The sequence below is a fragment of the Cynoglossus semilaevis genome, chromosome 6, assembly GCF_000523025.1.
Source record: "Cynoglossus semilaevis isolate Cse_v1.0 chromosome 6, Cse_v1.0, whole genome shotgun sequence".
NCBI classification, from domain to species: domain Eukaryota; kingdom Metazoa; phylum Chordata; class Actinopteri; order Pleuronectiformes; family Cynoglossidae; genus Cynoglossus; species Cynoglossus semilaevis.
In genome coordinates, this window is record NC_024312.1 from 11,076,101 (window position 1) to 11,141,431 (window position 65,331).

The window sequence follows — 65,331 nt, forward strand, 5'->3', positions numbered from 1 at the left end:
TTTCAAAAATCACCCAAAACATGATTTTGCTCTCTCTATTGTTAAAAAACTAGAAACTGAAGCTGCAGTACTTTGGACTTGACTTGAGACTTGTCTGTTTGGAGTAAGGACTTGACTTTGAAATTGAGGGCAAAGACTTGAGACTTACTTGTTACTAGAGTAACAATGACTTGATCCCACCTGTGGTGGGTACAGTCTGTTCGGGTGTCATTCTTTACTAGGAGTCTGTAGTGTGATAATGAGTTCATTTATAAATAGACTGCACACAGCTGTCTGCGTGTGTGTTTTGGCGCGGGTTTGATTGTGTTTGCAGTTTGTATAAATGTGAACCAAAGCCACTCTGTACTTTTCTGGATTTTCTCTCGGATATGCCATTCTACCGTGTATGCCTGTGTGCGTGCGAGAGTGTGTGTGTATGTGAACATGTCAATTCGCCACAGGAGACCAATTAGCTGCTGAATCAGTGGGGAGGTAAAACACACACACACACACACACACAGACACACACATGCCCATGTGTGGCCCTATTACACCAGCTTACCACCCGTCCACATGGCAACACTCAGACAGCATTGCTGCTCTCATAATAGAAACACAGTGACACTTACAGCACAGTGACCATATAGAATAATGACTTCCCCGTGCCAAACTGTCACACACCAATCACCGACAAGTCTCATTTCAAACCGCTGTTGCTAACTTAACCAACATTGTGAATTATGGGATATCTTGCTGCTACAGAATGGTTGTCGTTAGCGGTATGTACTTTCTGTTTGAGATTTTCTCTGCACAAACTGCACGACTATGGGATTCTTGCACATCAACGGGGTGAAGATTTTATTTTTAATTTCCTAACTTTGAGGTGCAGTTTTTTTACTCACTCAAAGATCATCACATCCAGTAAAGCAGAGCGCCCTCTTCCTGTATATAATTCAGATATTTTATGGAGGAAAGTGTGACCATATGGGTCTGTTACAGGAAGAGTGAAGCCATTTGCAGACACAAAAGGCCTTTAAGGGCTTCTTCCAATGCCAAAATCCTGTTTCTTTTACTGCCTCTCTTTAATGAATAGCTGTCCAATAAGGCCTTTTATTGTCTTAGCATATGTTGCTTTCATTAGGTGAAAATAATTAGGTTGTGCGGATCACTTCGAAAGTCCTCCCGCAAGATCAGAACGAGGTCGTTTCACAGTCGCTGCACAAGTCCTTCCAAGTCCCTGTCGTTTTCCCCTTGGATGCCTTGTGTCCTAACCCCCTTCACCTGCTCTGCTCCTCCATCTCCTGCTCTCACTTGTCCCTCAGCCCATCCTTATGCCTCCCCTTTCTTTATCCAGTTCCTTTCCTGTTACCCATGCCCCCCCCCCACCCTTTATCTCCTTTATTGTTTTACAGTGAGTGTTGGTGTTAAGTGTAAATGTAGGGCTGTTGTATTAATACACCTGTGTGACAGATGAACAGTCAGAACAGAAAGCTGTTGACGACTTAAACTAGTGGTTCCCAACCTGTTTTGGCCCCGTGACCCCATCCTGACATCACAAATTTCTGGCGACCCCCGGAGACATTTCAGTAGCTGTCACTTGTGCAGTCACATGATACCGACAACAAGGTTGAAAAACACAAAATAAAGGAGAGGGCCTTCTGTAGTCGGTGGTACTTCTAATCAGTATTTTCTTCCGAAAGAATTTCTGTCTTTTAAAATTATTGACCGTTAAAACAAAATGCCATGAGGATTTTTTTATCTGCCATATTAACCTGAAGGAATGTGAGTCACCTTCTCACTTCCTTGACTTTTTACCCATGAGAACTCAGCTAGAACAGCACTCTGTGGTAGTCCTGACATCTAAGAGGCTGCAGATGAGAAAGGTAGAGAGAGAAAGAGAGAGAGAGGGGTTGACTAAGCATAATGGAGGCACAAAGAGACAGTTACGGAGACTCGTTCTTCCATCCGTTTCTTAATACCCCTCAAGGGAGCTCGCTGCTTGTAGGTGACTATTAGCTATCCGCCAGCGAGCTAATGGAGGGTGAGGAATAGAATTTAGTTCATACAAGTGACCAGACGCAGAATAATCACCGGAGAGAGCCATGAAGAGAAGCTCCGTTTATTCTCCAGGTCCGATTACACACGTAACTCAGACTGGCATCTGTGCGAATCATTGTGTGACAGATGCTGTGAAAACACCTGATAAAAGCAAAAAAGAAAAAAGACAACTCTGCTAAAAATGACAAAGTTCAGGTTTGTCTTCACAGCCGCCGAGGTCAGGGGCTGTTCCCTGAAGTGTGTTTAAGACGCTAATCTCCTCACCTCCTGGTTGAGTGGACAGTGTGAATGGAGATACAACTTGTTTTCTCTGTGACCGTGTTACCCAGAATTCCCTCTCTGGCGGGGCCAGGCACGCTCAACTGAGTACAAACACACACACAAAGAATAGACAAAAAAAATTTAGATTTTAATGATTATTTATTTAGTGTAAAATATCTTGAGCACAGATTAAAAATCAGACACCTCCATCTATTTAAACATCACAGATAAAAAAACAAACAAAAAAATTACATTCTTGAAATAGATTCACAATCCCTTTGGAGTCCTACGTCCAGGATAGCTAGTCCATTAGGCTGGACCAGAGGGTTGAGGCAAAAAATGCTCTCCTTCTGTTCCCTTCGTTGGTGGGGATCTGTAGCCGCGTTTTACCTCTATTAACAAAGTTTCTGCAGATCTGATTTATACAAAATTGGTTATTTTACATGTTTGTCTGCGTGGTTAAAATGGACAAAGTACGTATTTGCAAATGATCAACACTTCAACAACAAATCAAACCTCGGCATGTGTCCTGTCTGGGACGGACAGGTTTCCAAATGAACCGCGTGTCTATTGGCCCTCGACGTGATACAGATTGACATGTGCTTAGTAATCTGGGGGTTCGGCCAGAAAGTGAACTTCACACCCTTTGAGTACCGCTGTAGTACCACTGTAGTACCGCTGTAGTACTGCAGTGCCGTCGTAGGTTCATCTGGTGAGCGCTCACTCTCTCCTTCCTGCCTCAACCCTCAGTGCTGTGCAAATGCTAACTGACAACAACTGACACAGATGGTGAGCAGAAACACAGGCACAGGCAAAGGAAGAGAATCACCCACAGGAGTAAGAAAACAGGAAGACTCTACACACTGTCCAAGAGAGGATATTTCCTGACAATATTATCAACTATTTTTTATTCTTTTTTTTCTCCTTTTTTTCTCATTTCTTTTTAACCTATTTTTATTATTATTATTTTTTGCCGCACATGCCATATAAGAATGAAGGGATTATAAAAGTACCTGTAAGAACTGCTAGGTTTCCAGCATGCATAGCTGTTGGTATTTACAGGTTTGTACACAGATGGGTCAAAAAGAGACTGCTCTACAGTACTGGGTTTATTTACATGGAGGTTAGGTCGATGTGGTACGTACACACACAGGGGTGAAGAGTCATGCAGAAACATGTTCACACCGCTGAGACGAGTTGGATGAAAAGAGGCAGAACGGGAGAAAAGTATCCGTCAACAGTAGTACACCCTAGCCACGATATCTCTCTGCTTCTAACTATATGTCATTTTTTTTATAAGAATTAATTACTGCATAACTCTGTACAAGGACATTTCTATTGCAGGTTATTGAGGTCCTTGGGTTATGAGTCGTTACAGAGGTTTGGAAGACTTGGATCTGATCCCAGAGTAGCCTCAGTGTCCCCACAGCACAGCACTGGGGGATGTTTGGCCCCTTGTGTTGACGCTGTTTTACCATCACCTTATTGCAGAGTGATTTAGATTTATTTGGTTACAAATATTAAAAAAGAAAGTTAAAAAAAAAAAAGTCTCATCTATTTGACACCGGCTAATTTGATTTGTCGATTTGCTGCAGTTAAAAAAAAAAGAAAAAGAGACAGATTTTCAGTTCCGTTCTTCCTTGTCTAATGGGAGGATCAATAATCACGTAGCACCGAATTGTAAAACGCAATCATCAAACCGAAAATAAATAAATAAAAAGTAAAAATCTGAAACTGAGTACGTCAAACACTGCGCTGAAAAAAACACACCTGCCATACAACAGGCAGTGACCACATGCTAATAAACCTTAACTTAATGATAAACTTAAATATACAGTACATCAATCACTGCACCTTTGAAACAACCTTGATATGCCAAAATACACGGGACAAAGTCAAAGTCTCTATGTCGAGTCCAGATCTCTGCGTCACAGACAACAACTTTTTAGTCGCGTTAAATTTCTCTCTTTTTTTTTCGATAACTACTGCACAACAGTTAATGTTTCACATTTAGACGCAGAAGAACGAAAGAAGCGCGACAAGATCTGCTATGTTTGTAAACAGCAACATTTACAAATACAATCTACAGTATCGCGTACAGAGAGACATGTAGAGGTGGCGTTGAAGGGCCAATGCTAATCCATGGATATGATGTTAGGTTGTATATATTTGTGATATGTGCGCGTATAAATTATGTTTTTTGTGGATGATTTTAACTGAGCCAAGTGAATCCATCAATTGTCGTTAAGGATCTTCCTTTTGTTCCACTATCTCCTCACTCAAACAGTCTTCCTATCTCTGAAGGCATTGTGATAGATGGCTGTGGTGGGTGGTAGAGCATGTTAATGTCTAATCTCATCAGCTTTATCTTCTTCTGAGGTTGCAAGGTCAAGTGGTGAGGGGAATGAGCTAAACTGCAGTCATATGGCGGCTCGCCGGACATGAAGGACTAAGGACTGGTTCAGACCGTCATTAAGGAGAGAATTGGGGAGGTTGGCAGGGGGGTGGGGGTTCACATGTTTTGAGTAGTTACTGGTATTTCAAGCAAAGATACTGATTAACTTTCATCAGTTAATAATCAATTCATAGCTGCCCATGATGTGCTGATCAATCCTTCTGACAAATGGCAACACAGATGTAAATATTTCTCGTTTTCCAAAGAAAATAGCCTTTTTACAATACAATTAGTCCAGGTCCAACATCCCATAGTAACAGTGTCAAGATCAACAGCCCACATAGACACAGGCTAATGCTAACTCAGTCCATTTTTGAACTGGCTTATCTACTGCAAAAGGAAGTGAAGTTCTTTGATGCCGGTTTAGTTACTGGACACAGACGGCACTGACAGTCAGCCAAGGTCAGCTGGAGTCAGTGAATCAAAGCAGGCACCACTGACGTCTTCAGACGATTTGAAAAGGCATTTAGCTTTGAGTCGAGCTCAATCAGATGGCCTAAGCTGGGGGATGAATGAATCGGAGTGTGTGTAAACCTGAACTCAGAGACGGCGTTTGGCATTTCTCTGTCTTTGATATGGCGGGATGTGACGTGGATGAAGTTATCGCCTCACTGGCAGCTGAGACGGTCTGCTGTCTTTTCATCTGCTTTCTCATTACACCGCGCCTCAAACACGGTCAATCTGCTGCTGCCACAGTACACACCACAGCACCTAGTGTTGGTCATGTATGTGTGTGTGTTTAAATAGTTGATTTGTTAGAATCTGCTTTGTGTCCTTTTTGTTTTACTGCCTTTGAAGTCCAAATGCTTAAGACTTTAATTGATGGCTTCACTTGATGCCTATTGGCTGCATGAAGAAGTTGTTCTAAGTCTTGGCACATGTCATGTGGACATGTCCATATGTTTGTGTGTCGTGCCCATTCTTCAAGTACCGCCTGTATGATGTGGTTTCAGTATCGGCCTCTGTGCTAACCATTAGTCTCATGTCGTCACATCGGTGTCCCCTCTACGCCCCCCTGCACCGGTGCCTCTAATTGGGAGATAAAGCGTCCAATCATTTCATGTGGTTGTACTGAAGTCAGCCCGAGCCCAAGCTGTCACAGCAGCCATTAGTGGGCACTGAAACACAAAGGTTCTGGCTTTGAGGTTGGTTTTGAATGTCATCTTTCTCCGACGTATTTATTCTGATGCTGTTTACTAGTTCTCTTAAAATCTTTCGCAAATCTCCCTTCCTGGAGAATTGACTTGGCGGGCCGCGGTTAAGGTGACCTTTCTTGTTCAATATGTCTCCGCATCAGAAACACTGAGACACAGCAACTAGTGTAATGACTGAAATTGGTGGTAAAAATAAAGAAAATAAAATATAAAAAAACAAGAGACAAGACTGTTCAGTGGATCTAAAGGGGAACTCCTCTGGTTTATGTCAAGCTATCACTAACTATATCATTATTTAAACATACAAATAGATAGAGGTTTCATCGGCGTCATTTCTAGCAGTTATGTTAGTTTTGAAAGATCGTCTGCTGTGTAAAAATATACATGTTCCTACTCTTTGCTTAATTTCTAGGGATGTCCGATGATATCGGCCGATATCAGATATTAACATATTATGTAATATCTGTAAGAATCGTTTTTTTCCTTCGATAATGAAAACCCGATAACGCAATGTCTGGGTTTCGCCAAATGATGTGTGCCCTTAAAATATTTTTGGGGATAAACAGCTGTATATGAAAGTGAAAGTCACCAGATGGCAGCATTGCAGCTCATTTAATTAATCTATCTTAATAAACAGGGGATTGTATGTAGAATGCTGGTATCAGCAACTCATACAGTGGTTTGTACAGATAAACAAAAGAATAGAGTATTACCAGGCCTATATCGGTATCTGTTGATATTGGAAATTAAGTGTTTGGACAATATCGAATATCGGCAAAAAGTTAATATCGGACATCCCTATTAATTTCTTTTTTTAATCTACTAAATCTGAAAAAAAAAGCTGTAACATTTTCATACCGTAGCCTCCATCACTTTGAATCACTTGCCAAAGTTGATTTTTCTTTCCTCCTCTCCACAGCAACAAGGAGCAGCCACCACCGTCTACTGTGGCACAGCCCCGGAGTTGGAAGGATTAGGAGGCATGTACTTCAACAACTGCTTCCGCTGCCTGCCGTCCACACAGGCGCAGGACCCCAACGTCGCCGCCAGTCTGTGGGACCTGAGTGAACGGTTGGTGGCTGAGAGGTCAGCAGGTGTGCAAGACCTCTGATGGACGAGTCCAGAGTCAAAGAGAGAGAGAGAGAGAGGTAGGGAGAGGGCGAGAGAGAGTTGTGCTGCACAGTAGTCTTCAGGGGAAGGATGAAGTCCAGCTAACTCCTAACTGTTCAACACAAAAGTCTGTCACCTCACTATAGAGACTAGAATGCACTAAAACGAGGACATGAGTTTAATATGGTCTAAAAAAACAAAAACTGAGGAGTGGGCGAAAAAAAAGGATTTTCTGTAATCTAAGATCATGTCTTCGATGTTAAACAACTGTCTTTATAAAGGGTACGGCTACATCAGGCGGACAATCCTGTCCAGAGGACGGGGTGTAACTTATGCACGTATGCGACTGGTTCTAGCTAAGTGGTTTGTTCAGCTTCCTCTTATTCAGTTCCTGTAGATGTTTCCTTTGAACTTAGACTGTAGTGAGATGCAGGTAATCATTGTGCTGTTCTATGGTACAGGGCACAGACGAAATGAGCAGTAATGGTCGGGTGACACTAATGATACAGTATATAAACCACTAAAAGTCGGATTCTTATTTATATGTACATTATTTTGCAATAGCTTTGTCACCGCTGTCCCATTTTCCCTGTACAATATTTACAACTTCCTGATTTCGGAGCATGTGCTAATGGAGAGTGGACATCATAGCTTGTCTTTTTGCTGATTCAGCTTAAGTAATAATCTATTCTCTTAGTTATGCGGCGGAGGTATTAATGGGAGAATCTGGATCCGTGAAAAAATTCTTATGTCCAGAGTCCACGATCTTAAACTCTGGTTCATCTCCCGTTGTTGGACCGGGGCGATGCGAGTGCTTTTAGTCTCTTAATTCGGTTGTTTTGATATTGAACTCCGGCTCCGCGTTCGCTGTGGACTGACATCCCTGAAGTCGCCGCTGGAACACTTATGAGACATTGTGCTTTGTGGCAGTCCGGGTGCCATAGGTTGCTCTGTAAACACCAGCCTTCCATTTTCATAACATCTGTAGGAACACACAAACAAGAGAACAAAAATGTGATGATGAGTCGAGGCCGACCACAACAAGTGAAATGTCTGTCATTAGTAGTAGTTATTTTGTTCTAAATTTGACTGAGAATATTGTTTTTCATTATTATATGAGCAAAAATTGTACAATAAAAAAAGAAAAAAAAAACACACATGGTCAGACAGTATGTATGTGTATGTGTGAATGTGTGTTCTTGGCTTTAGCGTTTACAAATGGAGGCATTATTGAGTCTGAATTAGGATTAAGGATGGATTTGTTATAGTTAATCTCAGATTACAGGGCTAGGGAATTTGTGCCGTGTCGGTGTAGTGCTAACAACAAACAATAAAGTATTTTCAAACCTCAAGAAACTTTATTGGTATTTAATCAATATTTAAATTTTTCTGTTGAAATTTAAACTTGTTTTTTTACCTCAGTTTTTTTTCCCTAAACATTAAAATGATACTTGCTTTAGGAGACATACTCAAAATGCAACAAACAAGAAATTCTCATCAAGTTTTGACACAGTTGAAGACGTGATGAGAAACATGTTTGTAATTTAATGAATAAAGTACTTTTCCCTCGTACCTTCACTTATGTATTTTACTTTCCCAGCATACTCAGCCGGCAACCTGGTTCCAAAACTTGTACCAGAATGATCCGAATAAAACTTGAATTGACAATTCTCTTGTAAAATCTGAACCATCGTGGGGTGTAGCTTTAATTCTCTAATCCTAATTAACATAAACATAAACATATTTGTCCACCTGCAAATACTCTCCCGACACGTGTTTTCTTTCTCCCACATAGATTTTTTTTCTCAGTCACTTGCGTGAAAATGCACCCCAACGACCACGTGCTACTTCACAGCTGTGGTCTGGGAACCGACTGATACGATACTGTCCCGTCCTCTCATTATCTGTGCGGTACGCTGGTGCAGCTGTCTTATCACAGTCCTTTCACAGAGCACAGTTGAGGTAAAACACACAGACTTGACAGAGATGGCCCCAAGTACCCGGAAGAGAACCAAGGGAAACAATCATTGTCAGTTTTATACATACATACATACATACATATATATATATATATATATATATATGCATGCCTATATATATAAAAAACACTTTTGTTTTTTCTTTTTTACTCTGGAAGGTAGAACACGTCTTAAACAGGCTGACTATGTCCTAATGTGTTTTCTATTTACTCATTATGTCAGTGGTTCCCAACCTTTGGCTCGTGACCCCATGTTGACATGTCAAATTTCTGGCAACCCCAGAAACAATTTTTTTTCTTCATTGTGATCTTTTTGTTTTTTACCGCGTTCCAAAATACACAATAGCCTGATTAGTGCACATTTTGTGCCATTTTATTGAGAGCTTGTCAAGGCTGAAACCTAATACTGGACAAACGATCTCTCAAACAGTGAGTTATGGAAAAAAGAGCTGCTGCAGTATCTTCAACTGACCACAGTGAAGATTTGAAAGATTGTCACATTTAATACAACAACCATGTGAAATAACTCCATAACAGATACTGTTGTGTACAGTTCACATATGTACACATATACATATATTTCTGCTCCTATAGTTTTATTATATATGTATATATACATATATATATTTCTATGTATCTATCGTCGATAGACACATATGTTATTGACAATAAGGTAACACAAGCCTCAGTGAGGTGAAAGAACTTTTTTTTTTAAATTACCGTCTCCTCATTTAATGTAATTTTTTAACACAAAACTAAACTATAGGATTTGAAGGTCAAGGGTTAGAAATATCAACTTTGACTGAACACACACACACACACACACACACACACACACACACACACACTCAAAGGAGATCCCGGGGGACAACAAACCAGCAGACGCCTGTATCCCTGGACACTGCAGTGGATGATCATGGGTGAGGACGGTGTCTCCCTCCCACCTCCTCCCCCCGTCCTATCGATCAGACTGTATCGGAATCATCTGATTGCTAATCAATAAGTTACACTTCCTCTCAGCAGCAGAAAAGAGAAGGTTCTCACAAGAGAAGAACCTTGATCCTTTCACCTCGCCGCGTCGGGCTTTGTTCGCCCACGTGCACCGCTTCTCCCTCTCTGTTCCTTATCGCGTTGCTCTATGCGTTGCCTTCCCACGGAGTCGCGAGTAAAAGCCGCAGCGAGTTATTTTAATTAGTCCGATTTACAGTTGACTTCCTTGACTTTATTTCAATTGAGGCCGTAATTGTTTACGACTGACAATTTCATTTTCCATTATTGTTTTTATTCCTTCTCTTGATTAATTCCACCTCTCACGGAATAATTATGGAAGGATTGATTTGATTATGCCTTTGTTCTGCTCCTATTGGCTCCGTTGACTGAGGAAACGCCATGTTGCAATTTGAGCGGATATATTTAATGATCACGATCAATGTTAAAGCTCTCTCTAGACTCAACTAATTCAATAAATATCTGCCAAGAGGAAATTTACCATCTAACTACAGCAGGCCATAAAGTTGCTGTTTCCAGTTCCTCCCTCCGCTCACTGCCATTCCACCTCTCAAAGATGACATTGTGATTAAAACTGTTGATCAATTTCCATCAAGTTCTATTGTGGAGTCAATGAAAATGTTATTTTATTTCGATACCTCCTCTCATGCCATCAGATTACTTTCCTATGCGCACGCTCCACAGTTATTTGTTTTCAATAACGCCGGGATGAAGTGAAACAAGCTGATGTTATTGTACATTTAAATAAAATATATAAAATAAAAAAATAAAAACAATTTTGTCATCTTTGCAATTCATAAGCCGACCTTCAAACATTGGATTTTGCTGCACGTCAGTGACACTGACATGTCGTACTGTTGTTAAGGGGATGTGACAGCGAACACACACAAACTATTCAGGACCGTAAAGTACTATCAAGAAATATAGCAAAGTACAAACGTGTACATGTATTAAATCAAAAACTAAGTATAAGTATTTAATTCCTATCTATATCTCATATATCTATAATAATACACCTAATGTGACCTCCCTCATTTTAATTATCTAGAATACAGCAGTGGTTTTCAACCCTGGGGTCGCGGCCCTCTGGGGGTTACCGGGAAGTCAAATGGGGTAGCTTAAAATGACTAGTAATTAATCTAAAAAAAAAAGAATTATAAATAAAAACACTGCACAGACTTCTGGCTACATTGTATTAATACAGTATAACAGACATAATAAAAAAATAATTCCAGAAAAAAATAGTCCCTGAGGTTGCCAGAAATTTGTAATGTCAACATGAGGTCATGAGGCAAAAAAAGGTTGGGAACTACTGCAGGGCCTTATATCTGAACTTTTTCTACAGGAAACTATCACATATACATATACATTTACACATGTGTGTATAGAAGTATCTGCACACACACATTGGTACATCAGTGTAAATATAGATATTTGGACACAGAGGTGTATCTGTTATTTTTGGTATTTAGTAAAACAATTTATGTATATTATATCTTCTTTTGAACTGTCGCAGGTTTGGAGAATTCTTTAACTCTTTTTTTTGTAAATATAAATGTGAATAAAGAATGTGTTGTCCTTGAATATTGTCAGGGAGAATATTAGCTAAATATTTTTGCTGTGTGATGCAGTAGATAAAAATGCCTACAAATTTTAATAAAAGTGATTTAAAAAATAAGAGGCCGCTGTGGTGAAATATAAAATTCCAAAGAACTCTGATGTTAAAAACTTACATTTACATGTCCTCAATGTATTTTACTTAAAAGTCAAGAGGTCAAGAGGTCAAGAGGTGTGGCCTGTTGGCTCTAGTCATGAGGGAGGCAGAAATGAGGGCATAAGAACTTGCTTATTCTCTGTGTGTGATGAAACCCGTGGCTCACGGACGTAAAACAGTTCCCTCCACTTCAGCTTTTGTGATGAAAACAAACAACAACAAATAACAATGACCGGGTGATGAACTGAGTTGTTTTGTTAGCTGTTAGCCACTGAGCTAGCTCTCTGTCAACCGCAGCCACTTGTCCCTGTGTAATCTATAACTTAGTGTTTTTTATTGAAGACTCACACACGACACCTCGGAGGAAATCCTTCTACCTCCAAATCCCCAACGTGTCCTCACCCCTAGACAGCGTGACCTTGTAAACCCTGAGTTATTTTACTCACCCATTGTGTAAAGATAAAAAGAAAAGTGAAAAGGGGGGAGGAGAAAAAAGGCTCGCTGGTGTGGTGGACAGAAAAAGAGCTCCTGCCTGTCACAGCTTTCAAACACAAAGAAAAATGAGCACTTGGGCTGAAGTACAATTATTAGCCCCTGTCCACAGATTCATCATGCTATAGAGAAGGAGGGAGGGAGGGGGAGGGTGGAGAGCAGGAAGGGGAGTATAGGACAATAGAAAAGAAGGATGTAAAGGTTTGAGGAGCATGCAGAACAAGGAAGGAAAACATGGAAGACAAATAAGAAAAGAGAAAAAAACTGCGCGTGGATGGAGAGAGAACAGGAGTTCGAGGAGAGAAGGAGGAAAGGAGCAGGGCCGAGGTAAAGGTATGTAAAATGAAATAAGAGGATTTGTCAGGCCAGAGGTTGGGGGCTGTAATAAAGCCTGCAAATCTCAGGCAGAACGCTTGGTTGCTCTCACAACTGACTCTACTGACGGCCCGCTTTACCGGCCGGCCAAGGCAAGGTCAGTGGCATTTGCGTGCACACATATACAAACAGACACACACACACTTGCACACAAACATGTTGTCTGTCTGTCATATCAACAAAAAATAAAATGTATTTATTTTTGTAAATACATTTTTTATGGATCATATTTCCTGGGCTAAGCAGGTGATTGGAAAACAGATGAAAGATTTAGATTCATATCTTTATTTTTGACCAGATACTAGATATGATAAATCAAGAGATCAATTCACATGAACAAATTTTATCAGTTTAAAAAAAAAAAGAGTAATTCAATTATATATATAATATATTTTAATTGGTTATTATAATTATTTTTCAAATCAGTATAACCCACACTTATTTCACATAGGAGTAAACTGACTTTAGGAAATATATGTGAAAATAAACCCGGTGTTTATCTCGCCTCACTATTCCTGTGTACGTCTGCGGGAACACTAAGGTCAGTCAAGCAGACACAGATCAAGTCACCTGCAGTGCAGTGTTAAAAAACCTAATCATGACAAATGACAGGTGTTAATATTTTGTTATAGAATTCTGAGCCAAGGTATATATTGTAAAATACACGCCGACAAATCGTACGTCACGTAGACTGAAGTCTGTTTCAGGATGTTTATCAACATCGACCGAGTTAAGTATTTTATCTCACGACTTTGCTTCACAGTCGGAGCAGCGCTCGGACACTTGGATGGATCGGAGAACTGTCTGCAGTGAACCCCGCCCTCGCCCATTGACTGCTGGGATTGTCTTGAAGATGACTAAGCTGTAGAAGATGAATGAATGAACTTCGCTACATCTCACACCCCCCATCCAACCACACACACATACACAGGCTCGCACACACACACAGCGACACACTCCCCCACACACACCTTTTTCTTTGTCATCTGGTTAGACATTAGACAGCTTCCTAACCATCAGCCATGTTGGTTTTAAAATCTCATTTTTCTCTCTTTCTTTAACAGGCTCCACGGTGTGAATCAATACCTTTCAAAACCATAAATACATCTGTCACAGGTAGATAAAGAGAGGATGGAATGTGTCTGGTTACGGCCGTCGTCGGGAAGAAGAGATGTTTGGTTTGGTGTGTGCCTGTGTCTTTTCCTGTGTGTGTATTTGACAGCAAGTCAAGTCAAGTTTTTGATGACACGTACTTTACCCACTTGTTTACCTGCATACAAGTACAAATATATTAAAAAATATTCATATGTGATGAGATATAAGATGACAAAACATGTTGGTGACGAGCGGGCCAGATTTGACACCCCAGTAGGCTGGTTTTGGTCCGCAGGCCATATGTTTTGTCACTCCTATCAAAATAAAGTCACAGCTACACTGTCCCACTGTGTACTTCCCATAACAGATGACACTTTAGCGGTTGAGACTAGCGACAGCTCTATAACAGACATCGGCAAACTACGGCCTGGGGGCCAGATGTGGCCCGTTTGCTTTTTTAATCCGACTCTCCAAACTTGTTCAAATTATGTTATATATTTCTATTTTCATTATATTTGTGCCTTTTATCTGCAATGCCCACATTTAAGCACTTCAGCCTTTACTGACTGACTTTTACAGGTCATTTGTTTTAGTTCATATGAACGTGTCATCTATCTGCTCCTGACCCGGCCCCTGAGGCCCACAAGTCAAAATGTTCAAAATGTTTGCCCACGCCTGGGCTATAATTACATTACATGCTATCTTTGCATGAAAAACATCAGTGTGTTAATAACTACAGGACAGGCTGTTGTGATGCTGCACCGCGCCTTCTGGTGACTGCTCCTTTATATGACTCTCATTTAAATGACTGGGTCTGACCCAGTTACATCTTTGACGTGCGTCTTGACAAGTCAAAATGTCAAGACGTCTCCTGTGCCTCTCTGTGACACGTCCCCAAAAAGACCCAAATCTAGCAGGAAATCACTAGAGAACTTAGATTTTTTGGAGAGCTTCTTTAAAAAACATGGGATAAGTTCCACAGAGGAGAAAGACGATTCCAAAAAATGACAGCAGCTTTCACATCAGCAAGACGGTTCTCCTTGAAGACGGTTTAGATGGAACTACTCCATAACTTATTAATAATTGTTTCTGCAATTGAATATTATTTCAAGTTACAAACATTGTACATTGCACTGTGTGGTTTAAAAAAACAGAATCTATCAGTTTTAGTTGTTCCAAAACTCTGTTGGTGTTCTCTTGCTTTATAAAAAGGCTTTTCTTAAATGTATTTATTTTTACCTGTAACAGTTTGGACAATATATATAGAAGGTAAAAATTTTAATATTTTCTTTTTTGGTAGAATAATGATAATTTGTCACTTATTGTTGCTAACAAATCCAAGCCTATTTTCATTACTTAAGGTGGATGGATTAATCGTTCACTGAGTAGATGTTACTCAGGCGCACACTTTGGATGCTATTTGTGTCACCTACGAGCTTTTTTTTTTTCATGTTTACTTGATTCGTGCTGCTTACTGTGCAGAATTTGTTTAGTTTTATTAATTAAATTATTAAATCAAATTAAGCAAATGTTGGTTTGTTTTCTAACTCACAGCCATTTACTAAGGAATCGAGGAGGTCACTGTGCGTGTGTGTAATATACACGCATTTGTTTGTTTTTGTTTGTTATAAAGTATAGTAGTCAGTTTGTTAAGAACAGAAATCTCCGCATACAAAATGAGTTGCCACAAATCATTGCAAAATTAATTAACCCATCCCTAGTAATGAGTATGTGTTTGAGTTTGTGTGTCTGTGTGTCACCATGCCCTCACCCTGTCCCCGCTCTAATTACTGCCCTCTCTATTAAAATGCAGTCTGCCGTGACATCACTCAGCGCCGTGTTTGATGATAATCTCCACGTCTGTCTTTAACAATACCCATACAATAATACTACTACTACTAATAATAATAACAACAATATGAATTATTATTACAAATAATAATAATAATAATAATAATAATAATTGTTATTATTATTTGCTATTTACACGTTGTAATATTTTTAGTCGGACCATGAAAAAATAGTTTTGATCTATTGTAATCCATAAGTAACTCACAGCTGTCAGTGTGGGTGTGTGTGTGTTCACTGACTTTAGAGACGGTAAAACAAACAACAGTCTTCCCTGCTTTTATTTTCTTTCTTTCACTTTCTCTGAGAGCTAATCTGATTGGTGCATAAGTCATGCTGACATCAGCAAGGTTGGGAAGCTGACCTGCTTACACACACACACACACACACACTCACACACACACATGCGCACACAAAGGGCATAAGCAAACTGCTCGGTGCTCACGAGGACAGTGGATAACGGATCTCTCTTTTATCATTGCCTGACTTTGCCTGACATTTAAAAAGCCATTAACACCACACAGGTTCACTCAATAAATTACACCACAATCAGCGCTTCACGCCTCCTTTTCTGTAAGATTAGGTAAAAGACATGAGACACACCTATGTTGTATTTTCATAGCGCCGAGACACAGTTAGCGATACACTTATGCACCTATCGATCTATTGTTCTTAGTCGGCTAGATTTGGCGGCGGTGATGTCTTTAAACATCGGCAGTGAAACCCCTAGCTCAGGCATGGGCAAACTAAGGCCCGGGGGCCGGATGCAGCCCGTTCAGTTTTTCAATCCGGCCCACCAAACTTTTCCAAATTTGTATAATTTATTTATATACTTTTTCCCGCAATACCCACATTTCCCCAATAGATGGCAGAGAAAATTTGTGCCTGACTTTTACATGTCATCCTAGTTCACCCAAAAGCTCCATCTATCCAGTTCAATTTTAGGACAACTGTGGCCCGCCGGTCAAAAAGTTTGCCCACGCCTGGCCTAGCTTCTTGCTGCCCCCTCAACCACAGCCTAACCACCAGACGCCACACAAATGGACAGTACTACTGTGAGTAGTAGTACACTAAGTGCTTGCTGTCTTGGTGGTGATAATTGTCCGACCGTTCAGCCACAGGTACGTGGCTGAACTGTAAACATTAACAACATAATTGTACACTCATGAGCACTGTATTAATGTGAGACCAATAATTGTAAATCCCTCTGTTACAGCGTGAGGCGGCATTTATTGTAATGGCTGAGCTGGAGGAGAATGAAAAACAGCTAATGTGCCTAATGCAGTCACGGAGTCTGCCTGACGGAGGTGTACAGTAGCTAATGCAGCTAATGACATACGGCCCGGCGCTGTGTAGTTGGCATCTATTTCCATCCGGCAGCAGCCTGTGTGTGTGTGTGTGTGTGTGTGTGTGTGTGAGAGAGCAGCGTTGGACTAATTATACACCACTGTGTGTTTCTGTGCGTGCGAATGTGTGCTAAGCTGGGAGGCAGCAGTCACAACACAACACCTAATGTGCAGATGTTAACATGCTGAAAGTGAGTGTTTTGCTCTGATGGGCCTGCGGTGGGAGTCACGTCTATCAGTGATGTACGGCAGATTGAGATATTAGGCTGTGTTATTTAAATGTGAGTTATTGTCATTTCCCAGATGGCGAAGCACTTTCAGTGATTATCATCAGCCTTTAAAAATGTTCACAAAAGTGGATCACACACACACACACACAAAACTATCCTTAGAAGCTTTGGTTTAAAAAAGGCAGTTTGCTAAAACCACTATAACCATTTCAGACACAAATTTCAAATAAAGGTATTTAAATGGATTAATAGTTCTGGTACCAGTGGCAGCTGAGCATTCTGAGAGATTTTTGTTGTGAATATTTAGAAATGACCTAGTGATGCGTTTACAGTAGTAGTGCATGGATATGAATACTGTTAACAGCGTCAATAGTAATAGCTAAGGTCACAGAGAATTGCAATTCATTATTTGTCAAAATTGTATTTAAATCATATATACCGGGATTTCCGGACTATAAGTCACACTCTTTTTTTGTTTGTGACTTATACTCAGGTACGACTTATATATTAAAATACATAATTTTACATGTTTGTTATTTTCACACTGACAGCCACTAGAGGGCGACTTATAGTCTGGAAAATATGACTTATAGTTGGGAAAATATGGTACAGAATATATTGAAATAAATACATCTACATCTTGAATATTGCCAAAAGTCCAGAAAGTGAACTATGTTGACTTAGTGAAAGAGTTAACCTTGGCAGGTTGACTTTTAATTTTTTATTGCCAATAATTTCAAACCACAATCTGGGCGGCTAACTCCTTTTTGTCCCACCTAACAGTTATAATGATATTCTAGAGACTTGTTTCCATAACATTCCACTGTGATATTTTAATACGTGTGATGTGATGTACGTCTAGGGTGACAGCTCTGTTCTGTTAATGTGCACAGGCTGGTTTTCTTTGTTTTGGTTTTTTTAGTGTACGTTAACACAGACTTAAAGCCTGTCTTTGAAAACTTGGAGTGGATTCTTGGCAAGTACTTTGCTGAGGAGAGGAAGAGGCAGAGGCAGAGGAGGGATAGTAGTGGAGGAGAGCTAAACGATCTAAATAAAGAAGATTCAATTCTCTCTCTGTCATTATTGAAAGTGTGTTCCGCTGCAGATATGGCACTGAGAGTTTGACTCGCTCTCTCCTAATCCTTCAGGCCGCGGCCCTCGTGTCTCCAGATAGAAGGTAAGTTCCTACAGTACAGAGTGCGCGTGGCAGTAATTCTTATCACTGGTATGAACATTTCCACTGATGAGGGTGTGTTAGTGGCTCCCTCACACTGACGGAAGGTTTTATTAAGCCTTCCTCGCTTGACTTCTTTTTGTTTATCGTTCATCCTGATGCACCAGTGTGTATTCAGTTCAGTAGTACTGTACTGTATGTTGTAGTGTCTAAGCTCATCTGTGGTCTATCTCTTTGTCGCCATTCAGGCTTTTCGCCAGAAAACTTCAAACCAGGGAGAACAGTTCTTAGCAGGATCTGGGGTGACCACCTCCAAACCAACAAAATGCAGAACAAGTAGCAGGTTTCTGTGGGACATGAGGGACAGCGGCAATCAATTAAATCCAACCCTTTTTTTTTTATACCAAGTAACATGCCCATATCTCACCTTTTACCTCCACAAATCCAACAAAAACTCTAAAGTACCCAAGACCTGATGTCAAATTCAACAATTTCAATGTGAACTCCTGTGACTCCAAAACATGAAAATAAAAAGTAGAAAAAACCCAGCACCACTAAACAGATTAACTAAACTAAGACAGTGCGTGCTACAATTTCAGACTCTGCGAGTCAGCAGTTTGATTGACACACCACTCGGCCTGTTAGCTACGGCCTTATCCAAGAAGTGGCCTATCACTGCTATGGACTGCACTAATGACCGTGCCCATGGACAGCCAGGTACATAACATTATTTTTAATAAAGTTCAGGTTTTCAATTAATGACAAATGAAAAAGTGGGACAAAATCTTCCATTTGAGGACAATGGCTAAAATTGCTAAATCGGGACAAGTGGTCACTCTAGCAGGATCTGGTAAAGATGCACCACAGACAGTGGGGCGGCACTGCTATAGTACCAGGAACTCTGGTGCTGTATGTCAAAATTATTTGAGTGAAAGGACGAGAGACAGAAGGTGGAGGAGTGAAATCGGAGCACTGTGTTATAGCTGATAAAATCACAAGGACAGGAGAGAGAGAGAGAGAGAGAGAGAGAGAGAAAGGGAGAGACCACACTGGGATGGACAGAATGGGTTGGACTTAAGATGGAGAGCTTTCATGCCACTGGTGATTCAGGGCCATAGGACAGAGTGACAAGCTGCGTGGTAGAAGATGATGGACCTGAAGAGTAACCTGGTAGATTCACTGCAACAATCCAGCACCAACACTGAAGCATCTGTGCCTCCTCTCTTATCTTATCTGCACCAGCATTCAGGCAGCATGAGTTACTGACACAAGAGCATCAGTACACAGCTCCAAGAGACACGTTTAAGATATAGCACGTGCATCAGGATGAAACGATAACGTGCGCATGCAGCGTTGAAGGGAAAATTGAGACGATAAATGTCTTGCTGGGCTGTAAAAATTCATCTTTAAGAGATGTACAGTTTGTCTTTCACAAAATGATGAATTACAAGTTTAACAAAATACTTTTTGGAAAAAAAAAATATTTGTCAGTATTCTGAAATGTATGCGAAATGTAGGTATAATTCAATGTTAAACATAGGGACAGAAACAACATATTCTTGTAGCTATCCATTTTACCAATAGGTCTGACCTCAAAGGCTCCAGTGAAGCTCTAGTTCAATGTGTGTGTGTGTGTGTGTGTGAGTATGTTTCTGAGCAGCCAGTGATTTAGTCCTCGTAGTCACGGCATCCACATTGGGGCAGTGTGAGGCAGTCACTAATCCACCTGACCTTCTGCCTTATTTGTGTGCTCCACCTCCAGCACGACTGAGAGATGCCATGACCTTTATTGGCTAATTAAGAAACATATCAGAAATAACCCTGACAGAATGTGGGCATGTGCACGGGCACACACACACACACACACATTTACTGTAGCCCATGAGATTTACTAGTATTTAAAAATACAGTGATACAGGAGTTGATGATTTCATGTTTACACCTAAATTCTCATTTTGCCTAACTATAGTTCTTCTTCAACACAAAACCCCCAGATACATCGATACACGTATACTATACAGATACAACCATAACCTGAAAAATAGTATGATGATAATTTTAAATGCTCCAACAATTAACACACGCAGGTCATGTACTAGACCAGTGTTTCCTAAACTGTTTTCTGGGGACCCATATTTTAAAAGTCACAAAGCTCAAGTCAATAGACATTATTTGTAAACTCCTGGGAAACATGATGTGAGACGACCCAAAAAAACCAAACTCTTGCAGCTCACCTGAGGGCCGCGACCCAGTATTTGGGAAACAATGTACTTCTGTAGACCTGCAGCCTGTTTAAAGGAGAACCACCTGCCTTCAGCTTCCCTCACTTCAATCCACTTCAGTGTAATGATATTATGGCCTGCACTGACTTTAAACTAAAAACGAATTCTTCAAGGCTTGTTCTTGTTTTAAAGAAATCAAAAACTAATATGTTTAAATCCGATTTTTCCCCCACTCTCTTGACTGCTGAGAGGGACACCAGAGAATTTAGTCTGTCTGTAACTGACTGATTCCTCATTTTTGAAACATGAATGCGCCAGAGGTATGCAGTGAAATCAATTGAAGAAAGCACAAAAACACGTCCTGTTTCGCTATCGTCCAATGTCACAGTTAGGGGAGGGGTTGATACAACTCGATTTCAGCGTTCCCTCTGGAAATTTTGTAAAGAGACAAGTTATAACTCTAATTTTCGCTTATCTTTGATGCATGTCAAAAAGAAAAAAGAGAAAAACACAAACATGATAGAGAGTTTTACTGGGCTTCGTACGGGGAGAATCTTAAGGCATTGTTTGGTTTGGATTTACACCTTTGTTTTTTAGCAGTATAAAACTAAAAAATTAGATTGTTTATGTAGAACAAAGTGTAGATGTTTACTATAACAGCAAAGGGTTTTTCATATATTATGTGGTTACATTTAATCTGCCTCACCTGCAAATCACACAGTGTTTTTGTGAAACCAAGAATAACTGGAAAGAGAATTAAGCAGACTAGTTTGAAGAACTGAACCTCCGCAGTACTCTTTTAATGACTTCTTAGCTTCCATTAGCTACACTCTTCCATTAGACTAAAGGACTGTGTACTGCACTGTGTACTGTCGACAAACAGTCTTGAAATAAAACCATTGTTCTCATTGACTTGGCCAAAATGACACAAACGTAATATGAAGCAATTATAGCGCTGGGTTCAACGTAAAATGTTTATATTAATTAGCAGTATTGGTAGCCATGTCATAAATAAAACAGAAATGACAGCGGACCGAACATTCTACCCTGAGGAACACCACATGATATTTACATGGACAAAAAACATTATTGTTTTGTTATCATTATTATTTTTGGTCAATTCAACCGATTCATCATGAATTCAGATCATGAATTTGTGATTGAATGACGGTGATCACCAAGTAAAGATCTCAAACATTAGAAGAAGTGGAAAAGTTAACACTGAATCGGATCAATGAAAAGCAGTCGGCCAGCGACAGTATTTCGGAGACAATAGTAGTGAGAAAGCGAAGCGAACATTGCGTAATCACGATTCCTCAGCACCGGTAAGGAGGAATGAAATGACCTTTCCTAGTCATAGCTTTATTTTTTATTCAGTTGTGTTTATCTTTTTTTGTTAGTTTTAATTCAAGTTTGAATAAGCAGTCATCCAGGATCTAATCATCCATTGATTCCTAATGGGGAGAATTGTTTCAGTTTCTGAACTTTTCGGTTCACAAACGGCCTTCAGGAACAAATTAAGTTTGAAAACCAATGGTCCACTGTACCTGGTATTTGTTTATTTTCCTTTAAGATTATTGAATTAACCGCAGAAAGAGATCAGAGAAAATGTTTTAATTTCAAATGAGAAATGGAAGTATGGAATAAAATGTTGTAGGTACAGCAAGTTTCAATGAATTTGCTTCTTATTGATTGATGGGAGGACTGGGTTATTGCACAGTGACATGTACAGCTGCTATATTTCCATGGTCTGGGTATAATACTGCCTGACATTGATACTGCATGATACTCTCCTTCCTTGTCCCCGTGTGTCTTCCTGTGTGGGCTCCCTCTGGCTCTCTGTTTGTTCGTATTTACCTCGCTGGAGCGACGGTTGAAGTAGCGATTTTTTTATCCTTCCAACGTTCTAGTAAATACTCGGACAAAATGCCACATATTCTGAGGAGCTTCAGGCAAAGGTAATCCATCAGAGGGAAAACAACTCACAGACCGAGGCTTGTTCTTCTCCATAAAGAAAACCCCAAAAAACCCCAAAATACTTCAGAACAAACAGCAGCCGTCTAGTGTTTGGAGTGAAAGAATGAATGCTCTCACTGTAATTTTCTGCCTTTCTCTTTCTAAATCACCACGTCAAGAACTGTCACCAATCACTACAGTATAATCCAGCCCTGCTGGTGGAGGAAAGTCAATGAATCTGAATCTAGAGCAGCACTGCAATGGAAAGTCAGCAGTGGGTTTTTTTTTTTTTTGGGGGGGGGGGGGGGGGGGGTTGTTTTTTCACTCACGGGGCATAGCATCAGAATCAGGGATAATGTTGTATAAATATTTGATAGCGGGCTTCTGTGTGGCTGAAAGAGTGCAGCATTACAGTTGATGATTGAGGAGAACTTCGAGACATGCTTATAAACAGAGAAAAACAGCAAAGCATGCATGCAGTCAGGTGCAGTGAGGGCACGCACACACACACACACACACACACACTAATTTGTCTCCGTACACTGCATCAGGTATCACTTTCGGTGGCTGCTTGGTTTACAGATGTTGATCACATCTTGCTGAGCTTGCAATAAAAAGAGGACAGATTCTTTACATTTCTGAGGCCACTGCCACTCTCTCCCACAGACGCCGATAGAAACTGTGCAGGAACTCCCTGAACGTCTGCTAAGCCTGCAAACATTTAAAGCTCCTTTTCAAGCTTAGCTATCACACCACTAGAAAAAAAAAACACCAGCGCTTTTGTTCTAACGCTGACTCGATGTCAGAACTGTTTGAAAACAAAGACGTGAGCAGAGAATTACTTAAAAGGACCAGAAAAGATACAGAAATATTTTCTGCATCTTGCAAGTTTGCAATGTAATCCAGGGTACAATTAGTGCGTCAATCCAGCACGAGACAGAAACAAGGCCTTTTAAACAGCAGATATCAGCTGATGTGTGACATTCATTTTTGCATCGTTCCCTCTCACTTCCTCACCCACAAAATAAAAATGCCTTTTTTTTCTGTGCAATTCATTCAGTACAGCCACATATATTAAATACGAAAAATCCAGAAATATTTTCTGTGCCTGATAGCTTTTGCTGATCACTCAAAAGCAAAAAAAAACAAAAACGAAAAAAAGGCATATGCCGACTAGATTTTACACAAATGAGTTTGATAAATGCGTCAGCTCCTACGACAGTATTTCCTTTTGTTTTGATAGCTTGTCAGCGGCAACATTTCTGAGACAAATTGGCTTGCTTAGTTTTAGTGTAGCTTCAATCCTTTACTTTTGAAAAAAAAAAAAACTGTCAGTTTTGGTGCAGAGAAGGAAAGATGAGAGCGGAGATGAAGTATGAACACAAATTGGCGCAGAGGGATGAGAGGAGGATATCAGGGAGAGACTTAGATGGGAGTCGCCGAATGAAGACGAGTGTCAGTTGTGCTCCGGTCTCTGAGGTCAGTGTCTGTATCACTCGGCATCTGAAACAACAGCCACCGCCACCGTGCACCGGGGGGAATCGACCAATCTGTGCTGCCGTTCGCTATGGGCTGAAAAAAAGGGAAATCTTTTCCTTTTCTTGTTCACTTTTATATATACACGCACATGAACTCAAACAATCTCTTCTCACTCTTCATATCTGCGCGAGAAAATAGAGTTTGTTTCTTATTGTCCCCTTAGTGGTGATGTGGGGGTGTGTGTTAGGGCTTGATTGTTACTTGTTTACATAAGGGTATTAAACTGTGGCACGGTCCTATCTATCTGAGCCAGGCAGATATATTTGTGTTGTTGCTCTTTTATGCATTTGTTATTTCCAAAGAGGATTGGGATGCACCAGTGGAAGAGAGAATAGATAGCCTGCTGATATTACCCCTCCTTCTCTATCTCCCTTTTTCCTCTGAAAAACAAAACTCTTGTGTGTTTGTAAGTCTTTCTCTCACTCTCCAGCTCTTTCTCCAGCCACCTCGTGTGTGTGTGTGTGTGTGTGTGTGTATCTGCATCGGTGTGTGTGTGTGTATTCCCCTCAGATACAAAAGTGGGTAATTAATTAAAGAGAAGTGCACTTTAGTGCCATTGTCCTGTTCGACGACTCTAACAGTGCTCAGCAGAACAAGCGTTCAGCCGTATTACTGGCTAATAATAGCTAGTTGTTTCAAATGCTCCTAAATTGGAACTGTATTAGCTGAGATGAACTAAACTGAGCCAATACAAAGTGCAGGGAAAGGTTACAGTCAAGCACATGTATAAAAGCCTCTGGAAATTAATTTCCAGTCTCATATTCAACATACACACACACACACACACACTTCCCCATGAGAGGGATGGGTATTTTTTCATGCGCGTGTGTATAAAGAAAAGACAAGCGAGGTTGAATCAAAGCGCAGGACAGGACAGGAGGAGGCTCAACATTTTTACACAGACTAAAAGAGGAAATATCTTAATTCAGAGTATGATCTTAAAAAGAAATGCATACACATACACACACACACACACACACACACACACACACAGAGCGGCTCTCTTACTGTGCTGAGGAATGATAATGAGTTAAATTCTCTTTTCTTCCGACCCAAGAGCCGGAGTCCAGTCATGGCCACAGCCTCGGCTGAATCAATATCATCATCCATAATCTTTATTGTAGGATGAAACACAGCATAAATCAGCTCTAAGCCTCTTTTACACATCCGTCTTTTTTTTAGCAGATTCCAATTCCACGCAGGTCTCTCCTGGGCCTGCGACGCTCTCTTTATTTCATTGTCTTTCTTCACTCTGTATCCTGTCTCTGCAGCAGCTAGGCTTTCAAAATAAATGAATGATTATTCGAATATAAAATGACACTGACGACTGTTTTTAAAATCAGTCCAATATTGTTTCTAATCATGACTGAATTAAAGACACTGATAACATTTGTGGATTGCTTTTCTGTTTGATGACTAAAAGTCCATCTTAGGATAAGACATTTGTCATTATTTCACTCCAACATGACAGTGACATCATCACTTTCCACAACTGTCTGAATTTAAGGATATGTTCAACCAATGCATTTACTGAAAAAATTAAATAGAGGTTAAATAATAATGAAAACAAGGATCAGATACAGATGTGCGACTTCGTCACTGGAGGTGACATTGAATTTAGAAAAAAAAATTAAAGGTAGCAATGTGTAAAATCAAAGCGAGCAAAAAAAGAGTTAGTGTGTGTGTGTGTGTGTGAGAGAGAGAGAGAGAGTGAGTGTGTGGTCAAGTAATGAGGTTTGGAGAAGAAAGCTAAACCAAATCCTCTCATCAGTCTTCACTTCTTCGATATCCAATCAGCAGGCTAATTCAATACCCAATCACAGAGATAATAGCATCCATTTAAGGAGAGAACCATTGGGAACTGGCAGAGTGGACCTCAGGAGGAGAGTGGCTGGACGAACAGTTAGTGCAGAGTGTGAATGTGAACCGTTTTAAAAATCGTAACGTAAATACAAATAAGTGAGTAAAAAATAATATTGAATAAAAATGAAATGTAAACACATTTCAATTCAACTTTGTCATTTTTGCTATAAAAAAAAAAGGTGTCACTCCTTTTCCTCCAGTGCTGTGAAAAGGCTGTACAGTCACACGGGCGGCAGGAATGTTCCACTCATTTCGGTCTCACAAATCCCACCTTCCTGACATGTACTGAATAAACTGTCACAGACAATATATAGTGTCGCCATAAAGCCTACCATCAAACAGTTACTGCCACCACTGCTTCAGCCCACTGCACCAACAACACAAACAAATCACGGCGACGCGTCCCGGTGATTTCAGGTGAGCTTGTGTTTATGTGTTGCGTGTGTGTGTGATATACTGTAAAGTGGACTGCATACATACATACATTATTGTGTTTTTAAATACGATGATGCGCCACGTCGCCTTCCCTCTCACCTATAATCCCCCACCACCTCTTGTTGTCGATGCCCTCTCCCTCTAAAAGCTCTACACTGTTACCCAGGACGTGTAGTGTTTCATGGTTTCTGCAGTTTTGTGTTTCGTTATCTTAAAAGTACACAAGCATTTAAAGCTTTTTTTGGGGTGGGGGTGTAGTGCAATTTAAAGCTAGTTTAACGTCAGCGCAGGTGTCCGTCATAAACATGTAAGAGAATTGTGTTCTCAGAATGTGTTCTGCTGCTGTTTTGAGCTCTGCTTGTGCTAAAGACTAAAGTGAAAAAAATAAAAGTGCAGATTGATTCAGATCATTATACAGTGATAAATAATACTGTATCCTAAGACAAGATGTTCTCTATGTCAGGTTGAGGAGTCATCACTGTCAGAGAGAAAATAACAGAATATATAATACAGAGGTGGTCACAAACTGTCCTGATGGAGAATTTTGAGACGCTTTAACAGAAACGTTTGTGCTTTAGGAAAAAAGATATATAGAAATGTGACTGAAGCTGTAAACAATATAAAAGAACAATATAAAGAACACAACTTTTATTTGCTTCTATGTGTATATATATATAGACCAATTATTTTATCAGTGGCCCGATATTAGCATAGTATGTAACATCTGTAAGAATCAGGTGTTCATATTTCAGCTAATATTATAGAATTATTAATATGAAAAAGGAAAAACCATCAAAACAAATTTTGCATTTTTGTAATTGTGCGACAGCTAAACAACCACCTGAACATTCTTCATACCTAACAGCACATGAACAGGAGAGGAGAGAGGAGCAAACAAGTTACTGCTATAGAAACCAAAGAGTTTCTATAATGTGTGTGTGTGTGTGTGGCATCAGTGTGTTTAATTTCTGACACTTTTTTTTTTTGACATTTTAAACATTCTTATTGCTGTTGAATAACAAAACAAAGATCTAGACGGTCCACATCTGCTGCAGTCCTTTGACAGTTTTCAATGGCCGTAGAACACGGCAAGATATTTTTTTTTGGTATTGTTTTAAAAATGTGTTTCTGTTCATTTCTACTCCTCTCTCTTCTGTTGCTGTTATTTTTGTCCTGCGTCCACTGTAATGGTTTAGACCATTGCCTTTCAACGGTCTAATCAAACTCTCATTAGACAGTGAGAAACCCTGAATCATCACTTCATCTGTGTGTGTGTGTGTGTGTGTGTGTTATCCATACCGCTACAATTAGTTATGAATCTCATTTTAATCTCATTTAAATTCCTCGTATGAATCTCACATGCAAACAAACAAGCGCTGCATTTGAAATATGTCTACACACACGGCAGCAGCACACACACACACACACACTTGCTTTAATCGTTGCCGTTGTTTTAAACGTGTTATCCTAATTAATTTGTTTGGATACTCGAGACGAATCCTTCACAAATCCACACATGTTAATTAACATTTATTGTGCATTTAATAAAGCACAACAAGATAATGAAACAATTAGGGAACAACAGGCAGTTAAAATGTTCACGTAAATGTTGTAATTGTTTCTTTGTGGCTTCGCCTCGGTGAGAAAAGCTGTGTATCATTCCCTGATTTCCTGGAGCGATTTCATCTGAATTTGTAAGATCCAACTTTGATTGCTTAAAAAAATTGGGCTGACCTCAGTGCTGACATTTAACACACACAAACACAGTATATATATACGTAGAGAGACAGACAGACAGACAGACAGACAGACAGACAGACAGACAGACAGACAGACAGACAGACAGACAGACAGACAGACAGACAGACAGACAGACAGACAGACAGACAGACAGACAGACAGACAGACAGACAGACAGACAGACAGACAGACAGACGATAGATAGATAGATAGATAGATAGACAGATAGATGGATAGATAGCTTTATGTGGGTAACATGTAGCATGAAGTGTGTCCAAAATAAACAGTTGTTGGAAGCCTTTGTTCTCGGTCACAAGGTAAAATCTCCTGTGAAGAAGTTAGTTTTATGACATTTTAAAAATCTTTCCAGGGACTCATGAATCAATATGGATGGATTTTCTTTTAACGCAGGCCTCACAGTGCGCTTCTAGAGCCTAATAAATTGAATCACAGCACAACACCTTTCAAGGCAGATTTCCACTAGTATATTATAAGTACGATAAGCTGTTAATGGCGCTGTGATGCCAAACAGACAAACACACACACACACACATTCCCTTTCTCTCTGGCGTTATCACAGGAGCCAATTAGCAGGCCCCAGCTTTTTGCCTAGGCACGTGCCAGGGGACCTGTGAGGAGCCCGCAAGCCGGTAGAGGCCCCAGGCTAGCAGGAGAATTATCACTCGTTTCATCTCGTTGCCTCTTATGTGTCCTTGCATACATACATTCAATATCCGCTCAGATAGTCCCTTTTATTTTCTTTCTCTTTTCTTTCTGCACGGTTTCCAGCAGCACTTCCGAAGACACAAACAAAATCTTCACATCGTGCTCGTACTTCAGGCTAATGTGCCAGAGTGTGGCAACAAAACTGGAAAAGTCCCGAGGCAAATATGCCTGTTTGTAGTGTCTACGTATAATAAAGTATCATCACTTTACACTGTACATGCAGGACATAAGTGGAGTGTGTTTATGTTTTTGATTGCGTGCATGTGTGTTTATATGTTAGGGTGAAAATCACTGTTGAACCAGCTTTTGGTGATGCAAATATAAAAGGAAGGTTGGAGCATGTCTAATCTTTCAGCGTGTGTCTGTGTGTGTGTGTGTGTGTGTGTGTGAAATAACAGCTATATGTTCTTATTCTGACACTTCTGACACAGATAATTTTAGTCCCCTAAAGTAAGAAAATACGTTGAAAGTTGATGTTTCTTTTCATATTATGCAGCATTGTCTGTGTGTTGGGTTCCGGGTCAGAAGATTATTCTGTTTGGAGGTCCATGTCATAGAAAAGTTTGGGAACACCTGGTCTGTCCCTCTGCTACGATAAAACAAAATAAAACAAGACAAAATGTCTAATGTGATTGTGTGAATGTAAAGAAGGGAGTAAAAGAGGATGTGAAACGACAGCTAAAGTCATGGAACCGTCAGAGGGGTTAAATGGAATAAAGTGGAGAGGGGAGTGAAGGAAACAAAAGTGGAGAGAAGGAGAAAAATAGGAAGAGAAAAAGAGGAAGGTGTCTTTGTGACCTTGAAGTCAGAAAAAACAGACCAATAAGAAAGTGACCCCCCGTCCCCTCCCCGTCCGCTCCGTCCCCCCTCGCTTCCTCACTGTAACTCAGTTAACATGTCAGTCTCAGGTCACATGCTATATCTTCCTCCTAAGATCTCCAATGTCCATGAATCACTATCCTCCTCTGTCCTAACTCCACATTACAACAGTGGCTAATGCTGTGGTGTCTCTATACAGTGAACAAAGATTGACTCAGCCTCCTATTTGCAAAAACAAACATTATGGATGTTTACAGACTTTATCTACAGACGAGTTTCTATTGGAAAGTACTGGGAACTGGTCATATGGTGTCCAGCCTATCAACCCATCTCTTTCTATTTCCTTGTAGAAAAATACGGTATTTATGAATGACATTGTTTGATTGAAGTAGACATTGTCAAACAAATAGTAAACCAAATCTATTCATAATAAAAATGTAAAATGAGCTTATAAACAAGGTGTGAGCAAACTTTCTGACTCGTGGGCCACAAAAAGCAGAAGTATAATGATATTACATTACAATCGTTTAATATAAATACATTTTATAATTTGAAAGTGTTTGGCGGGCCGGATTAAAAAGCTGAACGGGCCGCATCTGGTCCCCGGCCCTTAGTTTGCCCGTACCTGTTATAAACCATATGAATACTCGCCTAGTTTTTCCTTGCAATGATTGTCGCCTCCTTGTGGCTATTTGTCGCTTTGGTTTTAGTTTCATGCCATCCCATTGAACCAAAGGCTTTGCTTCAACTCTGATATGTTCGAAGGTGAAAAACTGAGACTGAGACTGCGTTAGTTAGCGACAGGATGACGTGTCGAGGTTAAAAATAATTCACAGAGCAGGTTCCAAGTCCTTTCCTGCAAGTCCAAAGACAGGGTTTCAAATTTTGTTGATGGACAAAGCCACTTGGGTCCAATACTATGTGAAAGATCATTGTCACACACACATATATAAGTATAAGTGAGCCACTTAGAGAAACGTGAGAAAGTAAAACGCTAGCACTGATTGCAGCTTCAGAGGTCTCCACATGACGACTGTTTTATTTGATTAACTTGTCACTCTGTCTGAGCGATAACTGCAGCCCCCCAAACAGCATTATCTTCTGTTTGCTGCAAAATATGCAGAGAAACATCAATTTTTAGAATGTATTTTTTTACTTTTATCTATGCTAGGCGTAGGCTAGGTGGTTATAGTGCAATGTTAATCCTACTGCTGTTTAGGAAACTGCTACTGTTGTAAGATCAGTGAACTTGATACAATTCCAGGTCAACGGGTTTATAGGTTTATTCAGCAAAAAGAGATTTAAAATAGTATACGGGTTAAGAACATTTTCTTCCAGAACATCCATCACAAAAAAAAAAATAAAAAAATTGCAGTGTACGGCAGTATGACTGCTACATAATTATGCTCTAATATTGCCCCAGTGTAGTACTTTGAACATAAACAAAATGTATGGATTCAGAATACGGAACTTTACTGAAATAAAAGCAATATTGATGATATGTAGAGCACATACTTTAACTCATAACATACACCAGTGAAGTATTACTAAGATAAGATCACGTTCTTTTGTTGCATTTGCGACTTGTGACTTGACTTGCACTTGACTTGAGAACATCTCTGTACCTTACAATGTCCATGACAACATATAAATATATTGTAAATATATTGTGCAGAAATGTGATTAAGTTCTCTGGTCTGCAGCATTTCTCAGATGGATTAAAGGACAACATTCAACGTTCTGTGGTCCGGTCTATGTTTAGCTTGGATATGCAAAAAATGCACATAATATTTTAAGTACCTAAGGCTGATGCAAATACAGATACGCTGTCAACATAGATTGTGTGCCATTTACTACGATCCAGGATTGTCTTCTACTTGAGATGAGAAAAGAGTGACCACTTTGTAAACTTGGTTAATTGTTTTAATGCTTCACATATTATTTTCTGCTTTTTTATTGAGGCACTTTCTATCTAATCTGACGTTTTTCCTTTCCTTCCTGTTCCTCAGATGAAGAAAAGTATTTATTTTCACTTATCAAAGCCTTTTTACCCTCAAGAGAGGAAAAAAAAAATGCAGCGTTTGCAGTATTCTGTGTGTGTGTGTGTGTGTGTGTGTATGTCTATGTGCGTATTAGGAGGCTGTGGAGCAATGCTGGGGGTTATTATGAAGAGACTCTGAGATGTGACATGATATTTCTCTGATTGGGAATAAAACACTTACTTATCTTTTTAAATCAATAACATACAAGCAAACACACGCACACACACGCACGCACACACACAAAAATTACGCCAAACACTGAAAGAATGTGAAAATGTTCACCAGGCCACATGAGATCATAATCCATAATGCATAATCCAGTAAATGCATGCATGTAAACAAACACAGGCGCAAATTCACAAAGGGATTTGTAGTAATTAAATTGCAATGATCGCCCTATTTTAGCTTTCACTTTGAAGATGAAAAACCGTAGTGTTCCAGCAGAGACACAAGAAAGTAGTCCTAATAGAACATGAAAAGAACAAGTAATTATTCAGAGAGTAGTTATGAAAGGAAAACAAGAAAAATGTGACTCATGCAGGAAAAAATATTCACAAATAAACATTAACTTAAAAAAAAAAAAAGAATCAATAGTTTAGCCATGCAGTTACTGTCAGAATCGCTCGTTAGCCTGTTAGCATTTTTACTCAGTGGCTATCAATGGGTTGGGGGACGTGTATGTATTGTTTTGTAGTCTTTTATAAAAATGCGTTTTCATAATTTGACACACAAGTCACACGTTTAACCATTTAACTTAAACATTTCCTTAAATATCCAAGCCACAAACACAGCGTCTCAAGTATCAGAGTAACCTTCCACCTGGCAGGCTAGAATGCTATTAAAAAGATGAAAATCTGGTTGACATGTCAAGCCCTGTACTAACTACAGACCACAAGGTAACCAATGGGAAACAGCTTTTAGGAAACACCACAATACCCTGAGGTCCCTCAAGGCTCAATTCTAGGACCGGTATTTCTTTAACATTTTTAACATTTTTTTTAACCAACACAATTACGGAATGGTTAATTGAATTAATTAGGTCAAAACACGGATGGCTCACAAGCTTTCACAATTAATCACAGACAAAACTTGAGTTTTTATAATTGCTACAATTGCCCAGAGAGAAGCTGGATTTGACGAGGTTTTATCTAGTGAAAACATATTATGTCACTAATTACACCTTTTAGGCATTTCTACATCCTTTAACTCCGCTACTCAAAGTGCCTTTTATTGTTTTTGAAAAAATAATATAGCAGAAATTCATACTACCCATTCAGCCCTGTTAGATCTACTGGAGCAGTGTTTGGAAATTCAGCTTTCATTGTTTGTCATCCTCATTTTTGAAAAACTCTACCAGAGGATCTGAGAAGATCTCAAACACTGAACTTCCTTGAATGATTTCGCAAAATCTACTGATTTATCTGATATTTTACAATATTTTTTTATTTCAATCTTAAAGTAAACAAAAACAAAAAACAATTTGTGCTTCTTATTCTCAACTATGTGGGTGCTTTTCGAGCCCTCTTCCAGTCCATTTGCAAAACAAGCGAATGCCTGAGATTTACCACTTGTTAACATGAAACCAAAGCAAAATACACAAGCTCCCTCCAATCTAGATAAAGCAGCAAATGTTTCCATTTTCTCAAAAATGGCGTCGTAATGACTTCATAGAGTAAACTAAAAGAATGCAAACACATAATCTGGGACATGATTATATAATTGTTAAAAATGAACTTCCTGTTGTAATTCTATCCCTTTCCTGGCCTTGGAACCAGCGGAGGACGCAAATACGTGTATCCTCAGTGGCTGGCATCGATATTCAGTGTCAATGCTGTGACACAAGACACATGGAACGGATGATTCTTGAATTCTAGGCAAAATAAAGTATACAAAAATACTCATACATTTCTTCAGCCATTTTTTGTGCTATACCGAAGAGAAGAAGAAAAGAAAAATAAAACCAGAGCTTTTTTTATCCGTTTACTTATTTAATCTTAATTTATTATGTTTGTGCGCTGAAAACCGTAGTGCAACTCCGACCAGTGTGTAGAAGACCCTATCTCTGTGTCACTGTGTGCAGTATGCCAGCATGCGGTGGCGGCGGTGGTTGCGACGGCCAGTCACGAGCCAGCAGTGACTGCAGTAGATGGGTTAGTGCTGCCTATAAGTCACATTGTAAAGACACTGTTAGTTAGTTAGTGACCCCTGTCTCGAGTGAATTAAAGTTTAGAAAGCTGTAAAAGAAACCACAGCCCTGCTCCTCCTCCCAATTCATCTTCCCTTCTTCTCTTCTTATCTTTTTGTAGCCCATTAGAATCAGGCTTTTTTTTTGTCTCCTGCTTTTTATTTTATCATAACTCTTTAAACATCTTTTTAGTGGCTGGGCAGGAAGAGTAGCTGCTATAACAAAAATACTGATCCAACCTCTGCAATTAAAACACACATCTATATTAACATTTTTGGAAATAAAAAAAATCTAATTATATTTTCTATTACAACATGTCTGTCACTCAATGAAAATACATAGGGAGCACTCTAGTTTATTTCAGTACTGTTTGCTAACTGAAATAGCAGCACACAGAGCAGCCGGTGTGTTTGCTCTCCTGTTTAGACTGAGGGGAAATCCATTGGCAGGAAGCAGAGGAGAAAAAAAAATGAACTGATGGCTGTGCACGGACAGTCTCTGCATCTCTTTTTTACCTCTTGACACAAATGCAATTGCTTGTCCGGGCATGCACACAGCTGCACACATGAGCATCTCTATCAGTAAATAAAGCAGTGCAGTCAGGTCACAATCACAATAAAGCAAACAAATGACCACCATCTGTCTCCTTGTCTCTGCCAGTGGAAGTCAATGAGCCTTACTGGTAACAGTTCATAATACGGGTCCTGACCACAATAACATTCAACGACACCTTTCCAAATGGCCAAAGAGTGAACCCCCCTGGCTGAAGTCCTGGCTGTTTATTATTCCTCTTCCACTTTCTTAGCACTCTGTCATTTCCTCTCTGCCACGTTACATCCTTTTTTTTTTTCCCTCTTCCTGTACGAGAGTGATTTATCAGCCCCACTTGCTGGCAGTGGTTAATGTTGTCATGTGACCGCAACTTGACTGCATGTGATAAATTCAGCCTGAGAAATTAAACCGTGCGTTGCAAAGCAAACACGCACACTGCTTGCGTTGCGTCTGCACCACGTGGCGTACAAAAATAGAATGGATCTAATAAAAGGGTTTGCTTTAAAAACAAACATCTCGGAACACCTAAAGTCCAGCGGTGTCCTGATAAATGGTGTCCACCAAAGTGAGGCAAAGGACAAGCAAAAAGGAGCAATCAATACTGATAGTAAAAGAGAGTAGAAATTGAATGGTATATCTTTTGTTAAAACACACACACACACACACACACCCTGAGTGTCTTCAGCAGCAGCACACTGACTGAAGGTCCTGCAGTGCTGAGTTCATGCATGTGATTGTTACATGGAGCCAGTTTTCCACCAGTGACCTTTTTATTCACCACACCACACATTGTTAAAATAATGAATGAGTGCATTTCAGCCGGAGCTACTTCACAGTGATGTGTTGAACACAACCAAGGTACTTCTACAGGAAGCAGTGGATGTTGCAGAAATGACAACAAAACTGCACGAAGACTAAAACCGCAGCATTTGACTGTGTGGAGAACACACACGTACCAACACGCAGTCAAGTACGACGCTAAATCACAAGGTAAATGTACAGTACATTTTCAAATGGGTCAGATTTCGTAACAGATTTCGTAACTATAACTACAACGTATCAAAACAGTTCTCTCAATAGGTCCCTCTATTACTGTCAACCGAAACCCGTTAAAATGATTATAATTACTATTAAAGCAACATTAAAACAGGTTGTGACCAAGTGTGAAAGACACCAAGGCACACGAGTCAAACTCATACTAAATATATTTGGCCCACGAGATTATATCAAATGTGTACTAGAGTTGGCCCACCAGTATAAAGCCCCTGTATACTGGCAGGATTTGTAGTATTAGTGGTGTATACGCTGTTATAGCACATACATTTTGGTTGTTTTGGTTGTTTGTTTTTTTTTGCTGTTGGCCTGTGAAAAAAGATTTCGACTAAAAAAGAACTCAAAAGGCCACAGATAAAGAGACATAATATGAAACAAATACTACTGATGTGTGTTTATAATATTAAGCTTTGGCTGTTTCCATTGGGAAAAAAATTCTACATCTCATATCTGGAGAGAAGGGAAAACATGCGCAACTGACGTCAGTTTGTTGGCCTGCGACTTTGTCCCAGTTTTTAATTTTGGCCCACTGTGAATTTGAGTTTGACACTCCTGACCTAAGGAGATAAATTCCTCCGATTAAAGACATGAATGAAGGAGCGTGGCTAAGAGAAGGTGACGACACATACAGTATCCTTCAGTTGCTCACAAACTAAGATCTTCACTTTCTGGTTAATAATATTAAATATTTAATAATACTAAATATTTTACCCTATAGAGTAGCACTGATGATGAATTTACTTGTGGACAAAATGACACAAAGACATGAACTACGTGCACACCTGCCTCATTTATATTTCCTGTCTTGTTCTGCTAGGTTGCATTTTGCATATATAAATACCTGGTAATGAACAGATATGACAGCGGAGTGACTTCGGCACCTTTGCGTTTTTCCTCTCTCTCTCCTCCTATATTTATTTGTCTGTATTAGTAAGCTCCTTCACGGCACTAAAAATTAATGTCACCCAGCAGAAAATAGATGCTAAAAGCTAAAATTCAGCACTTTCTCTGCAGCCCGGTTATTTATCAAGCTAACAAGGAGACGATGCATCCCGTTTCAGCCTGGCCCAGGAAACATGTTCCATTAAAGCCCACAGCCAGCGTTAGAGTGCCAGGTAATAAAAGACAGGGTGTTGAATGGGAAGGATGGACAGGACTCGATGCAGAGACACCAGAAGACACATTTATCTTAAGGACAATGGATGAACTTAGGCAGATACTTAAAACTCAGAGGTAAAGAAAAAGAGCACATTTTGTGTGCCTGTGTGTGTGTGTTTCACGTGTGTATATAAAGTGCTTATTTGCTGGAAGCTATAAAGACAATCCTTAAGGGGATACAGGAGACGCAGTTCAGAGCTTTAAATAAATCATAGGTTGCTTAGCATCAATGTTCTCTTTAGGAGAGAACTTTTTGAAACACATCCAAAGGACTGTTAATGCTGTGGCATGTTAACGTCTCTGTAGCTAATGCCAGAGTGCTGACATTCAATTAGACACCAGGTGCAATGCAAAGCAGCTAGCAGTGAGCAGTCACTGCATGGTAAGTGTGTGTGCGTGTGGGTGTTGGTGTCTGTCTGTTTTAAACAAAATGTAAGATGTCATTTTTATATTTTTAGACTAAATGATAAGTGAGTCGATTTTAATTTTGGGTTGGCTCGAGACCTGACTTTTCAGTTATTTGCAAAAAAATAAAGAAAAACCCAAAACATCCAGTTAGTTTATGATTCCAAATTGAACAGGGGTTAATCTCTGGTTATTTAAAAAAAATAGAATTAGAAGAATAAGAAGTAAGAATAAATGATACTTCTGCCGTCATTTGGATTCCTTGGATCGAGGAATGATGGCTGTGTTATACTCCAGTCGATAGCAGCACAGCCCAGAGTTAAACTGTGCAGCTGCAAGTGAAGTTTCTGCCTCAGCCAAGGACAGCGAACTGGGAATGGAGTAAATCGGAATTTTGCTCCACCCATAGACAGATGTTGTGTTTTTGCATTTTTTCGAGTGATTTTGTTAATTTTATTTTTAAATATCATTTAAGGTTGGCTGTTTATTGACTGTGATGATGTTATGATGTAATGTTATGACATTAATATTATATATGTATGTTTTCTCACCTCAGTACCCTGCCTGACATTCATCTAAAAAGGGAAAGATTACGACCCCTGTCCGTGCACATCTATATACTGAATGATCGTCACCGTTAGACGAGTTTGGGAGGGGAAGGTGGAGAAGGGACGGTGTGGGATACTGAGAGAAAGACAGAAAATCCTGCTTCGTTCTGAGCCTCCCTCCAACATGTCCTCCTCTTGTGTTTTGTTTTGTTGCCCCATAATTCCCCGCTGCCCTCTATCAAACACATGCACAACCACAGTCGCCTGTATTCCGTCCAAACAATCACAACCTACTATTTATGACATGAAAGATTTGTCATATACATATATAGTTAGTCAAAAGTAAAAACAATGGCAAGAAATAAAATGCATATTCGTTGCAAAATGAACGCGTGCCTCGCAGTGCAAACTACACGGAGAAAAGAGGAGTTTTCTGTCTGCTGCAGAGTAAAATTAGCTGCTGCTGATTCAGTACTTTCCTCCGTCCAGACTCTCAGCCATACAGTGTAAATCCTGAGGTGTCCAAAAAACGTCCCCTACAGTGTGTGTGTGTGTGTGTTTGTGCGTGCATGTGCACGCCTCCACGCATGGTCCGGGGGTTAGAGATGGAGGGTTGTATTACAGTGGTGATGAGTCGCCTGGCTGCGAGGCTGATATCTCAGCAGCACCCAGCATTGACCAGGCCCTTTAAATAAAGCCTTCGATCCTCCAACAACAGGGAAGGTCACTGCCTGCCTTTGGTTACCCTGCCTGTCTGTCTGCATCCATGACCAAGGAGTCCTCTCGTACTCCCACCATCCCCTTCTGCCCTCCCCTTGTCTCCTCACTGTTTCCTCACCCCTGGTGTTCCTGTCTGAATTTAAATCCATCGCTCCTTTCTTTACTCTAACACTAATGACACCTACCCTTACTCTCTCCACAGTCTCTATTCCATCAAACTAGTCCTCACTTTTTTCTGGAATGCTCCACTGCTGCCCTCTGCAATTCTTCATCTGTCTATCATGTTAGGCAGAAATAACATTTTTTTAAAAAGTATGTTCTATTTTGTACCCGTGGAGAGAGACAGAGAGAGAGCTGGGAGAGTTTAAAAATGTCACGGGGGTAGGGGAGGTTCAGGACAGAGAGCAAAGGTTTTTGGATCTCGTCCCATGAGCTGTATGTGTGTGTCAATCAAGTACCACTGTCAGGGTCCTGTCACGGTCCCCGACAAAACAAAATCACATGCAGTAAATATTGAAGAGAGTGGAGTTGGTAAAAGTAAATGGAGCGAATACTAAAGACTGTGGTGCAGACGACGTCAACAGTAACATACGGTTGGAGGTTTTTAGACAAATGCAGGCTATGCTGTTTTATATCAAATGTGGTCTGATTTATAAAAAAAAAAGAAAATAAATAATAAGTATAGTATTTGGTTGTTTTTAAATCATTTTAAACAGGAAAAAGAACTGGAAAAGACTATTTTAATTAGTTAAATTTTACAAACAAGCTAAATATACTTATAAATTTAAACTAAAACATGATTACATATTTTAATATTTTATATTTTACATATTACATATTTTATTGTGCAAATCTTATAATATGTAATATTTATATAGTTGCTTTTGTGTAAACTTTTGGTAAATCCTTGCTGTAGATTCTTGTAATATTTACTTTTCAATTGAACATGTCCCTCAAACATTTTGACAGGAAGAGTGTATTAAATGGAAATTGTTAAACCAAGTGTTATTGAGTGAGGGAACGGCATGGTTACCTGAGACTTCGGGGTGGGGAGACGGGGAATTCATGGATCTCCATCACAGATGGAGGAATTTTCTTGATGTCCTACGAAAACAAAACAAAACAAAATTAGAACACACTGTGAGGCAGAGTAAATCTAAATATAAAGTATGATTTCAGTGAAAAAAAAACTTAAAATATCTAGCGTAGTTATTTAATTATATTGTACCCTGCATACTGTACATCAAAAAGTATTTTACCCTATATATATATATATATATAAAGTATATATTATGCATGTACACAAAGTATTGAGGGACAGAAGAGCAGCAGTATGCAGAGATCAGATAATCAGAGATCATCATAATTTAATAAGCACAAAAACTGCCTAATTTCATATACATATATATATATATATATATACAAATATATAACCATATTGTTTTTAGCAAAATCCTAGTCAGAATGAAAACACCACATCTGTGTGTACCTTATGTGATGTAGGTGTAGCCTTGTCTAAGTGTATGGGATCATATACATACATGTGAGAACAGCATATATGACATGTATACTGTATGAACTCATGTCTGGGATGACTGTGGATAAAGAAAACATGGTTTCAGGAGCAGGTGACAAATCACCCTGAAAAAAAAAAGTGCATCGGGCTTTGCTGGAGGAAATTGTGGTGGAAGGAGCTGCAAACTATAACAAATGCCCCCTCGATCCATCTTTAATCAACAATGAGACCCATTCATTTCTCCTGTAATCCAATTCACACCAGGTCCAAAAGGACTCTAATCCATTCAGCTATGCAGAAGCTCTCATTGACAGACCTACAGCAAAGAGGAGGCTGCAGCAGCAGCTTCACCTGAAAAACACCCTGACACATTAACACAGGCGAACTGCCCGCTGTGCTCACTCTCCGTGAAGATTTACAGTTTCACACTCTCACGCTTATAGGGGAAAAACAAACACAGAGAGCATGATAAACACTCGGGGAGGCACACGAGCACGCAGACACACAAACTAACACACACACACACACTTCATGTCTGCATAGGTCAACTCTGTGTGCCCTGCCGCTAAGTCAAACACACACGCGGCCTGTTACGGGGTGGTAAGTGAGGTCCATGTGCATTTGGATGCTTTCGGCAGCAGTGTGCGGGGTCAAAGCCTTCCCCAGGTACAAATGAAAGCCAGTGAAGAGACGTTGCAAGAGCTGAACAACACTATGGGTCACCTTGCCTGACAAAGAGATCAATGTCTGTTTGACTGGCTGGAGAGAGGGAGAGAGGTAGAGAGAGGGGGGAGGGAGGGTGAATTACCTATTGAGATGCAGGTAAAATACACAAGTCCGGCTCAGGTCCAACTGCATCCTTCATGACACAAAGCTATGCTTGCATGCACGTTGACACCCGTGCATCTTTTTTTACAAACTACATCTTTATCTACAATGACAAACAAAAAACAAAAAAAACAAAGACACCTTGAAACCAAACTTCAATTGAAACACCAACACAGCTTTGACCGTGTTAATCTCTGAGTGAGAACTGCGTTTATTTCGATTCTAACAGCTTCATTTTCCCCTGCTGCCCTTCGGTTATGTATCCTGGGAACGACGTCTTAGACAAACCACTCATGATTAAGTCCTGTAGAATCTAAATTAGTGACATCATGTGCTCGAAAAACAAGTCAGCGCTGTCGGTCAAGACTAAGACCTTCATTTACATTATCTGTTTACAAAGAAATGAATGTGTAAAAAAGCATATAGGAGGTTGAAGCAGAACTTGGTCACAGCTGCTGCATTCTCACAAACATGTTTAGCAGCGAAATGAGTGGGCACGTGGGGTACGTTTGGAACAAGTGACAGATAACTCAGGACACTGGAGGACAGAGGAAGAGACAGAGGCATGGGGAGAGGAAGAAGAAGAATGTTGATGACTTAAAGTTTCCTAAAAGTACTTTTTTTTGGGTGGCGTGATGCAGATGCCGACGGATGTTGAAATTGTTACTTCTGAGAGTGAATGCCTCCCACACACAAAGTGGAAACATATATATATATAACATTTAAATAAAAATGTAATAAGTGATCTATCTAGTATTTGAAAGTGCACCTGTTGCTGTTCATGCGCTGTCAATATTTTTATATAATTTATTTATTTTTTTTCATTTAAAGCACAGCATGTATACTTTCTCATCAGCAAGATACTGCTGTGTACACAACGTGTATATTCCCTTATTATTTCTGAAGTATGAAGGAGGCGTATATGCCAATGATTCACGTGCCAATACTGATGAATGTCAGACTGATTTCCCATACTTGACCTGGACAATAGAGTCTAATATTATGACAGCAGACAACTGCATTATCTCTAATAATCTAATCACTGAACAGCCTGGAAAAGGATTACAGTACAGAAGTCAATATACCAGGGGTGCAGAATAGAATTACAGCTCGTATCGATGAGATTAATAATGCACTGTCTGTATTATTAATGCGCACCATTCCTCAGTCTTTACAAATGAGGCCGAAACAGCAGAACAGCAGTGTGTGGAGAGAAGTGAGAAGGAAATGCTGAAGTGTTACTTCCTTTGCCTTTTGTCCTCCTTTAACATAGGAAGCGAACCCCCCCACACACACACACCCACCCCCTCCCCTCGGCACACTGGTGTCTATACAAGTCGGAGGACACACAGAATAATTTATATCTGCCCTTTAATGTATATTTAATATTGCTAAATATAAGGAAGCACAAACAGTACTGTAGATACACACGGAAGCATCGTGAATCCCAGCTGTAGTCTCAGGGTAAAAGTACAACATAAATACCACTGCCCTGGAAATAATCATATAGGATCTGAAGACACTATATTAACCTTATCAGGTATGACGATCTCAAATTAGTGGACTCATGCCCACTAAATGCCCTCTCCCCTCAGTTAGGACGCATCTCTAATCTTATCGGAAAGCACTGATAGTCAGCCAGCGCCCGTCTCTCTCTCTCTCTCTCTCTCTCTGTCTGTCTCTTACTCATCCCAGTTTATCCATATAAGTCACTGGACTTACATGAGCCAAGTCACTGCGTGTGTCTGGGACACTTTCTTTGTCGACCGCTTTCAACAAGTCCATGTTTTGTTCTGATTCTTCTGTATCTGATATACCTTACTCATGAGGGTGTCTAAAAACAGCCCCAAAGGCTAGCACTCAAAGTGTCAAAGGTCACAAGGGGGGCGGGGGGGGGTGTCGCGGTGCCCTCATCCCACACATAAAACCACACAGATGTGCAGCAGCAGCACAGTGGTGGCAGTGACTTTGTAAGGCACTTCTTCCAGACACTGTGGCTCAACCACAAACTGACGCACACAACTAGGTAGAGAGGAGCAGCAGGAGCTGCAGGAGCTGCAGGAGCAGCAGGAGCAGCAGGAGCTGCAGGAGCTGCCACTCACTATCACTTCCAACCAATCACTCGCTGTTCTCTCAGCATCCTAACGTCAAAAACAAACATATGAAATAGTTTACACACATATAGATTGACACAAAATGTGTCGCACAACACTGAATCTTAAAAACAGCATAAAAAAATCAAGGCAGGATTTAAATTATTATTAAAATAAATAGTTATGCACGATCACCTTTTTTTTTTGGCTTTATTTGTGCTCGATTTGGGAAAGGAAACTGTTCACAAATGACCTTGGACAAGTGAAAATCCTCCGAGTGAAAAGTTCAAGTTTACTCTTAAATCAATCATTAACTCTCACGACAGACGCCGTGCGTTTATTACGCCTCGAGTGAGCAACGGGGGAAAAACAGATAAAAAGTTTTTGAAACCCGAATCAATTTCATGCTATTTCCAGAGCGTTTTAAGTTGAAGTGGGTGTACGCCACAGGTCGTCTCGGCCCGTTTTCATTGTATTAAAAATAAAAGTGTGGAAAGAATAAACATCAACAAGTGACACGGTGTTCAGAATTATATTAATCAAGTTAAGAAATCCCATATTTCTTCCAGCCTGTCATTTAGGAGCTTGATATTGTAACTTCAACAATTAAGTAAATCAATAAATTAAAAAGAGCTGTTGTGTATATTCGTGATGTCACAGCTTATGTCTGTAATTTATTTTCCAATTTCGATTGTTCAGGTGCGTGCATTTTATCGCGTTAAGGACACGGTGACAGACAAATGACGTGCAAATATAAAGGGGAAAAATAAACATTTTAAGTTTCGATTTATGAAGATTTATTGGTTAATGGTTTATTTATCAACGTCATGTTTGTCGACTGTTGAACGAAATAGTTCCTGAAGCGTCATCACAAAATGCGCGCAGCCGCTGGATTTATTTTGCATTATTATTATTTTTATTATTATTATTTTTATTAATGGTGATGGTAATAACATTATTATGATTTACCAAATAAAACTACATGGTGTTTAGCGTACATTGTTTGCATTTGCTTAAACGAAAAGGAAACAATTTTTGCAGAAAGAATAAATGATGTGTTGCGTGTTTTTGTTTCCGGAACCAAAGAATAATAAATAATAATAATAATGTTTTAAAAAGCCCCGTAATCGTGAACCGCACATTATCATTAAATACACAATCTTTGCTTACATGCGTGGATAGGTATCAATCATTAATAGATTTTAAAAAAGGGATTTTATTAGGGAATTTCTATTCGAAAGTTCTAGAACAAGCATGTAAAGTCTGCGCTTGCAAGTTTTAGAAAAGCAAAATGTCCGAGGTTTATTTTTTTAACACAACTTTACAAAAAAAAGTGATGCGACAAAATGGTAAAAAATACAATCCTCATTCATTTTACACAAATTTACAACAAAAAAAACTTTTAATGAAAACTGAACCAAAGACAGTCCGTACACGACCAGCATGACTGACTTCACATCGTGGTCACAGTCCGTTTCACATCGATTTCCAAACTTAACCGTGTTTGGCTCCTGGTCCACACACTACACACACACACGATGTGATGATGTGAAAATGAGGAAACTCCAATTAAAACGAAAACGAGGGGAGAGAAAAAGAAACAACGTGACAATAACATGAACTCTACAGCATGTCCCTGGAAGCTGTTATATTTTTACAAAAACAACAGTTTGGTGTGAGGCTGGACGAGCAGCAGCTGAAGTCAGGTGTTTTAACATTCTAATTAGTTCTAAAAAGTCTTTTAGTGTTTGTTTCTAGTTAATTCGTTTGTCAGAGTCATTTTAAACCTGTTTTTGAAGAAAGCTATATTTTATCAAACACACCGAAACTCACTCGTAAACAAGAATGGCTTTAGTAAAAACAAAAAACTAAAAATGCCAATGGCGCACAACCAAATGTAGCGCGGAAATTTAAAGTTCTTTTCTCTTTCTCTCTTTTTTTTCAGTGAGGGTCGAGAAGTAAAAACTTTTCAGCGCCAAGACTCACATGAAAAACTCCGGAGATGAGGGGTTGTTGTCGCTGCTGGAGCCGGCGTTTTCTCTGAAGCCGGTGCTGATCAGCTTCTCATACTTCTCCTTGTAGACATCCCTCTCCCTGGCCAGCCGGGAGATCTCCTGCTTGAGGTGGTCCACCTGCTGCATCAGCTGCGTCTTCTCCCCCTCCAGGACGTGCCGCTGCTGGACGCGCTTGTAGCGGCAAGACTGGGCATAGCCCCTGTTCTTTAGTGTCCTCCTCTTCTGTTTCAAACGGATCACCTCTTCCTTGCTCACCCCCCGCAGCTGCCGGTTCAACTCCCGAACCGACATGGTCACTAGCTGCTCGTCCGAGAAGCGGTCCTCCAAGCGCAAGTGCTGGTGGTTTCCCCCCGCGCTACTGCCGGACTGAGAACCGGAGGACGGATGGTGTGAGCCCGAGTGGTGGTGGTGATGATGGTGATGGTGGTGGTGGGGTGTCCCGTTCTGAGCTGCGGCTGCGGCGATGACCGCGGACACCACGGCGGCCGCTGAACCCCTCTCGTCCCCCGCCCCCACTACACACACACACGATGTGATGATGTGAAAATGAGGAAACTCCAATTAAAACGAAAACGAGGGGAGAGAAAAAGAAACAACGTGACAATAACATGAACTCTACAGCATGTCCCTGGAAGCTGTTATATTTTTACAAAAACAACAGTTTGGTGTGAGGCTGGACGAGCAGCAGCTGAAGTCAGGTGTTTTAACGTTCTAATTAGTCAAAGTCTTTTAGTGTTTGTTTCTAGTTAATTCGTTTGTCAGAGTCATTTTAAACCTGTTTTTGAAGAAAGCTATATTTTATCAAACACACCGAAACTCACTCGTAAACAAGAATGGCTTTAGTAAAAACAAAAAACTAAAAATGCCAATGGCGCACAACCAAATGTAGCGCGGAAATTTAAAGTTCTTTTCTCTTTCTCTCTTTTTTTTCAGTGAGGGTCGAGAAGTAAAAACTTTTCAGCGCCAAGACTCACATGAAAAACTCCGGAGATGAGGGGTTGTTGTCGCTGCTGGAGCCGGCGTTTTCTCTGAAGCCGGTGCTGATCAGCTTCTCATACTTCTCCTTGTAGACATCCCTCTCCCTGGCCAGCCGGGAGATCTCCTGCTTGAGGTGGTCCACCTGCTGCATCAGCTGCGTCTTCTCCCCCTCCAGGACGTGCCGCTGCTGGACGCGCTTGTAGCGGCAAGACTGGGCATAGCCCCTGTTCTTTAGTGTCCTCCTCTTCTGTTTCAAACGGATCACCTCTTCCTTGCTCACCCCCCGCAGCTGCCGGTTCAACTCCCGAACCGACATGGTCACTAGCTGCTCGTCCGAGAAGCGGTCCTCCAAGCGCAAGTGCTGGTGGTTTCCCCCCGCGCTACTGCCGGACTGAGAACCGGAGGACGGATGGTGTGAGCCCGAGTGGTGGTGGTGATGATGGTGATGGTGGTGGTGGGGTGTCCCGTTCTGAGCTGCGGCTGCGGCGATGACCGCGGACACCACGGCGGCCGCTGAACCCATCTCGTCCCCGGCCACTGCGCCGCCTGCGCCGCCTGCGCCGCTGAACTGCTGCCCCCTGGCATAGCCGTCGAAGGTCTGGAGCTGATGATTGCTGCTGATCAGCGCCTCTACGGCGTCCTCCGGGCTAAAGCCCAGAGCCTCGGGATTCAACTGCTGTTGGTACCCGGTCATCCAGTAGAAATCCTCCAAGTTCGCCTTCTGTTCGCTCCCTGATCCCGGGCTGGGCGCCGAGAAACTAGGAGAGGGGGGAACCGAGCTGCAAGGCGTGCTCATCGGGGTGGAAGATAGGGATCCCCCGGCGACCACGCGATTGCACTGGTTGATGCTGCGATCGGACTCCACCGGCTCCTTTTTCACTTCAAACTTCATCAGATCGAAGTCATTAACATATTCCATGGCCAGGGGACTAGTGGGCAGGTCGGAGTTGCTCATTGCCAGTTCTGATGCCATCCTCTTGCTGTTGACAGTCCTCCAAAGGGGGTGAGGAGCACCTGTCAAAGTGGGCTGTTGAGACACGCACTGAGCCAGCTTGATTTCTTTTTTTTATTTTCTTCAAAACCGAGGGAAAAGTGGATTCTCCCGCACGAAGTGCGCAGCGCAGCGTCCGCTTTTGTGTGCGTTGATAAGTTGTTGTTTTTTTTTTCTTCTTCTTCTTCAGTCTGTGTTGCACAGACGCATTGGACTGCGCTCTCTTCCTCCCTCTCTCCCAGCGTGCGTGTGTCTGAGCGCCGCTCTCTCTGTTTCTACCATTTAACACTTCACGGCTCCTTTTAGGGTTAGTGCGCCAATTTGAGGAGGCTCACGTATGTGTCTCGGGCAAACAGTTGCCTCGTGGAGAAAAGGTGGAATAAAATGTCCACCCGAGGATTTTTTTTAATGGATCAGTCAACCGACGAGTTAAAAAGCATTGCTTAGTTTTATAGGCGCCCTGACGTCAGAACAGAAACATAAAATTGACCAGGACTCAGCCAATGAGCGGCTCAGTCTGCATTCTTTATTAGCATAATAGTGCAGATACCAAAGTTTTCTGAACCGCCAACCTACCAGTGTGACACCAGACAGTTATACATTGGCAACGAACCCACCCCCACAAATACATTATATATATAAAATATACGATATAATATATACGTAAATATATAAACATACAATATATCTATGTATGTGTGTGTGTTTTAAATTTTACATGCAAATGTGTGGTTTTCCAAATACATGCCAAACCCTTTTTTGTTTTTACTTTCACTTATTTAAACCAAAGTAATTTAAATATATATATCTCTCACAGTAAATATAAAGCATGTATGCGCAGGAGACGACAGAAGGCGTTATGAACATTCACGTGATATTCACTCAGAGTTCTGTACATCAGCAGAAACAGAGCGGCACAGACAAAGCAGCAGGGTCAAGGTGTTGGAGCAGAGCAAAGCCAAGCGGTCGAATCCAAAGACATACAGCACTTAGCAAACCCAATGTCGCCACCTGTCGGTCTAAAACACAACTCTCACGTGCGCGTGCATCAGTGATGAGGGTGAATGAGAGAAATGATTTTCTAACTGTGGTACTTTCGGAGATAGTTTGCTGAAAGTAGAAGCACATTTCTTCTCACCGTGATCTACCACGTCTACCGCTGAAGCTGGGTGTACATCTGTGTAATTTACTCTCATTACAGACGATTTTCTGTGTGTAATTGTCTGTTTAAAAACTCTGCTGAGGAGTAAAATACATAGTACAGAATTTCTTTGTTTTATTTATAGTTAGTATATTATATAGTATATTATAGTTTTTAACAACGTCTTTTTTAAGTTAGAGTTTTATAAATAAGCTTTAATTATAATAATTCAAATGTGAACTATTTCAACTGGTCAATATGCATTGACAACACTCATGTTAGAAGTTAGAAGTGTCTCTGATGCTCACTCTGTCTTTTCCAGCCCGTCCCTCAGGACTGATGACACAGAAGAACAAACAATAAGAAGCACTGTACACAGAGGAGCTGGGAGTACATAAGAGAACTCTCTACTGAACAAATCACACGGGAAAGCATTAGAAAACTACAAAGCCCGCCAGCAGATAATCCAACTCCCTGGTGTCCTAAGACAAGTAAATATTCTCTGGGTCCCTGTAACTGTTCACGGGGACTCGACATTAAACAGGGAGGATAAACATCGTGTTTTATTCATTAGAACTCACAAAAGAGACTCTCTCTGATGCTTTTGAATAAACGTTAAATACACACGGTTGTCCCATCTGTGCTAAAATGACTCACTGGGTAAACTCCTGTTTGATTGTGGGCAGAATTTCCATTCAGTAGAATCACTTTCCTACGGCTAAAACGCAGTTGATTTGTAACATGTAACATGTTTAAAATAATGGGCGCAAAATGAATGCCATGGATTTGAAGCTGGACAATATGTTTAAAATAATGGGCACAAAATGAATGCCATGGATTTGAAGCTGTATGACTAATGCTAAGCAAAATGCATTAAAAAAAAACTGTAATAATTCACAGCTGTGTTGAATGGCAATTTTAAAAACAAATAAAATGTGTTTGAAATGTGTTGAATAAATAACATCATTTATAAAAGGGAAAACCATCTTTCCCCTTTTCTTTCTGCTGCTGTCCTATTTCACATCACTACTTACAACTGCCTCCATCCACTTCAACTTACCTGCACCATCTTTATCACCCCTTTCTGCACAGTCCACAATTTTGGATGGTTTATTCTAGGAACTTGAACTCATCCACGTACCCCCCCCCCTCCTGCAGGTTTGCCTTTTAACATGTGTGACTCATTCACCAAAGGAAGGCGTGGGCAAACTTTCTGACTCGTGAGCCACAATTGTCCTAAAATTGAACAGGGGGCCCAGGACAGGAGCAGATAGATGGAGAGTCCGTGTGAACTAAGATAAATAACATGTAAAAGTCATGCATAAGGGCTAAAATGCTTTTAGCCTTCACTACGCCATCTATAGGGTAAATGTGGGCATTGCAGGGAAAAGGCAGAAGTATAATAACAATACTTAATCTTCTACTATTATATAATTTGGACAAGTTTGGATTACAAAGCTACAACATTACAAAGCCGGCCCTTGGGCCTTAGTTTGCCCATGCCTGACCTTAAGGTTTTCTTTTTCTAACCACTGCTAATTTCCACTGTCCCAGGTTCACTTCCAACTGCTTAGTACAGATGACAATGTCATCTCTAAACAACGTCGTGACCTCATCCATCAAATCTGTCAACCATCATTGCCAACAAGAAGGGTCGAAGAACTGATCTTTATTGTAGCCCAACCCCCTTCTTTAACACCCATCTGTCATTCCACCTGCACACCTTAGACCTGTCTCACAATTGCTTCGCTTTAACCTCTTGACCACCGTACCCCGATCTTGTAATTAGCATTATGTTACATGACAGGACCCAAGTGCAGCACCAGAGAGAATGTTCTCAGGTGCAGCAGGTTTATTCAAAGTGCAAAAAACAAAAACTCACAGTAATAAAGCGTCAACTCCAGACATGCTCTTCTCCAAACATCATGAACTTTCTCATAGACTTACTGTATACCCATGACATGGACCCAGGACACCAGGAGACACCAATGAGACTGATGACAGAGACACAGATGAGTGTGATCACACTGATTACCCCACACAACAGACAGCAGGAACAGGGAACAGACTCAACTCACACATTATACCTCTACAAATCAAAAAGTTACTCGTGTTTATTTATCAGGCTATAAATCACCCTCCTAAAAAAGTCTAATCCCCTACAAGAGAGAAAATCACTGGATATCTATAAAGGTCCTGAAAAGTTGGAAGAAGACCATTTACAGAAACTTTACACCCACCGCATTAGCCAAAAAAATCTTTGGTCCAAAAACACTGGCGTCTTTCTGTTCCCAGTCTGCAGTGTGACTTTAAGGTAAAGAAAAGATGGTTTATCTGCAACAATAAAAATGATACAGACACTTAAAATGATTAGAATTTCTTTTAAATGACTAAAAGTTTAAAGGAAGATTTTGATTTTTAAAATACTAGTTTTAAATCTAGTCTATTTCATTGTCTTTTTATCTTCTGCAGCAACAGAGCTGTGGACGTACATTATGTCCAACACGGGCCGTACTGTACATGTGGACACCAGCTACACTCAGTGTTAATGAGACACAACCTGACCTTTTTACAGTTCACCCCAGGAGATCACCTACGCACCTCGTGTAAGGGATAACCAGTGCTCCTGGACTTCCCTGTGATTTACTGGTGTGCTGACTTTACTAATTGTTACATCTATTAAAAACATCCTCATCACAGCATGACTTACGTGGTATGTTGCACCACCTTTCACTTTTATTGTCAGCACACTTACCCTCGTATACCTCTGGGATTTACCTGGAGTTGCACACTTACTGAGATGGTGCACAATGTTTGCTTTGTTATTTGAATAAAATAATAATAAAGCACAAAGTACATAAAGTATTGTTACTAAAGTCATGTTATTAATGTGTTATAAGATTTTACCTGAAACTGTACGCATGAAGAGTTTTTCAGTTTTCAACCCCTAACCAGAGGTCACTAACTGTATTTGTCACAGGGCCAGACACTTAAATAAAATGAACATAAAATCAAAATAAAATTTTTGTCTAACAATATTTGATGTTTATTTTGGAATTTAGTTGAGGGATTGATGGTTCGACGGGCAAGATTCAGCCCAGAGGCCACCTGTCTGTCTGTCTATCTGTCTATCCATGTAATGTACACATGAGAAATTGTCAGTAGTCATGTGTCATTTAAACCCATCTTATCTTATCCCTAGCTCTTGATCTCCACTCCTACTATACATATACTTTGTATTTTTTCTTTTGTCTTGACTTTGACAATTAAATATACATTATAATTCAAACATGCATATGTGTTTCCAAGCTGGCCTGATAATTTGTGCTATAGTTGGAAGTTACGTGCTGTTATTGATGTGGCCTGAATGGGCGCGGGGCTTTGGGCTTCCTGCAACAGCATAGTGTTATTAATGCCCTCAGTGTCCACTCTGTGCTGTTATTAATGTGACTCACACACATAGACCTTCCTCATTAGTCAGAGTCACACTGTTCTTCATAAGGAAGGTCCTGTATGTAGGTACACAGACTGTTTTCCCTCTTTCTCTATTACTTAGCCATCATATTTGTTGTAAAGTCATATTTGTCCATTTGTCTGTTCCTGATTTTGTTTTTTAAAGTTAACAATATAAATGAGAATAAATGTTACTCTGTCCATAACAATAGTTTTATGGTTCATAGCATTTCCTCTCATGATAAAGACCAACATTTAAAATATACAATACCTGTAAATCGTGTTTTAGAATGATTCTCTTTTCGTAAGCCTGCAAGTACTGTTCCTATACAGTGTGTATTATACACATTAAACTGCAGTAATAATTTGTCCTGCTCTATTTTTTATGTAGTCTCTATTCTATTATTAATGATACAAATGCATTTTATCTTAGTAATACAATGCTAATATTAGCACTTATGTCCGGTGATACATAATTCCACAACTGTTGCCAAAATGAGAACGTGACTTGAGTCAAACGATCAAGTGAGAATTTAGGAGATTGACACTTTTTGTCACTTTTTTGATTTATGTTTTTCTGAAGGTTCATAAGAAAAACGGAAGTGACGAAAGTGAGAGTTATTTAAATATTGGCAAAAAAAAATGGGAACCTAACACGATGACCAAAGTCTAAAACTTAGATCAAACAACAAAGAAGGAAAGATGATTATCAACTATTAATGTCAAATAATGTTAACACCTCGAGGCTTATGTGTTTCAAAGGGGCTGCTGGTCCTCGACTGAAGAGTATTTGTACCAGACAAGAGCAAAAATGTCTTTGTGCTCCATCAAACGACGGTAATATTATAAATGATAAAACAGTCTATACACCAACACACCCTCTTTTAAAGCACTATATTAAACCCACTCTCAGTGCCTAGCCCACCGGAATCAGCAAAATGAAAGATGAGGGCGTGAACGCTAAACGGCGTGTTGTCCGATCGCAGATTACAGCAGATGAATGTGCCGTATATGTTAATTCCACCATTGCTGTTATAATCTCCTCATCCGTCCACCTGGAACTGAGGAATCATCTGCCCATCGCTCTTCCTAAGCAGAGGAGTGTTTGCGAGAGCAGGAAGACTAAAGTCACATTTCTCTACTTTATTCTGCACTTTGTCAAAGAGGAAGATGCAAAGACAATACAACCCGGAGGACACCACCGTCTCGTACAACAGTCCTTTCTGTCTTCACTACATTAGTGCCAAGAGTCAAATGCACTCACATTGGAGGAAAAAGGAGGATGAGGGGGCGGGGGGGATGGAAAGTTGATCTTTGACAGTCAAAGAGATTGGTGAAGTAGGATGATGAACGGCCTTGTCTAATCAGTGGGCTTTTAATTATTGCAATATTGAGAGGAGAAATTATACACGTTGTGAGATGTGGTTTTAAGCAGGGACAGGAGGAGCGTATGTATGGGCAGACGCAGGTGTTAACCTTGCTGAAAACTTACAGGTATCCGTTATCCGTTACCGACCTTCACAACCACCACCCGAATCCCACTGCACCGTACCAACCCGCCCTAAACCTTCCTGTGGGTGGTGAGTCCACTGGAAGGTACCAACCGCCCTAACTGGGATTCGATCTTGCCCAGGAGGTGAACCCTGGGGTTCAACACCAATGACAGAGACATTGCCTCTGGGCCAAAGCGCCACAAACGAGGGACTATGTCTAAAAAAACAAAGATTGTTTTATTCTTATTATAAATAAAGATTGTGTCAGAACTGAGAGAAGAAAAAACGGTTTGAGCCTTTTCTAAAAAATGCACAAACAGACTTAGGAAGAGTTAGTCACGGTTCTTTGCGCAATCACAGTGGATTTGGAGACACAGGAGACAACCTCAATTTGTATTGAAATCCCTTACAGGCAATTATCCATATGCGAGTGGTGCACTTACTCTGAGCTTATATGAGTTTCCTCCTCGGTAAGCCGCACCATTTTCATTTGAAATCTAATTACAATTTCAGAGTTTATTTCTACATGAAAATGGTGGGGAAAAGAATTGGTGCTCATAGTTAGCACAGTGCATGAAATTTCATGATATCGTAGATCGAAATACTCTTTTATTAAGTGGAATGTTGAAAAATCCTGTGTAGAAAAACAGACTCCAGCAGTAGCTGGCTCCTATAGTCCGGACGAGCACAGTTTTGGCCCGCAGGAGACGGCCCCGGCCCCGGCCCCGGACCTCCCTACCCACCCACCCACCTCTCAGGCTGTCAGAGGTGTCGTATATCTGGTGGATATGTAAGGGCAAGGTAGATTGCAGCCCAATTACAGGCTGATAACTAATCAATAGGCCGCTTACTCCTACAGCAGAAAGTGAAGAAATGGACCCATGGGACAAGTTGTTCAGATTACTCCTCCCTCAACATGGGACAGCCACTAATGATGAGAATATAAAAGAATTGAGAGGGGCAGGAGGAGGGGACGCTCAAAGGTATGAAACAACAGGTATAGGTGAGGACGGGAGAGAACAAAAACAAATCCCAAAAATTACAGGAAAATATATTTTTAAAAAATAATAACATTTTGAGGCTTTATTGAAACAGGATTGGTTACTGACGTCATCGACCTACGGCGTTTTGTGGTTACGTCGCGCTCCTGTCTTGTCAAGTCTTGTTCCATCATTCCGAAGCACAGCGTTAAAACTTGTACGTTGTACATCGGATTGTGCTACATTCCCCTTCTTATGTTTTTGTTGGTTTTTGGGGAATTTATTTGACCTACATTATGGCTCCCAGGTGTAGGTCAGACTCTTCTGATGTTTTTCTGTCCTACATTATGTTAGCAAAGTGAGTGCCCAACCCCCAAAGTGTCTATTCAGGATGTTAGCATGTGTTAGCGAAGTGAATGCCCAACCCCCAAAGTGTCTATTCAGGAAAAAATCTGACCCTCGAAAATAACAGATATGGTTGGTGACCCCTGATCTAGAGCCTCCTAATCACAAAAACTTGTCGAAATATAGTCGAAATAATTCACTCTTCAATGTCAGAAACTTAATATTCCAACGTAATAGTCACCAGAAAGATGGTAGATAAAATTAAGTGGGTTTGTTTTTCGCAAATGCGCAAGTCAGCAAAAAGTCAATAGATATAAATCAGCAGAAAGTGAAGTCAGAGTCTTCAGAAAGTTGTTTTCTTTTCCTTAGTCTAATCAGTAGATTAGTGTTGCTGGCTGTTAGATAGAAGGCATCAGTAAAAGACAAACGTCTAAACCTCTATTAACACTAATCAGGTTTCTCTCAGTCGACTTATTTATCCCACTCTCTTCAAGATCCGTTACAAAGCTAGCCGCGTTCTCTCTGGCCAACATTTTTTCTTTATTGTTGGATCTTAACACACTCCTCAATGGCTTTAAGTGATTAAAAGTGAATGCAGTACTTTGGATGAAGTTGAAGTAGGGGCGAGCAGTAGAAACAAAGAGCCCGAGCTGTGCGGAATGTTATTACTCTGCAGAGCTTCATCTTTAAACCGGCTCCATTTGGCACCAGCACAGCTCCCTGATCCAAAGTTTTCCACAACAATGCCGGGCTCACTCTAAATCAATTGGTAATACGTTTCATCCCATTGATGCCATTTCTAATCCATTCTGGGCACTTTTGCAAGACGGTGGGGCAGAGAGTGGTAAGCACGAGACATGTACAGTCACACACACGTAAACGAGAGACCGAGGAAGAGAGGAAAAGACAGAGGGATCTGACAGAAACCCATTATTTTACACTTTTTGAAATAATTACAAAACAGGTTCATTATCACTGTCTTGGTACAAATTACGTTAAAAAATACATACATGCTGCTAGTTTTTTTAATCATGATAATAGAGGCATGGGCAAACTAAGGCCCAGGGTCCGGATGCGGCCCATTCAGCTTTCTAATCTGGGCCGCCAAACATTTCCATATTATATAATTTATTTAAATTATCATCATACTTCTGCCTTTTCCCTGTAATACCTACATTCTCCCAATAGATGGAGTAGAAAATGATAAAAGCATTTTAGCCTTTATACATGACTTTTATATGTCATTTATCTTAGCTCACACCAACCCTCCACCCTCCAAAAGAATCAGATTTAGTATATACTGTAGTATAGAATGTGCACACCCGGGAGTCATAAAGTTCACCCATGCCTGACCTAACCCATAATGTTCGCCCATGCCTGACCTAACCCATGTGATTCTGTAACCAAGAATATTCCCTATAAACAGGCATGTCTTTCATACTGCAGGTAAAAACAGCCAAAGTAGAAAGGAGAATACAAACACTAAAATCACCGTGTAACTAGTGTAAACCTGCCTGAAACCAAGACAACTAATTAGAGAATACGGGATATTAGAGAAAGTGGAAACATCTACTTGTTCAACACACTGACTTAAATTTAAAAACTGTATCTGTTGCTTGAGGGCAATAAACATTACATAAGGCAGTTTATCCCACCTGGCTAGTCACACACAGGTCGACAAGGTAAAACTAGCAGTGAGATGTCCATCCATCGGCCAGATAACATGATGTGATGTGATTTGATAAGGGGTGAAGGGGCCAAGAGGAAGTGCCGGGGGAGGTGTCACAGGCAAGGAGGCTGGCAATAATCCAACCAAGAACCAAGATACTTTTGGTTGATTTTACAGCAGGCTGCCACTGTCTGCAAAGATCAGGTTGATGGCACAGCATCAACCGTTTTATAAGAACAAGAGGAGGACTCGCGATAAAAGAAAGATTTGTATCTAACATCTAAGTCTGTTTAACCTGGGCTCTTATTCATCTAAGGCTAAGAAGTTAAAAGAGAAAAGGAAGATACAGCAGCTCACACTTGGCTTCTGAAAGCCATAAAAACAGCAGAAGGTTTTCCTTTAACAACTCGTAAAAATCACTGGCAGGAACAGTGAGATATTAATTACATTAGTGCATTCATGGTTCTGATTACTGTTTCTGCTTCCATGATCATTTCTAAGAGCTGTTCATTTAATGATATGTTGAATATTGTGACTTATGTGAACATACTGGTTTAGTAGTTGGATTTAGTATTATGGATTTTTTTAAAGGCTAGTTTTAAAAAAAATCAACTGAATTTAATTAATTTAATTTGGTAGAATTGAATCTTAAAATAAAATATACACTGTTTTAATTTTAAGCCATTTTTAGAGTTTTAGAACTTCTTTTCTGTGGAACATCACTTAGTGCCAATAAGTAGATCAGGATCTACCTGTAGATCACAAAGGGGCAGCTGGTGGACCATGAGCAATTGAAGTTAAAAAAATGAAAATATAATTTGTGTGTGAAGAAAGTAGTGGCTTATACTCTGGTAATTACGGTAAATCTTATTAGGCAATGGAGCTACACACACTTAGTATGTTCAATTCGGAGTCAATATAAATTTAACGTTTTGAATGCAGGTATCACTTTAGCCTGATCATTTGAAAAGTAGCTGCTGGGCCACAAAAGTGTGGACATCTGTGACTTCTGTTTTAGTTCCTTACTTATCTTCCTCCTTTTGTCACACTGGACGAATAAATCTGTTTTCAAACATAATGGGGGCCTCCGGACGGAAGGGACTTGGTTTTAGTATAGCTCCCTCTCATTGGTTGTCCTGCTTGATGTTGTATATGATGATAAATCTTGCCCAGGTGTCACCTCCCAGGCAGCAGGTGAGGATTGATGGGATACAGGAGGACTATCCATCATCCTGGGCAGGTGGCATGCTATTGGAATTCGGGAAATCTGTTCCCAATCAGGATCCCGCAGTGCTCGACGGGGTTTGCGACGCTGTTTGTGAGGTGTTACTGGAAATCAATGGCTAGCACTCAAGGTCAATGTACTGTTAGAAAACTCCCTAAGTTCTTAAGGATGGATTTCTACTCCTCCTCTGCCACTCTCACTCCATCCTCAAGTGAATGTGAGAAAACACCTTGTATTCTCCTTTGCCTTTTATGTCCCTTTTATTTAAGGAAAGGTGATTTTTAGGTGGATGTCATACTGGCTGTCCTGAGTAATTTGCGAAGCGGCCCTTCTCAATGTGGAGTCAATGAGTGCCAATCTGGGGTGAAGGTTGGGGGTCTGGAGTATCGAAGATCTAATAAAAGCTCAAGGCGCCTACCTGGCTCCTTATTCTCATAGATTACCTCTAAGTCACCTTGTTCCTGTTACTGTAAGGGTTGTGAGTTAAGCTGCATGAGGCAGACACTCGCCCTCACCTTCCTTTTCAGGTGCAAGTTGATTCAGACGGCAGATTAGAAATAGAAACTTGGTTACATGCTGCGAGTCAGTGAGTTAAATGTGAGTTACGAAAGAGATTGAATGTTGTCACACAACCTGGTCTGAGTCTAATTTTGTTGTTTCAAAAAATAAATACCGTAATTTCCAGACTATAAGCCGCTACTTTTTTCACACGCTTTGAATAGACGACACACCACATATATATCATATAGATATCTCGCAAATAAGCAAATTAGATCTTACGATGGAGAAATAGTGCAAATATCTTAAATACAATAACATACAATAAAATGAATACATGCTGTATGTCCAGGTATTGCGGGGCAGTAAAAGCGTCCATTTTTACAAGTCAAATTTTGATTGGTCCCCCCGCTGCAGAAACTGCTGCGTTCAGGGAAGTATCTGAATAAGCATTTTCAAGAAGCTTTTTGTTAAGCTGAAGTCAAAGTCTTTGGTTTCCAATTACTCTGTTGGTGGTCTTTACCCTGCATTAGTTATTGCCACCTTTGTAAATGATAAAACCATGATGACAACAAAAGGTAACTGATGAAAAATGTTGAGCCGAACAGAAGTATTATACAACGTTATTTGTAAATTCTGGGCCTGTGAGTACTCATTTCTCCATTTTTGTATTAGCTTTTGTCAACTTTTGTCTTGGCACATTGTGAATGTGCTAAAAGATAGCCTGCTATTGACAGAAGCTTGTCTTTGGGATTAATAAGTCACAAATGCACGCTTAATCAGTTCATGAAGAAAAAGAAAAAACCAACAACTTCAACCATAACTTTGTAGTGGCTGCTGTTGACTTTCGCCTTATGCTGCAGATACTCTTTTTCCATTTATAATGTCTAATTGCAATTTGTATTTTTCTTTATGTCTATACATGATAAATCAGTTGTCTACGAGATGTCCCGTCAGCTAGCATTTTAGCAAAGACAGAAGAACGTCGGATTACATTCGCCCTTCTGTTCCCTCACACCTCAAAATCATATAGTTTCTCCCACCTTTAGCCCCTCGTGCTCAGTCTACGGTTGTCAACAATGTAGCACGAAGAACATATTCAAACAGCATTAAAACCATCTTAACTTTTACGAATCTTCCATTTACACATTTTGCCGTTCTGCACCGAAGTGATTCTATCTCACGTCCCCATCATCAGTCAGACTTAGACCCCCATTAATCCTATTGCATTGTCCCAGGCCTCCCCTTCACTTTGGGAGGAATTTATGTTAGTGCCTTAAATGCTAATGGAGTCTAATCTATGAAGAGCTCTGTTCCTTTCTAAAGACTTCTATCACTCTTTCTGCCACAGGCACACAATGGATCCCCAGTGACTCGGACAGTGGCAGACTCATAAAAAGACAGTGGAAAAACCCAGATGAGTAGGGATATATATATATATATATATATATCTATCTATCTATCTATCTATCTACCTACCTGTCTGTCTGTCTTTCTAATTATCTATCTATCTATCTATCTATCTATCTATCTATCTATCTATCTATCTATCTATCTATCTATCTATCTATCTTATATATATATATGTATATGTATATATATATATATATATATACACATATATATTTATATAACGCATGTTTTATTTGCATGTGCAAACAGACAAGAAGGGATTATATATGCACTTAATATGTATTATCAAACAAAAAACACATCTTCCGCACTCCAAACTCCTCACAGTTTATACATGTGTTAAACTTCCTAAAAAAACCAACTGTGCCACGTGGGAAGTGTGTGTGTGCTACTGTTACTACCATAATAGTCAGATTCTCGGATTTCTGATGGTACCTGAATACGTACCCTTGTATTGCCTATGGTACCTGAACGCCTCTTAACATGGACTGGTCAATGAGTGGGCTTCTACTAAAAATAAATGTTCATAAAAAACAAATATATAACAAACACATATATATATATATATACACACAGATTCCCTCGGGAGTTCCCTTTGGGAATTTTAAGAAAAACTATACACATAGTAAAGGGAAGAAAATGTTCATGCGGTTCACGCCGCTCTCTGTCCACTGTCTTCAAGTCTCTGTGACAATACTGAAACTCCTCAAGTATGTTTAGGCTCACTCAAGGATAAAACTGCCAAAAAAAACCTCCACTTCACATGTGTATATAAGGATGAGGATAAAACTGGACAATTTTCTGCCTCGCTAGTTTATTTAATGCCGGGGTAAAATAATGCACATTTTAATGGATGTAATTACTAGTTATCTCTGCCAGTTACTCCAAGTCACTTTGTGTGGAAATAGAGTGAAGTCACTGTGGTTGTTCTTTAAAACTGAACTGTACTAGCCAAACATACAATGGTGCCGTGATGAAAGGAACAATATGATCCCTACGATGGCACCTTCTCACCGCCCCAGAGAGGCCCAGACAGACAGACAGACAGACAGACAGACAGAAAGAGTGGCTAAACACAGCATAGGGAATAAAAACAACTACAGACTCAGAGTCATCATCACCATCACCACACAGGAGAGATGTTTATGTTTAAATGTTGTATTAATTGAACCACTGATTTAGATGATAGAAAGAGAGAGAAAGGGAAAGACAAAAATAACGCAATGGTTAAAATACCCCAGGGAGGGACAGTGAGCACAACACAAGGAAGACCTTGTAATAGTTGCTTACTCGTAATTTGGAAAACTCGTATTTCGGGGAGTTGTATCTCAAGGTCCAACTGTATCCTAAGATTTAAAAAAAAAAAATTGACTGGATATATTTATAAATACTACATTGTTATATTTCTGTGATTACTACTTTAGTAAGTAACAGTATAACAGTTGCTACTGCTTTGTGTGTTCGCAGTTAAATCTGTTTGTCTTACATTATTCCGCTGTAGTCTGTGGCCACTCCTCTCACCTCATTCTCTCACCCTCTTCACCCCTCTCTCTCTCACCTCCCTTGTTTAGTTCCCCATTTATCACAACCAGTCCAAGATTATGCTCATTAAGAATGTGAATGTGTCAGTATTGTTCTATCTTTGCCCCGGTACGGAGGGCCAAGTCCTTTTACTGACTTGTTTGATCAACAGAGAGAAATGATTTATAATGTTGCACATATACATTGCTGAATACAAAAAAACCTCTCTTCAAAATATAATAATTTTAAATGTGACTTGTTAAACTTTTTTTACATTTCCACTTGTTGGAGGGACTGCATAGACATATTAGCATCAATAACTAACTTGCTATAATTGCATATGGAACACCAGTAGAAGAACCATCATAATGGAATGCACTGAGGCGTGTTTGAAGGAAATACGTATGAGTGTCTGTGTGTGTGTGTGCTTCTGTGTGTGTGCACGTTCGTGCACATGGTAATTTTTTTAGGTCACTAGAGAGGGCTAAGCTAAAGAAGGGGAAAGCTGTGATTGTGTTGAGCTCTGTGCTGCGACGGACAGACTTAATACCAGCTCCACTGGACTGAGATCAGCTATTAAGATAAGGCCAACTTGGTTTAAATCCTGGGTGAGTAACGCTCAGTCCTTTACCTGTATTTGCATTCCAGAAAATTTCATTAAAAAGACTAATTTTAGAAGAGATTTAGGTTCTCCTCGTATTTCCGAAAACAGAACATCGTAATTTGCATCCATGCATTATGTATGAGAAGCGCGATTTGACGTAAAGCAGTTTTGGGAAAAGACACATCTCTTATTCCAAGCCCCTTTTTATGTGAAAGATGAATGAGTCAGTACATGATCCAGTATCATGTGCGGTCACATCTATCACCAACCTTGTCAGCTTTGCTCTCTCTCTCAATCTGTCTTTCTGGTCATGACCTCTTTCATATTGTCTGTGTGTGGTATTGTTGGTTCATTTGTCTGGATATAAATTGTGTCAGGTCTATGGCGATGCAATCGCGTCAGTGAAACAACAAGAAGAACGTCTGGTGAGACTTAAGTGAGACTTCAAAAATCAGATGGAATAAAGCTGGTCATTGTATGGTTAAAACACAGTGACAGTGAGCTATTGTTTCCTGGAATTGTGGCTACCCATAAGGCAGTTCTATTCTCATAATCACCACATATAATGGATGATGTGGGTCATTGTGGAGGTGGGGTATTTTTCATGCTCACTTTCAGCCAACAGGCCTATTCTTTTATAGAAGCTTTCCATGAGCAGGTTGGAACACCTCTGATTCTCACACAGCAGTTCTTCCTGTTTTTAACCTTGGTTTGACTTGCTTACCTAGAATTGTTAGACAGGGGCCACACTTCTCATTCCATGAGAAAAAGCATCAAAAGTGAGATGTCGTAAAAGGAAAAAAACACTTTTACGTCACATTTTCCTTTTTAGCCACATGATAAAGTGCAAAGGTCCCCAACCTTTTTGGCACCAAAGACTATTGTTGTTTTAAATTAAAAACATCTTCATCGTACAGTTGTCAGGGTCAGCCCATGTTGTTACGTTCACTCATAGCTGAGGCCTTTTAACGAGGATAGATAGTTATCTAGAAATAGCTATCGCCTTTAAAACCTATTTCTTAACTAGAAATCAGACATTTGTTTACACTACATAGGTATATAGATTAGTTGACTTTTAATTGATAATAATGAATAAGTGATCACCCTATGAAAAATATGGATTATGGAGGGCGTCAACAAATTATAGATATTGATTAATAGTCCTTTTAAACCAGCTGTACTGCAGTGTTCCAAAGACAGACACAACCTCGAATGCAGTAAGTCCCTCATCTTATACTGAACAATCTAGGCTACTGTAGGCCTAGACTGCTGGGGATAATCCCATGAAACACATAGCACTCTTTTACTCTAAACACACATATATTAATTCAATAATTCCATGATAATAATAATCTGTTTTTCCCTTCCCCTCCTTGTTTGTGCTCTTCCTGCCTCTCCTCCCTGACCTCCCCTGAACTTTGCAGGTTTTTTGGGAACTTTTTGCTCTTCATTATTACTCCCAAGGATAAATCTTCTGATGTTTTTATGTCCTAGATTATGATGTTACCACTGCGTTAGCGAAGGTGACTGACATGGATACTTACAGTATGTACAGTATGTGAGTTCAGACTTACGGTGTAAATTGAGTTAGGTCTGACCCCTTGTATTTACATTTTTCCACCCCTTGTAGTTAAATCAGTTGCTCATTGAAGGCATTTCTCCAGTTAAACATTTTTAAGGGGCACAATTTTCACGTCAGAACTGTAACGTCCATTCAGACAAAAAGGGATTGTTTTTTCTCTCTACAAATAAAATAAACTTCACTTTACAAACAAGTGTTGAGTGACAAAGGGAAAAAAATGCACAATCCTCTTTTATCTATCCATGTGTCTTTTATAATACACAATGTCTTTATAACACTGCAAGGAATGTAAAACACAATAAACCATGTGGCATTTCATTTGTTTTCTAGAGCCGGTTTACAGCGCCAAATAAAAGACAAATTTTATGCCAAAGGAAATGACTCAAGACGTTTCTCTGCACCCCAGTGACTGAGGACGGTAAATGTGACACTCAGCTGAGAAATGGAGTCCTTTGACCAGGTCCTTCTGAAGATGGGAAAAAACCCAGAATACTTGATTTATGTTGCTTGAACTATGTAGCCATGAGAGAACAGTGCTATGCAGAAATAAAAACATTCATCAGAAACAGTGTCTGCTGCCTTCACAGCTACGTCCACGTAGAAAAGCCTCACGCACCGTTGCCTCTAAATCCCTAAATCCACACTGTAACACTGTCAGGGGTTTAGTGAACGTGTTTACTGTGCTGTGTGGCCAGTGATCATGAAGTAGCCTCTTTTCCTTGCAGCTCCATCTCAAACACTTTAAACTTTAATAGTGGACAGTTAAATATTAATAACTGGTATCAGTCGGGGCTGTTTTACTGTTTTTGGCAGCCAGTCTGCCATTAGTCTGCCTGAGCTCCATTACTACTACTGTGCTGGTCCCTGTCTGAACACATCAACAACACACACACACACACACACACACTGCACGTTGCAAAAATTACAAAAACTATTAAAATAAATTAATATCTGATAAATTTGTATGTAAGAAAACATTAAAATAAATTAATGTTATATCTGATAAATTTGTATGTAAGAAAAAAATGATACTGTTAAAATGATGCAAAGTTACTAAACCGCTGAAGTATGCAGCGTAGGCTAAATAGCATTAGCTAAGATGGTAAAAACTAGGGCATTGCAGAATAGACTTGCATACGCTGCAAAGCACTTTCACATTGGAGGGAGTTTTGTGATTCTTATTAAGCTAAGCCAGAAAATTAAAAAAAGGGTCTGAGTTTTGGTCTTGGTGGATTCCTGTTACTGCAGGTGCACGGCACACAAGAGAACGTTTTACAGTCACCTAAGATAATATTATATTCAAAGAATGACAGTAATAAAAAAAATATTTAAACAGTAAGATGAAAAATAAACCCCTACTTTTTAACAGGTGCAGGATGAAAAACTAGGTCTTGTAGTTTGTGGAGTAATTTTCAAATTCAGAAAAGCTGATTCCCATCATCAGCCTCTGTATTTATAGAAGTTCCGAGACTGATTAACTCCCCCACTCTAAACATGCAGGGTCTTCACAGTTAAGCTAACCTCACTCGTGCTATTCGTTAGTGTTTGAAAGGCCTTAGGCTGAAGAATACAACCCCCATTTTGACCTCACATACAAATAGACAATTTTCCAGCTAAATCTGGGGCTAACCAAAATCATGCGATGACAATGACCTTAATGACCTTTCAAACAAAAGCACACGAGAAAAAAACATAAACCAACGGAAGTGACGTACTACAAAGAAGGAAATGTCAACAAGGTATCAAGGTGGGTTTTTCAGTTTTAATAAAGTTGTCACTTTCACGCGGTCCCTAAAAAAATTGACCCGAAAATAGTAAAGCTAAAACATAAAAAATAGCTAATCCTACCACTTGCTAAACACAAGACATTGGAAATTATTTTTTTAAATAAAGCCACTGTAGTGGCTGCAGTTTTGCATACATATATACATGTATATATATAAGCTGCAAAGAATAAAATAATAATATATATAATAAATAATATTAATACATGCAAAAACTGCAGTAAATGTACAATATCATTTAAAATTTAATTACATTTTTAATAATGCATTTTTACAGACTGACTTTGATGTAGCAATGTGTGTGTGTGTGACTGGGACATTTTGCGGTGTGTGTGTGTGAATTTTGGGGTGAATACATCTACTATATGTGCAACTTGCAGCATGCCCGTGAGCAACCGGCGTATTTTGCTGCAGCGTGTGCAAAGCATTTAAACATTCAACTATTGCTGCCATCATCACTTTAGCACAAAAAAAGACAAAAAAATATAAGGGACTCTGAGATAAGTGATCAGACAAGGGTAGAGAGAGAGTGTTAACTCTGTCAACAATGAGTACAAACCTCACCCTGGCAGTACTGTGTGTAGTCCCCTGCATTGTTAACCATTCTAATTTATTCCTTTTATCCAGTCAATTTCACCTTGTATGTGGATGTAATTAAACTGTAGCATAGTCGAACTATTTAACCAGAGTATATTTAAACACAAGTCAGATCAAGTGTATTGAATACTACTGTAGTCCAGTAACAGAAAAAACACATTATTCCTGGATAAGGTTTGCGTAAAATTACCATTTTAACTCATTTAAAACAATAACAACTCTCCTGGAGTTCATGCTGGAAATGGCCAGTGGAGTAATCTCTTCACAGATTGCAAAGTAAGCGAGCAAAGAAATAAATATTTCTCTGATAAACATGTATTCCTGATGAGCTTTATCCTATTTTATCTAAGGGAATGGCTCATCCA

At 40.0% G+C, this 65,331-nt stretch overlaps 1 protein-coding gene across 2 annotated transcripts; it reads right to left on the reverse strand.

Moving 5' to 3' along the window:
- Positions 1-2,438: 2,438 nt before the first annotated feature.
- Positions 2,439-47,300, reverse strand: LOC103380135 (transcription factor Maf-like). Of its 2 annotated transcripts, XM_017033190.2 has the most exons (4): positions 46,173-47,300; positions 44,664-45,169; positions 39,274-39,344; positions 2,439-7,999 (listed from the first exon to the last, which is right to left on the reverse strand). In XM_017033190.2, exons 1-3 carry the CDS (start codon positions 46,641-46,643, stop codon positions 39,317-39,319), a joined length of 1,005 nt encoding a protein of 334 aa, XP_016888679.1. In that variant the 5' UTR covers positions 46,644-47,300; the 3' UTR covers positions 2,439-7,999; positions 39,274-39,316. The 2 variants fall into 2 exon arrangements, with proteins under 2 accessions (XP_016888679.1, XP_016888680.1); XM_017033191.2 differs by lacking the exon at positions 44,664-45,169 and having other exon boundaries at positions 45,667-47,299.
- Positions 47,301-65,331: the final 18,031 nt, after the last annotated feature.

What these genes read in the sequence shown, in the direction of transcription:
- LOC103380135 (XM_017033190.2), bottom strand. Translation starts at nt 46,643, where the DNA reads ATGGCATCAGAACTGGCAATGAGCAACTCCGACCTGCCCACTAGTCCC. An exon ending in TGGGTTCAGCGGCCGCCGTG is followed by an intron (nt 45,170 to 46,172) that starts GTGTCCGCGGTC and finishes GCGGCCGCCGTG; the next exon opens with GTGTCCGCGGTCATCGCCGC. An exon ending in TCATCTCCGGAGTTTTTCAT is followed by an intron (nt 39,345 to 44,663) that starts GTGAGTCTTGGC and finishes TTGTTTTCGTAG; the next exon opens with GACATCAAGAAAATTCCTCC.